The sequence below is a fragment of the Globicephala melas genome, chromosome 12, assembly GCF_963455315.2.
Source record: "Globicephala melas chromosome 12, mGloMel1.2, whole genome shotgun sequence".
Classification (NCBI taxonomy): Eukaryota; Metazoa; Chordata; class Mammalia; order Artiodactyla; family Delphinidae; genus Globicephala; species Globicephala melas.
Genome location: NC_083325.1, coordinates 31,772,771 through 31,833,718, shown reverse-complemented (window position 1 = coordinate 31,833,718; position 60,948 = coordinate 31,772,771). Strand labels below are relative to the sequence as shown.

Here is a 60,948-nt window from a genome sequence, read left to right as displayed (position 1 = left end):
CTGGGGAGCTGAGCTCACAGCCAAGTCCGCTGCTCAGGTACAAGACCATTATTGGGTCCGGATATAAAATAAAGCCCCAATCCTGAGGAATAGGACAAGGGCTCAGTCACCAGATCCCTGAGTCACCAGAACCTTGAAGCAATTGGCTCAAGGCTGCCGGAATTAGCATGGTCTAGAGCACAAGGGATTCCAAAGTCTGGGTCATGGTTGAGTGTGACTGTGGTCCTGCTGACCCACGAGGCATGAACTGATCTCCGGGAAAACCACAAGGTCCCTGCCTGCCTATCTTTGAACAGCCCCTCACCTGCTTCCTGTTGCATCTTCCCTCCCCGAGCCCTACCAGGTAATCAGATAGCGACCACCACCTGACCATGTCAAAGCTTCCCACGCCCTCGGCACCTTGTACATCGACCCACCCAAATGTTCTCGGAAGGTCCCACCTGCTTTGAAAGCCCCACCAACTTCCCATTCAACCCCAGTCATCCCATCCTTGAAACAATAACCTTCTTTGTCCCAGTTTCCCCATCTCTGACTGACAAAAAGTGTTACCTTGGTGAAGCAGATGAGTTGGAGGGGAAGCCTGGAGTCATGGATGCCATCAGAAGTGAGGTGAAGATGATGATGTTGGGAGGAGAGAAAAGGCAGATGTGAGATATGTCACAAAGGAAAAAGCTTTAGGGACCATCTAAATATGGGAAAGAAGAGGGGGACACACAGAAGTGACACTAAGATTTTGAACATAGGGATGACGGTCCTGCACACATTTTCCTGCTGTCGTTTTGAATTTTAGCTTTCACTAATTTTGTTTTCCTTTTGTCTAGTGTGGAGAAGTCTGAAATCTGCACGAGGATGAAGTGGAAAGAGCCCTGGGCTTGGCACGGAGGGTGTGGGCACTGCATCCTCCCGGACTGGCTGCATGTCTTCATGTTTCATTCTTTCACCTCTAAAATGGGGAAAGATCACCTTCATCACCTATTCCAAGGGAAATAATGTAAATGAAATATTTGTAAACTGTGCAAAGTAAGTGTAAGGTGTTGCGTGCAGATAATTGCCGGCTCACTCTGCCACAAGCGTTCTCCTCTCTCAAGGGCTTCCTGGCTTCCCAGGTCTCTCATGAGGGGCCCTAGTTTCACCTTCTTTGCTCCTACCGCCGCCCTGTGGCTACTTTGAGAATTGCATGATACAGTTAGGGATGTTAAGCAAGAAGGGAAAAAATGACAAGTTTACAAATAGAAAAGTATTTGTTAAGTCTTTCAAAGTTAGTTAATAGAGTCAACGCATTGCCAATCAAAAGGTCCTAATAAGTTGATTCTAAATTCCTATGGAAGACTGAATTGGTAAGAATAGTCAAGACAGATTTGAAAAATAAGAATAAAGAGGGGGAGGGCTTCCCTGGTGGCGCAGTGGTTGAGAGTCTGCCTGCCGATGCAGGGGGCACGGGTTCGTTCCCCGGTCCGGGAAGATCCCACATGCCGCGGAGCGGCTGGGCCTGTGAGCCATGGCCGCTGGGCCTGCGCATCCGGAGCCTGTGCTCCGCAACGGGAGAGGCCACAACGGTGAGAGGCCCGCGTACCGCAAAAAAAAAAAAGAGGGGGAGAAAAACATGTTAGAAAGCTATAGTTATACAAACTGGGATATTGTCACAAGAGTAAGTAGATGGATCAGTGTAGCACAATGGAAAATCCGGAAGGATCTCTGAATATATGGGAATTTAGCATACAATAAAGATACTTTAAATAAAAGGGGGAAGAATTCAATAAATGGGATTAGGACAACTGACTGCCCATTTAGACCTAAGTGACACTGTCATAAAACTTACTCCTAAACGAATTGTAGATCTAAACTTACAAAACACAATTATATAGTATTAAAGGAAAATATTTGGGGAGTAAACACACAAACACACAAAACAAAACCATAGCCTAAGTGATTGATAAAATTGATTACATCAACATTTTAAAAATTCTGTTCATCAAAAGAGTATAAACAAAGTTAAATAAGTGAAAGTATGAGAGAAGAATTTTGCAACATGAATATTATATAAAGAAACTCCTACAAATGAAGTTTTAAATGACTCAGAACAGGAGCAAAGTACAAAAATAAGCAAGTCAAAAGAAAAGCAAATGGCCAATAAACTTACGAAAATATTCACTTAATAATCCAAGAAGTGCAAAGTAAAACAATTATCATGTCATTTTCACCAATTCGACTGCAAAAATTAAAAACATTTAACTGTCAGAGAGAGTCTGGGAAAAGGACACTCATTTTGTGTTGGTGCATAGTGTAATTATTCAATAAACTATGTTATATCTATATTGTGCACAAATGGAAAAGGATGAGGGAGATCTTAGCGCATGACATAGTACGATCTCTGGATGTGTTGAGTGAAAAATCACATTGAAATGAAATACATATAGTACGATACTATTAATGTGAACCATTAGAAACGCTACAGATTTTCTGTGGATGCCGGTGGGCATGTGTGTATGTGTGTGTAGGTATGCACAAGCAAAATGTCCCACCAGATGTTCACCAAACAAAATACGGTAGTCACCTTTGGAGAGGAGATGGTAATTGAGGTGCTGGTCAAAAGGGACGCTAGCCTTAACTTTCATGTTTTAAAAGGATGCATTATTTGTGTAATTAGAGACTTATTTAAAGAAGAAACTGACTAACGTGATAGATGGTATTTTCCAAAGATGGCCACAACGATATGTCCAATCCCTCCTGCTCTTGGTAATGTGAACTTGCCAATCCCCACCTCCATCAGCTTTCAAATATCAGAGCTGGCATCCAAAGCCAGATAATCTAGATGACATCCAAGCTAAGCCTATGACCACTATCCAACACTGCTCTGGCTAATTAACCCTTACAACAATCCTATAAGGTAATACTGCTAACATACCCATTTTACAGAAGAGGAAACTGAGGCTCATACAGGAATTACAAATAGCAAGGAACTAGTTAAGAAAAGAAAGAAGAAAGAAAATGTTATGGAAAAATATTCAGTCATCTCATCTATAATCAAGGAGATACAACTAAAACAAAAATAACATTTGATGTCATACTTAAACCATTAAAACTTTTAAAAAAGAATAATGTTTATTGCCATAAAATTTGTATATGCATACATTATGGGTGAAAGTGCAAATAAACACAATACTTTGAAAAGAATTTGGGCAGTGTGTATCATGAATCATAATGTGTTTCAAACACATAATGTGTTTCAATTTCAATCTACTTCTGGGAGTTTATCTTACAGAAATAATACAAAAGAATAAAAATGTTTTCACACCAAGACATTCATTGCAACATTATGCATATAATTAGAAAAAAACCCTTTTGGATTTTGTATTTGTATATCCTCTGCTTCCCCCTGCTTTTTAAATGTCTTTAAATGATTAACTGAAATATATCGTTATAAAAAAAGTAGAACACCACATTTATTTATGGAAATTATATTAATAAATTCCCATGGGAAAATACCAGGAGAAATTATTCAAGAATAATCATAACTTTGTGAGAGTGTTGGGGTGAACTTTATCTTCAAGATGCTTAGTAATGGTCTCATCCTGTTTAAAGATTTATTTTATTTTTTTACAGTAGCACCTTGTTGTTTATCCATTCTATATATAAAAGCTTACATCTGCTAACCCCAACCTCCCACTCCATCCCTCTCCCAACCCTCTCCCCACTGGCAGCCACCAGTCTGTTCTCTATGTCCGTGTAGGACAAAACTGTTATGATGCTTGTCTGTCTGCCAATCTCTTTTCCTAAATCATAGTTTTTGCCTTAAAGAGGCTGGGCCAGGAAATCCCACCCTACAGTCTGGCACAGGATGGGTTTCTTCCCGCCCCTGGGTATGATGCCGGCAGCCAATAAAGCATCAGGCCATCCAGAAGCTCGTGGGCCCCTCCCCTGTGCCCACGGAGGGGAGTCAAGCCTGGAACGTCCATGGTCCACAGTCCCAGCCCTGCATGTCTGGCATTCTTCATCATCCAGGCCTGTCTGCCGGCAGCCGAGGTCCTTGACAGTTGGTTCATCTGCAGTGGGGTTTAAAGCCAATGTCTGCAACTACATTATTCTGTTATCTAGATTGAGGATTAACACCTCTATTGATTTGATGGGGAAAATGGCTCCGAAATCCCCCTTGACAAGCTCTCTCTTTATCAAGAAACCACTCCGATCTCACCCACTTAGCAATTCACAGTAAGTGCCTATATGAACTGAAATTAGGCAGCTCCCAACCTGCCGGCTCTGTCCAACCCCAAGAGACAAGGTAGCAATAACTCAAGCCTGGAACCTCACCCTCACCCCAAGGGCCTGGAATGAATCTGAAATGAAGCTCATAAAACCCAGGCGCGCTTTCAGAACCCTTATTACCGGGAGATAACACGTCTCCACGTTCATTCCTACTGGCCTCCAATCAGTTCTCCGCAGAGAGCTAGAAGAGGTTTATTAAAGACCCTCTGGTGGCTCCCATCACACAGACAATAGAAAATCACCCAGGCCCAGCCTCCACGGCCGCCCAGCCTGCACCCCCCACCTTTCCCGCCGAGCCTTGGCACTTTTCCCAGCCTCTGCTGGGGACACCCTCCTGCAGGGTGACCCACGCAGCCTGGTTCGCCAGGCGCTTTCCTCTGGCACTCAAGAAACCTCTCGGTCCCCAGCAAACCCAAACCGTGGATCAGGCTGCTTCCCCACCCAACCCCACACATCTAACTGGCCACACCCAGGCTTCTGGAAGGTCTTAGCCCAAAAGTCACTTCTCAGAAAGGCCTGACCCTTCCCCAACTACTCCCCCGGCATCTGAATTGGGTCCTCATTGCTATTGTCTCTCGTGACACTCTTTTCAGTTGAGGACACTTACAGAAATTATTTACTGCTTCACTCACCGTCATTGGTTGAGGACCTAGGTGCTATTGGTTCATGGGCTGGGGATACAGCAGTAAACAAAGCAGACAGAAGTCCCTAACTTCAGAGTGCTTACGTCCTACGGGAAGAAACGGTATGATTTTTAGAGGCAAACTGTATAGACTGATCAGTGTGACAGAGAAAAAGAAAGCAAGAGGGGAAAGAGAACGTCAGGGGTGGCATCCTCAGTCTTAGAAAGGGCTCCCAGGGAGGTTACATCTTGATCACAAAAGATGAGGAAGTGTCTTTATTCCCATCCTGCCAGACCTACTAGAGAATGGACTTGAGGACACGGAGAGGAGGAAGGGTAAGCTGGGACAAAGTGAGAGAGTGGCATGGACATATACACACTACCAAATGTAAAATAGATAGCTAGTGGGAAGCAGCCGCATAGCAGAGGGAGATCAGCTCGGTGCTTTGTGACCACCTAGAGGGGTGGGATAGGGAGGGTGGGAGGGAGACGCAAGAGGGAGGAGATATGGGGATATATGTATATGTATGTCTGATATACTTTGTTATAAAGCAGAAACTAACACACCATTGTAAAGCAATTATACTCCAATAAAGATGTTTAAAAAAAAAAGGATGAGGAAGCAGAACTCAGATTCCTGGGAGTAAACGTTCCAGACAGATGGAACAAAACGTGCAAAGGCCCTGAGCAAAGAACAGTGAAGAAACCAGAGTAGCAGGAGCTGACAGGTGAGAGGAACACGAGTTGCAAGTGAAGGCAGAGAGGTAACAGGGGTCTGACCCTGTGGGACCCAGTAGGTCCCGGTAACTCATGTGGCTTTTATACTGCATGAGATAGGAAGCTACAGCTGGGTTTGGTCTGCCTTGGGATTTAACCGGGGTGCTCTGACAAACACTTGTTAGGAGGCTTTCAAAAGATTCCGGAGGGGCGGATTAAACGAGGGTCGTAGTAGCAGAGTTGATGAGAAGTTATTTAATTCTGTATATATTTTGAAGGTACAGCTGAAAAGATTTTCTTCTCAGTTGGATATGGGTGGGAAGGAAAGAAGAGTCAAGATGACTCCAATAGCACTGACCTTAGTGGAGAGAAGGATGGCGGCTCCATTCACTGAGATGGAGCCTGTGGACAGCAGGTTGGCGGGGGTGGAGATCAGTTCTGAACGTGTTGACTTTCAGATGATTAGGCATCAAGTAGAGAATTAGATGCATGAGTCTGGGGGTCGAGAGAGAGTTGGGCTGGACATACACACCTGGGAATGTTTAGAGCCGAGACTGTATTCAAAGCCATCACACGGCGGGTGAAATCACTAAGTGAGCTAAGTGTAGACAGAAAAGAGGAAAGGGCCAAGGACTAAGGTCTAGGACCATCCACATTTCGAGGCTGGGGAAGTGAAAGGGAGAAGGCTGGTCAGAATGATGGAAACGAACAGGCAAACGTGTGTGTCCCGGAGGCTCACTGAGGGCCACAACGGTGTCAAATGCTGCTGTTTTCTCAGATAAGAGGTCTGAGAAATGACCTTCGCGTTTAGTGTTGTAACAGTCATTAGATTCGTTAAGGGCAGTTTCAGTAGTGTCTTTGGGCTAAGCCTGATCTCCAGAACATCAGTGACAGCCATCCACTGGATGGATCTGTTGGGACCCAGGCATCCATTGTCCATGCCTTTCGAGGTAGGGTCAACATCCCAGTCAACAATGCTTTGATTGAATGGGATGGAATCTTGGACTACGAGAATGTAAGATGTGGAACACGTTCATTATAAATGCCAAAGAAAGCCTTGCCTGCTCCAGCATTTTGCCTTATGCTTTTCCAGAGAGAAGAGGACCCTGTCTACATAGACGTTCTCTAGGTTTAGGATCTTGAGGGAATACAACTCTTTAGATAAGGGACCAGCTTCCTTGCATCTGCAGTGACTTCTTTTTGAGCCAGTGACCGCAGTAGGAACTTCTGTGATCTCTAGGGATCCCACATCCTTTTGTGTTCGTCTCCTGCGTTGATTTCACAGGGCTCCTGAAGGCCTCTGAAATAAGAGAACCATTTCAAGAACCCAGATTTCTTATAACTGGTAATGTGCTATGGAGGTCTTTTGTCTTGATCTCAGATTTTAATCAGTTTATTTCAAAAGCAGGAGAATAATTTATTTTCACTTTTAGAAACCTTGCTTCCACTTGCCCAGATGGTTGGGTACGGCGAGGTAGGACCTGGCAGAAAGAGGCAGGATTGGGGAGGGACACCTCCCTGATAGAAAAGCTCTATAACCAGAGATATGGCTCAGCCTTTGTGAACCTCAGTTTCCTCATCTGTCAAGCAGAATCAGCAGCTGTCTTTCCTACCGGAAAGGACTCTGAGAGGATTAAATGAAGGAAAAGCCCACACTCCTTACTCCCTGGATGGGCTTCTGCTGTCCAGCCCCTGCTGTTTGGAAGCTCCCCTCCTACTTGCACACTGGACATCTCAGGACACACCCCGCAAACACAGGCTTTCTCTCTGCACCTTCCTAGACCTCCCATGCTCTCCTTCCCAAACACCATCCCCTTCACTCTTCACCTGACCTGCTCCTGATTTCCTTGAGGACACGGTTCCCTAGTCCTCCTTAAAGAGAGGCAGTCCAGGGATTTCCAACTCTGTTTTAAGCCATAGAGATTTTTCTTCCAACGAAAGATGTCACAAAATGCCACTCTATGGAATGGAAGTCAGAACTGCTCTGGCTGGAGGAGGGAGGTGGGCTCAGTCAGACTCAGCTGGAGAACCTCGGCTTTACTGCAAAACTCAGAGAGGCTGAAGGTCAGGTCCAGGGCCACGTAAGAGGTGGTCAGTGGCAGACCCAGAGCCAGGATCTGAGTCTAGAGGTCCGGACCGAGGCCTCTCCTCACCCAGTACCTCCAGAGAGCACTCTATCTCACACACTGGCTTCACAAGCAGGCAGTATCTTGTCTCATCCTTTCATGGCATCCCTGTGGGAGAGGGTCTATTTTCCTGCCTTACAGATGGGGAAGCTGAGGGTCATGGAGGCGGCTGAGGGCCATGAACAGGACCTTATATTTAGCTTTGTTTCTGGGGCTGACGCCCTACCCCTCCAGTCCCACTAGTCTGTTAAGGGTATGCAGAGTGCCCCGGGGGATACCTTCCCGTGGTGCCTGCAGCAGCGACAGTGCCACGGCCCCTCGGGGGCAGCAGGGCCCTGTGTGCATTGTCAGTCCTGCTGCTAGCGCTTTGCTCTGCCGCCCAGGGCCGCGCTATGCCGGGATGCTCAATGCCACAGTCTGAAGGACCAGCTATGTGCAGCACTGATGGCAAGCAGGAGGCTACTGTATTGTGACTGAATGAATGACAGGGTTCTGCTGTGTTGCTTTAAGCCCCTCTGGCGGCTAAGCTGTTTAGCAAGATGGCCTGTGTCCTAGCCAAGATGGATGAAGCTGTCCAACTTTGGACGATATTAGTAAGGCCCTGGACCACCAGGTAAGTGAAACCAGTTCACTGTGGTCCCTTCCTAGTTTGGTGTTTTCCAACTCTACATCCTGACCTCCTAGGATGGTGCTGTATACACAGGGGAATTCAGTTCATACTTGTTCTTAATGCGCATGAAATTCTATCACCGTGCAAAGGACTCCAAGTTCAGTCCATGGCCCATTTAAATTACATCATATGAATGAAAATGGACCACTGAAAACTCCATACAATGACATAATTTTAGTTTATTCCAAAAGGGGTGTGAGCTACATGTTAGTGGATATAAGTCGTTGAATATAAATATTAGAGTGAACTAATAGAGTATTTTTACCCTCATGCCTTCTCTCCTCCCCTGCACACCCTTTGCACACATACACACGTGTTATCTTTAGTTTAAAATGAACCCAGACTGCTGAAGCTCTCTCCCTCCCAGCCTCTTAAATGACAAGGGCTGTCAAATAAATTCAAAAGCAGCAGGAGGTCCTTGGCAAATCATTGAAATCCGGCACCATTTGCTTAAATAACCTGCCCAGGACATTTGGGCAAAATGAATGCTGATTCTTGGGGAAAAGAATGCATTTTGGGTCACATAAAAATAAAACAGGGGCTTCCCTGGTGGCGCAGTGGTTGAGAGTCCGCCTGCCGATGCAGGGGACACAGGATCGTGCCCCGGTCCGGGAAGATCCCACGTGCCGCGGAGCGGCTGGGCCCGTGAGCCACGGCCGCTGAGCCTGCGCGTCCGGAGCCTGTGCTCCGCAACGGGAGAGGCCACAACAGTGAGAGGCCCGCGTACCGCAAAAATAAATAAATAAACAAAATAAAAATAAATAAAACAATTTGTCAATTTTTTTAAAGAGAGGTAGAAAGTATTCCCCTCATCTGATTTATAACAAGTAAATGCATGATATAAATGAAACACATTATTTTAGAGATGAGAAAAGCACTGGAGGCTGGAAGAGTTGAGAATTTAAGGGTGAAAGGAGCACAGCGTTACAGGGACACACAGGCTCACACACAGATTTTTTTGGAGTAATGTCATCACCTTGTGGTCAGACAGGGTATTGCTGCTATAGACAAAACTCAAGGGCAAGTTCATGGCTATTTTTGTGCACTGGAATAGGTTTCTCGCTCTTCTTCCTTGCTGCACCACCTCTATCTGCTGTCTCACCGTTTTGAAATGCCACCTCTTCCAGGCTTTAAAGCATTATCCATCCACTCGAGGCCTGACCTACACTGTTTTACCCAGCCGGGTCAAGGACTTAGCCCAGTACGGAGTGCCCAACAAGGACGTGTGCCGACAGGTCCCCACCTACTTTGTCCTAGAGCAAAAAGAAGGTGTGTTAATAACTTAACTAGAAACTCAAGACCATGGTTGAGGCAAATGGTGCAGTATGATTTTTAGGTGCTTAGCAAATTCTAATGACAGTTTTCTTTGCTACTGGGTATAAAAATAATGAGCCGTGAAATGCATTTCCCCCTGGTGGCAGCGAAGATTTCCTGATACCAGGGATCACTGAGAACAGGCAGCAGAGTTAACTTGGCTTTACCAGAAGGTTGAGGACAGTCATTTCACCATCGGGATTTGACAGCTGGTGATACTCTCACCTGACCCAAAGTTTCATCCTCCCCTCCCCTCCCCCTGCCCAAGCAGCACTGTGTCGCGCATCCCCCATAAGAGGCCCACTTCTTTGGGGTTCTCAGTCCTCCTCTTTCTCTGGCTGTCCAGATGCTGGAAGGCAGGACCCTGATAGTTATAGACCACATGCTGGGAAAGGAACGGCTCAGTGGCTGGCATCCCTGCTGGGGATATGGCTGGGGGATCAATGGTGACGGGCTTGCAAAGCTACCAGATAAGACTGCAAAATCTGCCTGCTGCTCCAGATAGAGTCAGTAACCACTTCCCATTAAGCTGTTGCCTGTCACTTACATCTTAGCATAAACTAACCCATTGAACAAGGCTTCTTCATAACAGGAACTTCCAGCAGGAAAACACAGAGAGCTTGAGAGGCTGGGGGGTTAAAAAGGGTGCTTAAAGAGCAATAAAAGAAATAGGAAAAGCATACGGAACCAGTTAGTGCAGCACCGGTGAGATCTTCCATTTTGTTCCCAAGTCTCTGGCTAGTCAAGTTGTTTTGAACATCACATCTAATTTAGGTGCAACTCATAATATATCCACTCTACTTAGGGGTCTTAGAGCGATTAAGTGATCTTTTAAATAAAATGCTTCTCTTTCTTCTTAAAGGTACTGCACTGGCTATTGACCCCAATTCCTGTTTCCAAGTCCAAATTCTGTCCTTCCTGAGACTCTCCATCTGTGGGGAGCTCCCTGGGCTCTGAACCTCCAGGTCGGCCACGTGGAGAGCGGACCTGCCTGGATGGGACCGCTGACCTGAACCCAGAGCTCAGGGACCCAGCCCACCTCTGCCGATGGGAAGCAGCTCATTTCAGACCTCCACCTTCTACTTTTTGACCCAAGATCTAGCTCTGTAATCTAAAAACGGGATACACTTTCTCCCTCTGGATTAGAACAATAAAGTTTCTTGCCTCCCTGGTCTAGCAGATGAGCCCTCCCTGCCTGCACTGTTCTCTCTCGAGTTACTGGGTTCCCATCCATGTGCCATCCACGCCATCACACACCAACATGGTGCAATGGAGGACGTGTCTCTCCTAGAATGTCTCATTTCCAAGGGCCTCTCTTTAGGGTGGCCCTTGATGAATCCCTTCAGAATTTGGGCCGTAAATAAATAAATAACAAAAAGACACTAGCCACAGCACAGACTTAAGCTTTCGGGTCTGAGGTCACATCTCTGTCACCTGCAAATTGATGCTGAGATCTAAGGAGGCCTATTCTGGCCCAGCCTGCACCATGAAAATCCCTGGGATCCAAGCATATGAACAAGGCCTCCCAGACCTCTCTTTGGAACTGGTCTAAACCCCTTTGTGGGAACCCCTAGGTATTTCTCTCTGTTACAAATGAATAAGGGACCTGGCCTCTTTGCACTGGTCCTTTAACTGTCCATCCTTATAGCTGGGAAGGACAGAAAGTCAGCCTCCCCCACAGCACACAGAACATCCCTGGTCCCCTCACCTTAGATGCCGGGATAAACAAGGAAAGAGTACTGGAAATACAGACACAGATGTCCACCAAAGGTCGTGCTGGAGTTTGGAGTAAATAGGACAGGACCAGGGTGGGGTGGGCTGAACAGCACACGCGGGTGGAGTGGAAGGCCTCAGGGTGACCTCAGCACCGATCTGCCAAAGAAAGAGCTGAGTGCAAGCTTTGCAGAGTCGTGATGTGGTGTGGTTACCTACAGTCATGAATGGAAAAGTGACTGCATGGGAAAGGCCCAAGATAAACCTCTAACTGGGCTTAAATAAGTTATGGTTGGGCCGGCCAGGGGCTCTGAAACTATGGATTTGGCCACATGCAGCTTGTCGAGGATAAGGCAGATGGAGATACCTGCACGGAGCATTCAGGGTAGAAGTATCGGATGTGACAGGCCAAGGCTTGGTCGACCAGAGGCCCAGAGAGGACCACAAAGCAGGGTCCGGCCCCCAGGGCTTGGCCCAGTGAGTCCCGGAGTTAAGTCCCCATGGCTGTCAGTCCATCCTTGACCGGTATCTGCCGTATCCCTGACCTCTATCCTCCAGCAACTTCAGGACCAGTCCCTGTCTGGTCCCATGTGCCTGAGTCCCTGTTACCATTGTCTGGACCCCTGTTCCCGAGCCCTCTGCGATGGCATGTGGGCTGCTGTCTACTGACAGCTCTGATGTCCATCGAGCCTTCCCCTCCGGACTTCTGAGCTTCAGCTGCTCCTGAATTTCCCATCATCTCCGGGTTCCACCTGATCATTATAACATACCTGTTACTTCCGGGAGACTTTAGACAACCCCCACCCCCAGGCACCCACCTGCTTATCTCCATCTGTTACCATCCCTGCAGACACTCTGCCAGCTAGACTGCTTTCCTCCAGGAAAATCTAGGTTCAAGGCCTGCTGCCCTCCTAGGAATCACCACCCTCGGCTGTCGTTGACTCCCCCGTAATAGCTCTGTACCAGCTCTGAGAAACTGTAAGTACAGCCTTCTAGACCTTACAGGGCTTGTCAAGGCAGATTTTGGTCCTTCAGGTTACAAGCTCAATCTTTATCTTATAAAGAATCTTCTGTGCGTGCAGCAGGATTTAGATCCTTTGGGAGTTGGAATTGGAAGGAACAAAATTCCAAAATGTCATAGGCTGGGTGACTTGTAAACAGCAAGCATTTATTTCTCCCAGTTTTGGAGCCTGGGAAGTCCAAGATACAGGCACCAGCGAATTTGGTGTCTGGTGCGGGCCCACTTCCTTGTTCACAGACAGTTGTCTTCTTACGGTGTCCTACTAAGGTGGGAGGGACAAGGGAGCACTCTAGGGCCTCTATTCTAAGGAACTAATCTCATTACATTGGGGATTAGGTTTCAACATATGAATTTTAGGGAGACATAAACATTCTAGTTTACAGCATCACCCTACTGATGACCACTGTTAACGTTTATCCTTGAGTTCACCTAATCCATCACTCAATGAAATTTACCATATTTGAATCTCAAACCAGTGCCCATCATCCTGACCCAAACGTATTCCATGTGTATCAAAATGTTTAAAATACAATTCTGTTTAAAATACAATCACACTGATATTCACAACAGACTGTTTCCTCTATCTGTGATTGAGGAACTCAAGCTTCTTGCTAAGTCCTTTGCGATAATCTTGGAGTGTCCCTGGAAGGGCCTAGGAAGTAGCTAAGAATTAGCTCACTCATCTTCTAAGCGGGGAAATCTTTTACTCTCTCTCCCTTTTTTTTTTTTTTTTTACCTTTTTTCCTGTCTTGGCACAGCTGCTGTTACTGACCTCTGCCGACATCTCCAACGCTTCCTCTTAGGACTGGGCCGAGGGGGCTGGGAACCCACAGCCTGCTGTGCTCACCGCTGAGCCATCCCCACCACCTGCCGCTCCCCCACTGACCACGCGGCCTGGGCAGACGCCCCCGTCTTAGCCTCGGCAGCCAGAGGAACTTGGGCCTCTGGACTCATCTCGAAATAAGGAACTGTGTCTCTCCCGTCGCTTTGGTGTCGGTCGTTCACACTGCTGCAACATATGCGCTGGTTCCTTAGTGAAAAACAGGCATTTCTCTTCTTTGGCTTCTGTTGTTTCTACTTACAGTCCCCACCCACCACCCTGGGGCCTGGAGCATGAGCTCTTTGGACACTGGACTGGGGACACATCTGAGCACAAGACATCACAGCGTACTCGGCATTTCTCCTCCCGTCTAGGACTTGTTGGGTACGACCGTATCCCAGCTCCCTCTCTCCTGAGAGTTCAATCTCCCTTGGCTCTGTCCTTATCTTCCTGCAGACATGCACTGGAAGGATCATCAGAGGTCCTTGGTCATGTCTACAGCCCAGCTGGGAACTGCACAAAACCCTCCCTCCAAGAAATCTCTGAGATTCTTGCAAAAATTCCACCCTTGCCCAGGAGGCCCTTCTCAGAAAGGAGGCCCAAGACAGAGGTCAAATTCCCTGCCTCCCAGTTCAGAGAACGATGCTCCAATGACATGGTTCCTTGTAGGGGGAGTCTTGCTCCCTTCACTAGCCCCACCCCTTCCACCCTAGATGGAGGCAACCCTAACTGCCCTCATCGCGCCTGCCTTTCCGCAGCCTCGGGGGAGAGCCGACTGGCCCCGAGCCCCAGGTCTGCGTGGGCTGGCTCACCAGCCGAGGCTACTGGCTGCTCAGTGCTCATTCTCTGGCTCCCTGCCCACTCCATGCTCTCAGCTTCCCCAGGGGTCAGGAGTGGGGCCCATTATCCTGCCAGGAATGTGCTGCTTCTCTTCCTGCTGCTGCCTGGGGTAGAGAGACCGTCCCACAGTTTAAGCTGTATCTGGGCAGTTATTCCTACGGGGCATCTTCATTGGCCTCGTCAGTTTTGGGGATGCTTTTCATCCAGGCAGTGCCCCCAGCCCTCCTCCTGGAGCTGACCTGTTGCTCATGGTGGACCCTCGTCCCTCCACAGCACTCGGCCCCTGGCCTGGCTCCGGGCACGTGGGGCTGGAGCACGAGCCTTTCAACGCCGCTCTGGGTTTCCTACAGCAAAGGCCAACTTGAGGTGTTTCCTAAGACTGCCACAGACTGGGTGGGCCTTCTTTGTATTCAGTTGTGTTTTACATTTTAAAAATATATAAACGTTTTTAGTGAGGTATAACATACAGTAAAGCATACAGATTTTAAGTACAATGAATTTTTACGTATATACACCCATATGGCCATCACCTAAATGGAGATGTAGAACGTTCCCTACACCCTAGAGGTTTCCTTCATGCTATTCCCAGACATACCCTCCCCCAAGCCTCACCCCAAGGGAGTAGAAAGGGACATTGATGGAATCTGAGGAGCTCTTAGCAAAAATCAAATACACCCTGGCAGGACACATAGAGTGAGGGCCAGCTTCAGACTGTAAAGGGCTGGCGACTACCCCAGGATTCTCCCTATTATAGCAATCAGTCAGGGCAAACAAGAGAATAGCGAGGCTCCCAAAGGTAATTAACAAGAGGACAGGATGCTTGTCCATTGACCAGGCACCATGTACCTGAGGCCATGCCCTGATGGGTGAGGCAAAGGTAACTTTTCAGAGGAAGGTTGAGAGCTGGGCTATATCATTAGAGGTAGTGAGGTGTGTCACTTCACTAGGTCACATGCTACAGCATGAGCAGAAGGGACCCATGCCAGGGAACCCTTCCCCAGTGGTTAAAAGGAAACAGGCTTACCACCTTACAGTGGGGTAGACCCCTAGACCCCCAAACCCCAAGAAACCCTTGATTCAGTTCCTGTATGTGTCCTGAGCCCTTCACATCAGAGTTTCTGCAACCTCACACATGGTTCCCGAGGGAGCAGCAGGGCATGGTGTCTGGACTAATAAAAGGAATAGCAGGCCAAGCAGAGCTAGACAGTGGGCTCCAAGTACCATTTACTTCTCAGTCATTCTGTGAGTGGCACAGAGCACTGCCTTTCTACGGCACATGTGCAGCAATGTGGTGAGCCCAGAATTTCCAAAGGAGTTGTAGGGGTAAGAGAAGTAGAGGCAGTAGTGTTGGGGTGGACCCAGATCCTGGGATATGTGTGCCAGTTGGACTAACTCCACCTCTCTCAGGTGTATTTGTAAGGAATGCTTTTTAGCTGCAAATAAAGAAAATACAGTCACAGTGACTTAAGCAGGGACTGATCTGTATCACATGAGTCCAGGGAAAGAAAATCCCAGCTGGTGCTGCACTAGAATGATGTAATCAGGCATTCTAGCTCTTTCTTTCTTTCCTGAACTTTCCTCTCCAGGATCGCTACCTGGTGGTCCCCAAATGGCAGACACATCTCCTGGCATCAGCATCATGTCCACATTGAGAGGAGGACAGTAGGAAAGGACAAAGGGCAGAGTTGCATGACACCTGAGTCTGTCGCTCTTTTTCCTGGAAGTCCCACTTAGCAGACTCCCACTTAGATCTCACTGACCAGAAGTGAGGACTCATGACACCCATAGACCAATCATAAGCTAAGGAAACTGACATTACCTTCTTTTCTTAAGGGAAATAAGATTTAGCCCAGGCTTTCTTAACCTAAACGCTATTGGCGTTTGGGGTCAGAAAATTCTTTGCTGTGGTGATGTCCTGTGCATTGTAGAATGTTTAGCAGCATCCTTGGCCTCTCTCTACCCACTACATCCCAGTAGCACCCCCTTCCAGCTGTGACAATGTCTCCAAACACTGTGAAATGTCTCCAGAGGAGAAAAGAAAAGACCATACTCCAACTGAAAAACCACTGATTTAGACCAAGCATTACTGAAGACTTGGAACTAAAGTAAGGAATATATCCCTAAAAATAAGGTTTTTTTTAACAGATACTTAAACAAACTGAGGTTCTGCTGGAAGGAAACAGGTGGATAGGGAATGGAAATTAAGTAGTCAGTGGATTTTTTTGCTATAGAAATTAGGAAATTCTGATCAACAATAGATGAATAGGAGTGGCCAAGACGGTGGAGTAGGAAGACCCTGTGCTCACCTCCTCCCACAGGCATCCCTCAAATTAAATGTATTTACAGAGCAACTATTGATGAGAATGACCTGAACACTAATAGAAAAGATCTTCTACTAAAGATGTAAAGAAGGAACTACAACAAGATGTGTAGGAAGGACAGATGAGGTAGAGTCAAGACCCATACCCCAGGTAGGTGACCCACAAACAGGAGGATAATCACAATTGCAGAGCAAGTGGTCCAAACCCTACATCGGGCTCCCCAGCCCAGAGGTCCTGCCCTGGGAAGATGAGACCCCAGAATACCCAGCTTTGAAGGCCAATGGGGCTTGCATTTGGGCAAGCCTGAAGGCTGTAGGGAACAGAGACTCCTTTCTTAAAGGGTCCACACAAAATATCACACACTTCAAAACCCAGTAATTTGAAAGAAGCCTAGGTCAGATGCACTTTTTGACCTTGGAGGAATTCTTGGAGAAGCAGGAGGCAACTGGGACTCACCCTGTGGACATAGGTGCTGCCAATAGCCATTTCTGGGAGCTTGTGCTCCCACAGGGGCACTGGAGCTGGCAAACACCAGTTTCAAGTCCTCCTTCTAGCCTGTTAATGCTGGGATCAGGCCTCACTCACTAGCAGTCCAAGACTCCACAGTCCACCAGCCATGTGGGGACAGAGCCCCATCAACCAGAGGTCTAGCACAAGCCAAAGGCACCCCCACTAGCAGGCCAGCAATAGCCCTGGAGCCTCCAGGCAGCCACTTCCAGTCATGTTAGGGCCCAATTTCACCCACCAATAGCTGTCAACCTCTGCACTAGGCAGGGCCTGGCATCCAACCAGCATGCGGGCAGGACCCACCTACCAGTGTGCCCACGATAGTCAACCCACCACAAGAGAGGGGCCCACACAGCCCATATAGAGGACACCTCTAGAGCATATAGCTCTGGTCACCAGAAGGGTGTGTGCTGCGAACCCCATAAGATGTCTCCTACATATCACTTCACCAATACAGGGAAACATAACCAACCGACCTAATACATAGAAGTAAAAATAGAGAATCAGGCAAGATGAGGTGACAAAGGAATACGTTCCAAATGAAGAAATGAGATAAAACCCCAGCCGAAGAACTAAGCAAAGTGGAGATAAGCAATTCTACCTGATAAAGAGTACAAGGTAATGATCATAAAGATGCTCAACGAATAAACAACCTAACCTACTATCTAAAGGAATTAGAAGAAGAAGAACAAACAAAGCCCAAAGTCAGCAGAAGGAAGGAAATAATAGCGATCAGAGAGGAAATAAAATAGAGACCAAAAAAACAATAGAAAACATCAATGAAAACGAGAGCCAGTTTTTTAAATAAGATTTAAAAAAATGATAAACCTTTAGCCAGGCTCATCAACGAAAAAAGAGAGAGGACCCAGATAAACAAAATAAAAAATGAAAAAGGAGAAACAACAAGCAATATCAAAAAATCATAAGAGAATACTATGAACAATTATATACCAAAAAATTGGACAACCTAGAAGAAATGGACAAATTTCTAGAAACATACCACCTTCCAAGACTGAATCAGGAAGAAATAGCCAATCTGAACAGACAAATCACCAGTGGTGAAATTGAATTTGTAATTTAAAAAACTCCCAGGAAACAAAAGCCCAGGGGTGGACAGCTTCACAGGGGAATTCTACAAAACATAAAAAGAAGAATTAATACCTAGCCTTCTCAAACTATTACAAAAATTTGAAGAGGACGGAACATTCCCAAATTCATTCTACAAGGCTACAATTTGCATTTTGATGTATTTCCTCCAAGTGTCTACATATTTTTTAATTGAAATATAATTGACCTACAACACTGTTAGTTCCAGGTGCACAAAATAGTGGTTTGATATTTCTATACATTACAAAATGATCACCATGATAAGTCTAGCTACCATCTGTCACCATACAAAGATATTACATTATAATTGACTATATTCCCCATACTATGCTCTTATTTTGTAACTGAGGTTTGTACCTCTGAATCTTCCTCAATTATTTCACTCATCCCCCTTACCCCTCTCCCCTCTGGCAACTACCTTTTTGTTCTCTGTATCTATGAGTCTGTTTTGTTTTGTTATGTTTGTTCATTTGTTCTGTTTTTTGATTCCGCACATAAGTGAAATTATATATATTTGCCTTTCTCTGTATGAACTATTTCACTTAAGATAATACTCTCTAGGTCCACCCATGTTGTTGCAAATAGCAAGATTCATTCTTTCTTTAGGGCTGAGTAATATCCCATTTGTGTGTCATTTACTGTGAGGAACAAAACGTCATAGGAAATAAGAACCCCATCTACAAGCCTCACCAAGATTTCTGCAAAAACACCTTTGGCACACTCATATTCTGGATCATGCCTGCTCTCTTGGGCCAGCTTTATTAGAGAGATAAGCTCCTCTAGCATCCTTGATGCTTTGTTGTGGTTCGAAAATTTGATATCCAAATCAAAAAATATAGAGTGGTTAAATAAATAAAGAACAAGATCCAACTATGCTGTCTAAAAGAGACTCACTTTAGATTTAAGGACACACATAGGCTGAAAGTGAAGGTATGGAAAAAAGATATTCAATGTAAATGAGAACCAAAAGAGAGCAGGAGTAGCTATACTTATATCAGACGAAATAGACTTTAAGGCAAAGACTGTTACAAGAGACAAAAAAGGTTGTGATATAATGACAAAAAGCTCAATTTACCAAGAAGATATAACAATTATAGATATATGTGCACCCAACGCACTAAACATAAAAAGCAAATATGGATTGATCTAAAGGGAGAAGTAGACAGCAATATAATAATACTAGGGGACTGCAATACCCCACTTTTAATAATGGGTAGATCATTCAGACAGAATATCAATAAGGAAACAGCAGGCTTGAACTACACTATAGAGCAAATGAACCTAACAGACATATACAGAACATTCCATCCACCAGCTGCAGAATACACATTCTCCTCAAGCGCACAGGGAACAGGATTCTATGCTATTCTATTCTCCAGGATAGATCATATGTTAGTCCACAAAACAAGTCTTAACAAATTTAAGAAGATTGGAATCTTTCCAGCTATCTTTCCCAATCTTTTCCAACCACAGTGCAATAAAACTAGAAGGCAATAACAAAAGGAAAACACAAAAACTCACAAGTACATGGAAATTAAACCACACACTCTTAACCATTGGGTCAAAGAGAAGTCAAAAGAGAAACTAGAAATACCTTGAGGCAAACAAAAACAAAACAGAATTAATATCTTCCCTCCCCAACCCTTAAGAAAGGGCTCCTTTCTGGAGAAGGTTTAATGGAGCCCCAGCTTCCTTTTAGCTTACATTTGGACTCACTCCTCTTAGGCATGTGCCTGGCCTATTCCACCTGCTTCTTGTAATAGGTATTCAGCATGACACCAAAACTGAGCAGGGTCAACTGATTTAAGGAAAGCAGAGGTAGGAAAAAGCAGAACTCAAAGTTCTGTTTTGAGTTTCGCTTTTTAAATTTTCTGCTTTTAAAATGGTAATAATATTATAAAAACTAATAAGGATAACACAGTTCTAAGCAGTAAATTCCAAAGAAAGTTGCCAATCACAACCCTTCCCCTACCCCACTCCCACCAGCCCCAGCCAGAGGAGTAAGAACGTGTACCCACATGATTCAGTGAGGCTCCTTTCCAGAGATTTTTTAATTAAAGCTAATCTGAAATTAGAACTAAGAGTCCATTTCCTTTCTGATGATGACACAAGGAAGATGGGGACCTTGGGGCTCAGAGTGATGTTGGTTTTACCACCATGGAGAAAGCCAGTGTCAGATCCTGAGGCAGACATGTAGAGAGAACGAGAGTTTAAAGTGGAAAAATATAGTCTGGCCACCTTCAAGCCTCTAATTCTAACTACCCAACCAAGACCAGAATATCCCTATCCTTCTATGGTGAGATGAGACAATAAATTGCAGCCACCCCCACCAGAATTTAGCTCAGTTATTTTAACTTTCTTTACTATTGTAGTTTTGCCAGCATACCTAGCCCAGTACTAACGGTTATTAAGGAGTAGATGTATAGTGTTAGGAATAGGAGCAGTTGATGAAGACAGAAATTCTTGTTAAAGTAGTTCCTCTTTGCTCTGAACTTGCACTCACTGACTACTCCATACGATAACCAACCATACGATCTGGGAATTTGCCCACATTATGCAATTTATTTGAAATATTAAAAATTGTTTTCCTTCTATATATTGACTTGACATTCCCAGTTAGGGCCTCACTCCTGTAAAGATTTTCAGTAATGGGCATCTTTCTCTGGGTGACGTGTGTTCCTCTCTATCTCTCTCTCCTCACTCTGGGATGAAATATATCATGATAGTGTTTATTAAGTTTGAGTCTACTGCTTTGATGAGCTAAAAGGTATGTGAATGGCTCTCAAAGCTGGATGCTCTGTCAGAGGGCACAGTTTTCTTCACCTGAGCAGTCAAGTTGTCTGATAAGGGTATAAATAATCCACCCCCTTCACTAGGTGAAGGTCAATGCCACCTGAGCCCCTGCTCTACCTAGGCTGCCCAGTGTGTTGGTTGGACAGATGGGCAGCTGGTCTAAGTGTCAAATGCAAAACTGAAGACTTGTACATAGCTGACCAGACTGTATGTGACTCACATATATTACCTGGGAATTTTCACACTATGCACTTTACTTGAAATCCTGGCAATTTCTTTCCTTCTATATATTGACATAAACATTGTTTGGCTTCCCTTTGCTGCTTACAAGAAAAGAAAACACCCAGATATCTATAAATATCGTACTTATGTTTTACTACTGAATCTCAAAATTTGTTGGGACGTTGACAAAGAATTTAATTTGGCCGTTGAGTGGAAACGTGTATTTCTCTGAAAAGATGAAACCAGTGGGCTGATGCCTTAAATGTGAAGGTCTGCACAGATGGAAATTCCCAAGATGCCCAGGAGCCCAGCCTTTGCACAGCCTTCAGCCCAAGTATCATCTGAAAAGGGGAGAAAATTTTAAAGAAAGAGAATTAAGAAATTACTAGAATTCAGCAAACCAATGCCCTTTTGTAAATGTCTTGACTAGGGGGTGTACATGTAATTTCATGTTCCCCAAGATTTTAGCTATACTTGTATTGCAAAGAATAATAATATATTAGCTTAAATATACTGACAATTCCCAGAAGTGCTCTCTGGCTCAACTCGATTAATGCTATGACATTCTGCATTAATGGCATGCCTGCATGCCTTTACTTATAAGTACTAATGACCTTATGAAAAGTAAAAATATCTTAATTTTTTTCTGGGCAATAGGTAATAAATGCTAATTCTTTTCTTCTTTACCTTCCACTACTCTGGGGAATTTCTCTTGTTACCTTTGTCATCTGTGATCCAGCTTTTCTTTCACTCTGTCACTCTGCCATACTTAGCAATTTTGTGTAAAAATACCAGTAATGACTGCAGTGACATATGTTACCTGCATGAATCAGTTTTTATTCCCTGTCAGTCCACTTTGCCTGCTCTTTCTTGGACCAATTTTATCTTAGATCCTGAGACTATTTTTAAACGTTTTTGAGAAATAATTGACAAGTATATCTGTATATATGTAAAGTGTACAACATGATAATTTGATATACATGTACATTGTAAAAGCTCAAGATAGCACATCCAACACCTTGTGTAGTTAACATATGTAACTTGTGTGTGTGTGTGTGGTAAGAATGCTTAATATTTACTCTCAGCAACTTTCAAGTATGCAATATCATATTATTAACCAGAGTTACCATGCTGTACTTTAGAGAATCCAATAGCTTTTCATTTGTCCTCATGAATCTTTTTTATTCCATCTTCTGTCTTAAGTCACTAACTTCTCCATCAGACTATGTGTTCCTTGGAGGCAGAGTTGTTTCATTTCTGTCTCTCCCTAACATTTAGCACTATTTCCACACATGGTAGATATTTAATTCCCAAAGTAAACCAAACTGAGTCATGTTTCATGTTTATTTGTATTTCACACAGCACCTGGAAGAGTGGCTGACATATTGGAGCTGTCAGAAAATATCTGGTGAAGGAATGATTTATTGGTACTCACGTGTCTTTTCAGCCACTTCCCCTTTGTACAAGGGGATATGTTCGCAGAGCTGCCTGATGGGTGATCCAAACAGGAACCAATCCACATCTGTGATCAGAGACTGCAGTGGGTTATACTTGACCCAGATGTATTTGTCGGAGAACATGTTGTTCAAAGCCTAGATCAGTAGGAGTGGAATAGGATGAAATAAATTGACATAATCCGGTGTAACTTATTCTAAATTGTGACTTTTTCTCTTTTGAATTATTAAACAGGAGGTGGTCAGGAATCTCAAGATATCATCTCTTTTTGACCACTTGGTCTGTAGAGAAACCTCATTATTACCAATGTTATTTTGCAGCTGGTGACAATGAAACCCAGAGAGGGTGAATCCTGTGCCCGATGAAAAGACACAAAAGGAGAAATAAATCTCAGATTCCTAGCCTCACACAGTGTTTGTTTATTCTCACTATGCTGTATTTCTTTGCACCATTGTGTCATTGGATATCATCACTCATTTTTTCTGCCCATCACTATTTCTTAAAGCCTTGCTCTGAGAAGAGAATGTTTAGTCCTTTCTACAAAGACACTGGAATTTATTGTAAGTTTTTGTATTGGGGGCTGTAGGGTGGAGCTCAAGCTAAGAGATTTATTCCTGCTCTAAAATCAATAAATGTGAAGATGCTTTAAAGTGGAGGGTACCATAGCCACAATAAGGTATGATATTATGATCTTCTCCCCTTACCCTCTTCATTTCTCTATGGGCACCAGTATTCCCTGGCTCAAGAACAAGGAATACTAAGGGTTACCCCAGACTTACCTGCCCCTCAAAGATGTACCGTTGGAGTTGGTCCAGAGCAGGGATGGCCTTATGGTTCATCTTCAAGATGTAGCAGGCTCTTCGGGAGAGCACCCTGGAGGCGATGTAGCCCTGAAGCAGCAAGAGCACAGTTACTGCCCCTCCCAGTTCCCTGGATTCTGAGCTTGGTGAGGATGGGCCTTGCAGAAAGCCTTGAGCATGCGTAGTGATATTTTCAAGCTGCAGTCAGTTCTATCCATTCGACTTCTTTTACATAGTCGTTTTACTTTTTCACTTGTCATTTCTATCTCTGAATTTGTGTAAACCCACGATGTGTGCCCCACTTTTCATTTCGGGTCTACAGTTTGGGGTTTGAAAGCTTGAGAAGAAGCCGCTCTCTGTCTCTTTCTATTGATTTTGTTCTGCCTTTTCCTCCATTTGGAGTAAATACGGTATTCTTTAGAACTGTGCTTTCCAATATGTTAGCTACCAGCCACATGTGGCCATATAAATTTAAATTCAAATTAAATAAAATTTAAAATGTATTTCCTCCATCACACATTTCAAGTGCTGAGTAGCCGCAAGTGGCTAGTAGCTTCGCAGAAAGTTCTACTGGACAGTGATGCTTTAGAAGCTCTCCTCAACATACCCACACCCTGCACACCCACCACACATACATTTTCATTGACTCTCCCCTCCCCTCCTTTACCATCCATCTTCTATCTTTTCTCCACCTAAGACTGGATTAGGATGGGTTGGAGGAAGTTGGGATTGGAAGAACAATGGAGGGTGAGGTCCTTGGAGCCAAAAGGAACCTTCTGGAATCTTCATACAGAGTGGAATTTTCTGTACATAGTTCCAAATAATTACACAGCCTATAAGAGTGCAAATATCATAAATCTTTCTAGTTCCTATTTTTCAGTTCTCACAAATTTCTAGTCCTTAAAATCCAAAAATTGACTGAGGCTGAACCTGATGATAGTGGAAGAGGTTTTAACCAAATTCTCACCTATCCTCACGCTATTTTTTTTTAAAGATACTTTTGTGATTTCCCTGACATCTGCTTAAAAAGAATTTCAGCACAACTTCCTTGTAAAGCATATCTTTCAAAGACTCTATGCCTTCAAATGTGTCGTGGAACTCCCGCTACCAGTGGGGCAGAGGGAGTGAGGAGGTTTCTATAAGAAAAGGAGAAGAAAGTCACGTTCAAATGTCCAGTGCAACGGACTCCAGACTACTTATATCCACAGTGCATAGCTCTCTCCATAGGTGAAAGCGGGCTCATCACCCAGGTGGAACAAATGGAAAACAAACAAAAGAATAAATGAATCAAGGACAGAATAAGTTTCCTGAGATTTATTGTTAATACCAGTAACTGAAACTTGGAAATAGTTTAATGTTTTTAGTTTAGATATTTTCATTCTCCCAGAAGCAGTATGATTTACTGCATACACATAGTCAGCTGTGTAGAGTTGTTCTGGATTTCTGCTACTTTGTGACTGTTTGCTGCATTATTGTTCTCTGTCTGTATAATTTTTTGTATTAGAAGCCCTACTTCATTCATTCAGTCATTTGACGAATATTTTTGAGAGCCTGTGTGCCATGCCTGGCCTTGGGTTTTAGTCACTCTTCCAGGCGCTTTCTGAGCCTGTAGTTAGCCAATATGATTGTGCTGTCCACCTGAAAAGGTCAAGCGAATTTGTATGCTTCCTGTCTCATCACATTTTTTAATTAGAAATGGTTTTGTTTGATTGGTTTTTAATCAATTGCTTGATTATTTAAGGGGAAAAGCAGAAGGAAGGATATTGTGAAAGAATTGCAAGGATAGATCCTGGAATTCAAATGCACAATAAATGGCTGCCCCTCCACCCTTTAGAAGTGCATTCTTGAAGAATATAAAATATTGCTGCTTACATGTTTATAGTCAAAAATCGTGGTAGAGGAGCATGATCCTGCATGGATGTTAATCACGGCGGTATTTTTTTCATTGTCAATTGTCATTGTCTCCTGAATAGGGCCACCATTGTCAGTTGGGCTGATGATGTTATAAACCTAGATTGACAAAAGACATAATGGTTTTTTCATAAACTATGTGCATTGGAAAGGCAACCGTCCCTGCAAAGTAAAGCCTTCTATTGCTTCAAACAAGAGATTGAAACTTGAAACATCTCCACTGGCATCCCAGACCAAAAGCCCATGCTAAAATTAGAATGCAAAGGTCTTCCTCATAGTTCACTGCATTATATATGGGCAAAGCAATGGCATTACATGAGAAATGAAATTAACCACATTTAAAGCAATGGGGTATGTTTTTTAAGGTATTGTGATTGGAAAGAAATAATCAACTTCATTGTTTCTGTTATTGGTTATTTCTGGAATTTCATCCCCCATAGGACATGTGGACTCTCTACTGTCCTTCACATTATCTCATATCTTCTTTTTCCTCTCCCAATACCTCTAAGATATAAAGTCTATAGTGAACCAACTCACCTCATATCCATGAGATTGTGTCCCAAAGATGGCCAGTGCCACCAGAAATAGCACCTGAAAAACCAACCAGTCACATCTATTCACAATAGGGCTGTCACTTAGGGTGGGAACATGAGGTGACATTGGACAAGACAAGCACAAATATCACAGAAAACATATGCTTAAGACACTGGTGGGAGGCCATGGATGGTCAACACTCCACTTCCAAAATGTGAAATACACATTCATTCATTTGACAGGCATTTGTTGGGTTCATGCTATTTTTCAGACACAGGTTCTACCTTTGTTACCAAATTCCCAACCCTTCCTAACAACACAACCTTCTAGAAATCATAGTTCTTATGCCAGAAAAAAAAAAAAAAAAAACCTTGGGGGAGGTGAGCAGTGAGGAAGGACTCATTTTACTAAGGGGAGGACCCTAGTGGTATTCACACTGGCTTTAGTATACAGGAGTCAAGTTTTGTTTTTTTGGTTAAAAAAATTACTTAGTTCCTTGAGATTGAGAGAGTAAGACAGATTTAAGTGGATTCATGGGTGATAGCGATACAATCGATTCCTAAAGGCAAACTATGAAAATCCGATGCTTGGAGGCATGACTAACTTCTGAGGCTGACATCAAGGAAAACCTCCACAGTCTCCTTAGTGATACCATCAGACAAGTGTTAGGCCAGCAGACCGTGAGACTGACATGGAGGCATTGCTGACATTTTGTTGCAGTTATATGAGAGACTCATCCAACCTGCTGATCCCAGTTTTGTGTTCTCTCTTCTGAACATCACAGTGTACTGCACGGTCATCGAAATTGCTGATGAAGGAGAAGGCAGATATTTTTAGGACCTGTCAGTGGGATTTTCCTCCTTCCTTTTGCATCTCACCAATAACATTTTTCTGCTGGTGACTGTGGGTAGAATGTCTAACATGGACCTATATGCAGCTGTCCAACCTGCCTACTTGCATAGAGACAACCTGGACTCCTGGACAACCTCTGACACTCCTATGTATTCTGTTTAATGGATCTAATACAGAGGTCTGAATAGGTGGGTGAAGGGCTAGCCACCTTAGCAGTATGATTAGAGAGAGCTCAGGAAGTGTCCCCTGCCCCCAAGTAACCCCTCACCCAACACCATGATTAATATACCACTGTTCCAGGTTTGTGTTTTAGGGTTAGGTATCCTCTAAAAAAATCAAGATACCTTGGGAGAGGCGACTCTTTAAGCTGACAGTCTTTAACACCTTACGGGGAGGTATTATTTTGCCTTCTCCTTCAATAGCTCAATGAGAATAAGGGATAGAGACTGGGGGAAGGAGTTCCATTCTGGATCAGAACATAGTCAACTAACCATCCATGGAGTACCGCAATGTGGAGCTATGGGAGAATGGGATCAGGGCTGGGATCAGCTGCAGTGGTCATGGCAGGATTACTTTGCCATGATTGCTTGGTAAGTGGAGCCTAAGATGGGGAAATTTCAAGACTAAATCCCACATTTACTGGCCTGGGGAAATCACATTCCTCTGTGCCTCAGTCTCCTCACCTATAGAATGGGGCAATACTACACAGCTCATAGAATTGCTTAAGTGAATGGATGAAATGATTCATGCAAATGTTTAGCATAGGGCCTAGTACACACTTGGGAAATGACGGCTGCCATTATTATTATTATTATGGATATTATTATTTTAAAATCACCACTTCTCCTTTTTTTTTTTTTTTTTTTTTTTGTGTGTGTGTGTTACACGGGCCTCTCACTGTTGTGGCCTCTCCCATTGCGGAGCATAGGCTCCGGACGCGCAGGCTCAGCGGCCATGGCTCACGGACCCAGCCGCTCCACGGCATGTGGGATCTTCCCGGACCGGGGCACGAACCCGTGTCCCCTGCATCGGCAGGCAGACTCCCAACCACTGCGCCACCAGCAAAGCCCACTACTTCTCCTTTAGATAGTAAATACAGTTGTCCTAAAATGCCTACATTCCCTCCAAGGTTCATAATAAGGAATTATTACCAAAATATTACAAATTAAAGTTCCCTAGATATTTCCAATTTTTTTCTTTGTAATTTTTTAGTAAACATCTCAAGAAACAGACAATGGACAAATAAATATGGACAAATTAATATTCAACATTATTCCTGCCAAAGACAGCATTAATTCAATCACAGAGGTTTAGAAGCATGCAGTGTTTGTCTGAGACCCCTGAAAGCCAAGGCATATTAGATATGAGCATTCTCTGCAAGCAGCCACCATAAGGGTATAAAGAAACATAAACAAATACTCACAAGGATTTTCATTTTGCCTGAAAGGCAGAAGCTGCTGGAGCAAATGAGGCTGCCCATGCAACTTCTACCCTTTATACTGGCTTTAAGGTGTGGAAATCTCTTTCCAGAATGATCACTTTGGAAAGAGCCATGTCCACATCATTAACACACCCCAGCAAACCCCTTTATCGGGATTGAGACCCAACCACATAACCTGATATCAGCAAAGTTCATTATTCACTAGTAAAAATTTGCCACTTGGTTACTCTGTAAATATTCCCTCTTATCTGCTCTATGGTACATTTGAGATTTCAATGTCCACCCTTTAAAAATATTACAAGATGCTTGTTCTACACAAACATCTTGTCGTCATTTATATCTAATATTCCTAAATCTCCCCTGAAGGTAAAGTCCACCCTTAAGACCTAATTTGAGCCCTCACTCAATGCCTTTTCATCCCTGCCTTGTTTGTTGAATTCTTCCACCCAAGGGATGGATATGGGACTAGAGGCAAGGACAGTGTCTGGGGCTCTGATTTGAGGCTTTATGACTTTATTTCTCCTCCCATTTACAGTTGGTGCCAATTTCCAGAGATCCATGAGGAGCGAGGCTCAGACATCTCTCTGCCCAATTAACATCATTAACCGAATTTATCATTAAACCTTGCCCAAAACTCCATCAAAACTATGACATATAATTCTCGTTACCTTGAGATGCACTGAGAAATCCTCAGATTAAAAAATAGAGAGAATACAGTTTAATTCAAGTAATTTTTATAACGCCACGTCAGAAATGGCTAGCTAGCATTAGGGTGGAATCATGAACTTAGAGGTGGGGAAATACAAAAACAAATAGTACCTGTAAATGGCAGAATTGTTCAATATTGAAAATTATTACAGTAAGCAAAGCAATAGCATAAATGATGCTCTTGTTCTACAGCTGGAATGACGTCCAGCAGCTTTTTAAAAATAGGGCTTTGGGCTTCCCTGGTGGCACAGTGGTTGAGAGTCCGCCTGCCGATGCAGGGGACACGGGTTCGTGCCCAGGTCCGGGAAGATCCCACATGCCGCGGAGCGGCTGGGCCCTTGAGCCATGGCCGCTGAGCCTGCGCATCCGGAGCCTGTGCTCCGCAACGGGAGAGGCCACAACACTGAGAGGCCCGCGTACAAATTGGGCTTTTACAAACTTATGGTGACCAAAGGAGAAATATGGCAGGGAGGGATAAATTAGGCATTTGGGATTAACATATACACAACTACTGTGTATAAAATAGATAAACAGCAAGGATCTACTGTATAGCTCAGGGAACACTGCTCAATATTCTGTCATAATCTATATGGGAAAGGAATCCGAGAAAGAATGGATATATGTATATGTATAACTGAATCACTTTGCTGTATACCTGAAACTAACACCACATTGTAAATCAAGTATAGTCTAATATAAAATAAAAATTAAATTAAAAAAACAAAAGGCAAGTTGGAAAATATTCATATGAATCCAATTTTCATGGCAAAAAACTTTACTCTATGTGGATAAGCATGAATCAAAAGGGAAATATGTATTGCTTGGGGGAATGTAAAATTGATAAAAGAAAGCAATTTGCAATATTTATAAGCTCTAAACATGACCATTACCTGAGGAAATAATTCTACCATTAGAATCAATCAGAAAAATTAATCAGAGGTGCAGCAAGTGACTTACTGTATATGGTATTTATTTATTTATTAATTTTTTCTTTTGCGGTACGCGGGCCTCTCACTGTTGTGGCCTCTCCCGTTGCGGAGCACAGGCTCCGGATGCGCAGGCTCAGCGGCCACGGCTCACGGGCCCAGCCGCTCCGCGGCATGTGGGATCCTCCCGGACCGGGACACGAACCCGTGTGCCCTGCATCGGCAGGCGGACTCTCAACCACTGAGCCACCAGGGAGGCCCCAATATGTGGTATTTATTTTTAAAAGATGTATATCAATTAACTGGAAACAATTAAGTTCCCAGTGATATGCTTATATTTACATTATGGCACATAAACATATTACTATGTTCCATTATGTGTGTGATGCTTTAAAGCTCATTGTATGACACAGGAAATGCTTAAAATATGGTATGTTAAACAGTAGTACAAAGAACCTGTAACAGAACATAGAAAGAGTAGCACGTAACACATGTTTACCTATAACACCAATGCTGTAAAAATATTGAATATGTATTTATGTCTCTGTGTTTAATATATATGTGTATATATGTGTGGTTCAGCGTTTTTAATATAAAAGTAGTCAATGGGGGCTTCCCTGGTGGCACAGTGGTTAAGAATCCGCCTGCCTGGGCTTCCCTGGTGGCGCAGTGGTTGAGAGTCCGCCTGCCGATGCAGGGGACACGGGTTCATGCCGTGGTCCGGGAAGATCCCACATGCTGCGGAGTGGCTGGGCCAGTGAGCCGTGGCCGCTGAGCCTGCGCGTCCGGGGCCTGTGCTCCACAGCGGGAGAGGCCACAACAGTGAGAGGCCCGCATACCGCAAAAAAAAAAAAAAAGAAAAGAAAAGAATCCACCTGCCAGTGCAGGGGACACGGGTTCAAGCCCTGGTCCAGGAAGATCCCACATGGCGCAGAGCAACTAAGCCCGTGTGCCACAACTACTGAGCCCGCACTCTAGAGACCACGAGCCACAAATACTGAAGCCCGCGCACCTAGACCCCGTGCTCCGCAACAAGAGAAGCCATCTCAATGAGAAGCCTGCGCACCACAACGAAGAGTAGCCCCTGCTCGCCACAACTAGAGAAAGCCCGGGCACAGCAATGAAGATCCAACGCAGCCAAAAATAAATTAATTAATTAATCAATTTTAAAAAATAGGGCTTTTAAAAAGCAGACATTTGGGCAATTTGGGGGTTACCCTACTTCACTGGAATTCCCCTATCCTGGCTATTCAGCTGGGGTGATTGTAAAACGTGGTGTCTTATTAAATCTTTCTAAGATAGCAACAGCAAGAAGGATTACAGTTTTGTAGTACATCTGCAAATTTTCTCCCATAACTGGCTCCAAAGTCCCCCAGAATCACACCTATAGATATTAGGACAGTCAGAGATGTTATACTCTACCCTCTACTTTGTCTCCTGTCCCCAGGAGTTCTGAGTCTATAGACCTAATAATGACAATAGTTAGCCTTTATGGAGCACTTAATGTGTTCTAGCACTTTGCATATATTAATTCATTTGATCCTCATAACAATCTTATGTGTTACTTTCTAACCATGTTTCATTTTACAGGTAGGAAAACTAAGGTCCAGAGAAATTAAGTAACTTTTCAATGGTACACAACTTTTAAGGGCAGGAGTCAGGATTTGACCGCAATCAGACATCAGAGTTCACACTGGTAACTATTACAAGTACCATCTGTCCTCTCTTATTTGTTGCTAAGTGTAACTTATTGCCTTGCTGAGATGGAGGCATTAGCAAGGAGACTTCTGGTTCCAGAAAGCTTCTTGACCAAAAGATAGACTTGAAAATAGGCCTACCCACAACTCAAGGGTGAAACTTTTAAACTAGATGAATAAAACACTGTGCTTGTAAAAGTTGTTATAAATGAAATTCAAGAGTAAGCTGCCCAGCTCCTCACTGAGGGTGTGAAATAGCTAACATGGAAGAGCCTCGTGCTGGCCTTACCCACACCTTGGACACTCTGATTCAATGTGTCTGAGAAAGGGGCACAGCCATGTGGACTTTTAAACGCCCATGGGTGATTCTAATTGGAAGAACTGTTTCAAGTCCTTCCCAAACCCCTCTTGAGGAAACTAAGACTCAAACAGGTTAAGAAACTTGGCCAAGGTCATTTTAGATACAATTAGTGGCAAAGATAAGACTTTTTCTTGCTATTCTATTGTTCATACTAAATAGTAAGTCCACTCCCAAATACTGATTTTGTTAGTTGCCTTTCTTTACGTAAGTTTGAACCCATTTTATCTATTACCTTTTTATTATGAGACCTACATCCCCTATTTTTTCAATCTTTCTTTCTCTCTCTTTCTTCTCTCTCACTCTCTCTCACACACACACACGTGCACACATGTGCACACAATTTACTTCTGCAACTCGTTTTTTAATTCATCAGGCATTTACATTTAGATATACTATAATATATGAGACTCAATCCATCTAAAATAAAAGTTGTTATATTCTTTCCCCCAACACAGTCTTTTTTTCTGGACATTGTTATTTCTGCTAACAATTTCCTCCAGGAGTTTAGGCTTACCTTGAATTCATCTTTCCTTCTTCTGCCATTTTTCCTCTGTAATGCTTCGCCCATTTGTGTTTTTCTTTCCAATCCATGAGCTCAAACTCCATTTCTCATCCTCACCACCACACACTGTCCCTGTCAAAATGACTTTAATTAGTCAGAATGGTTACACTAGCTGCTGTAATAAGCAACACCTAAATCTCAGTGATTTGACAACATAAACTTTTATTTCACATTCACATAAAGTCCAACACAGATGACTTCATGGTCATCTGTGTTGGACTTTCCTCCAAGGGATGACTTTTGTGGCTTCCATCTTCTCCTTTACGTGGCTTCCCCATTTTCAATATGTAGTTTCGTGGTTATCCTAGCATCAACAAGCTGGCAGTTGAGAGTTTAGACTAAAAGCATGAAGAAAAAACATCTGCTCTTAGCTTCTTCAGAATGAAAATGACCACATCCATGCATTATCCATTGGTGAGAACCAGTCACAGGCCCTATCCAGATGTGAGGGAAATGAAACTTAGCTCTGTGCCAAAAAGAGGAAGTCAGTCTTTGGGTATAAAAAAGGCCAAAACTGTCTTCCTGTTTCCAGGCTTTCCATTGTTCCATCCTCAAAACCAATTAATTCAAGACCTAAAAGCACCATTTTGCCTAAATTGCTCTTGTGTTCAAAGAATTTTTAAAACTCTCCATCAACTGTAGGATGAAGTTGAAGACTCTTAGCTTGGTGTTTAACTCACTATTATAGTCTTCTCCCAAACTAACTTCCCCAAGTGCTATGAGTGGGAACTACTCTAAATGAAGGAGAGAAGATGTGTTTATAGAAGTAGAGAGATGTTCATGTACTCAATTGCCACAAAAGACACTCAAACCATTCAACTATACTTTCCTGTCCTTTCCCTCCATATCTTAGACTCCCTGCCTTTCTCCATGTTATTTTCCTTTCATATTACCTTTACCTATTTTGTCTTTCTTCCTTTCTCCTTCCTTCATTTATTTCTCTTCTTCCTTCTACTCTTAATGACAGCCTACCTTGTGAAAATCACCATAAACTATTCTGAAATGGATAGAAGAGTAAACCAGACCCAATGAGTATCTGTTCTCAGTTTGCTATTATAGACATAAATAACTATTAAAATATAGTAGATGTTATACACAATACCATATATAAAATAGATAACCAATAAGGACTTACTGTATAGTACAGGGAACTATACTGAATATTTTGTAATAACCTATATGGGAAAAGAATCTGAAAAAGAATATATATATGTGTGTGTATATTATATATACACATATGAAACACTTTGTTGTACACCTGAAACTAACACAACATTGTAAATCAACTATACTTCAATTAAAAATAATAATTTAAAAAATATAGTAGATGTTAAGTATCAGAAGGGAGGCACAAGTAATTTGCAGTGACATGGATGGACCTAGAGATTGTCATACTGAGTGAAGTAAGTCAGACAGAAAAATATCATATGATATCACTTATATGTGGAATCTAAAAAAAGGGTACAAATGAACCTATTTACAAAACAGAAATTGAGTCACAGATGTAGAAAACAAACTTACGGTTACTAAGGAGTGAAGGAGGGGAGGGATAAGTTGGGAGATTGGGATCGACATATACACACCACTACATATAAAATAGATAAGTAATAAGAACCTACTGTATAGCACAGGGAACACTATTCAATACGCTGTAATGACCTATATAGGAATAGAATCTAAAAAAAGTGGATATATGTATATGTATAACTGACTCACTTTGCTGTACACTTGAAACTAACACAATATTGTAAATCAACTATACTCCAATTTAAAAAATTAATTAAATAAAAAACAAAAAAATAAAAGAGAGGCACAAGTAGAATGATGTAATAATTCAAAATACAAATTGCATTGGCCATCACTATCAGCAAAAACACATTTATATTCTCCATTGTTTCTACATTATATAATCACCTAAAGTCTTTCCTTTAATGACCCTAAATTCACATACTGAGGCCCTAACACATCCCTGCCCCTGCTCCCCCACTCGCTTCTACTTTGATATGGTGCAGTCAGCCTATGAATTCATTTCTATGTCATTTTTTGCCACACCCAAGAAAGGGCTCAAAACTGATGTTAGAAAGGAAAAAAAATCCAAATCTAAATGGCCCTGGGATGAGGATATAGCTATTTGGGCAAGATAATACAGATCTTATGTAAGAAAGATTAATTCCAAAGTAATTTTTTAAATACATACAAACAATGTACATGATGTAAAAGAAAGAAAAAAGTAGAAGAAAATACAATAAACTTTGATCCGATTTTGGCAATGCAAAAGAAAAAAGATTTTCTAAGCCTAAAAGTATTAGAATAAACCACAAGAGAAAAGATACATAAACCTAGCTGTATAAAATGTAAAAGGTAATTAATTGGTTCTTTTAAAGCAAAACTGTACACTTGAAACTAATATGTCATATGTCAATTATATCTCAATAAAATTTTTAAAAAGGAATTTATTCATCCTAATAAAGGTCAAGTATAAAAAAATTTCACCTAACATCATGCTTGAAAAGTCATGAAAGAAAATTACTATATTGGACTTCAATAAAGTTTAAAATTTCTGCCCTTCCAAAGATACTGTTAAGAATATGAAAAGGAGGGCTTCCCTGGTGGCGCAGTGGTTGGGAGTCCACCTGCCGATGCAGGGGACTCGGGTTCGTGCCCCGGTCTGGGAGGATCCCGCGTGCCGCGGAGCGGCTGGGCCCGTGAGCCATGGCCGCTGGGCCTGCGCGTCCGGAGCCTGTGCTCCGCAAACGGGAGAGGCCACAACAGTGAGAGGCCCGTGTACCGCAAAAAAAAAAAAAAAAAAAAAAAAAAAGAATATGAAAAGGAAAGCCGCAGACTGAGAGAAAATATTGCAAAATACGTATCTGATAAAGAATCTATCTATACTATATATAGAACTTTCAAATTTAATAATAAAACATACATTTCAATTTTTAAAATGGGCAAAAAATATGACAAGATGGTTCACCAAAGAAAATATACGGATGGCAAATACATACCAAAAAACAATGCTCAGCATCATTGGTAATTAGGGAAATGCAAATTAAAACCATTATACTTCTATTAGAATGGCAAAACCACCACCACAACAACAAGAAAACAAAATTTAAAAGTCCAAGTGTTGTCAAAGATGCGAAACAAATGGAACAATCATACATTGTGGGCAGGTGTGCAAGATGCTACAACCACTTTGGAAAACAAGTTGGCAATCTCTCATAAAATTAATATACACATTGTATAACCCAGAAATCTCACTCCTGGGTGTTTACCTAAGGGAAGTGAAAATATATGTATACATTAGAACCTGAACATAAGTATTTATAGTGGCTTTATTTGTAATCACCAAAAACAAGAAATAACCCAGTTACCTTTCAGCTGGTGACTGGATAGGTAACATGTGGTACATTTATATAATGAAATACTACTTAGCAAAAAAATAAAAATAAAAAGGACCAACCACTGACACACAACTCAGATGAATCTCAAATGCATTATATGGAGTGAAAGCAGCGAAGATCAAAAGACTACCTACTGTATGATTCAATTTATATGGCATTTTGGAAAGATAAAACTAAAAGGACAGAAAACAGATGAGAGTTTGGCAGGGGCTGGGAATGAGGGGTAAGATCACCTATAGAGGGCACAAGGAACACTTTGGGGGGTAATGACAATGTTCTATATTGATTGTGCTGGTGGTTTCATGACTGCATGCATTTGTCAAAACTCATAGAAATAAGGATAAACATTCTAGATATTTATAAATTATATTTCAATAAACCTGATTAGGAAAATAATATTCATTAAGTGTAAAAAATAAGCAACATTTACAACAAATTGAAAACTGAGGGAAATATTTTCCACATATATGAGGGACAAATGATAATATTCTCAACTTATGAAATGTTTTACAAATCCACAGGGAATAAAGGGAATAAAATGAATACACGTAACATGTCTTTAATGGACAAAGATATGATTAGAGGGAACGAAATAATAGGAGATGGTTATGAGGTAACCATACCTGACACATCTTGCCTGGATTTGAATTGTCTAGGTTTTCCAGTTACTCACTGTGTATTCTTTGGCAAATTATTTAACCTCTCTGTTCCTTAATATCTTCATCTCTAAAGAAAGGGTAATAAAATGGCTCCTCACAGGGTTACTGTGAAGATTAAATGAGGGTACACATAGAAAGCACTTAGAAGAGTAGCTGACACAGTAGGTGCTCAATAAATGTTATCTAATAGTATGGTCACTATTTATTATTCATAAGACACATTCAATCTTGTTAGTTATTAAGAAATTGCAAACCAATTATTTAATAAGAAACTATTTATTTCTTTTAGTGAGCATAAGGTGAAAAAAGGTCCATCTTCTGCACACAATCTCCATAATTACTCCAGCTTAAAGAGCTCACACTCCTCTGAATGTTTTGTCTCTACTGCTCATTTGGAGAAGCTGCAAAGCATAAAAGAAACAGTACAGGCTCCTGGATTACATGAAAACATTATTCCATTTTTTAACTGCCATGTGACCATGGACAAGTTGAAAAGCCTCTCAGTAAGAAAATGGCCATCAGAGAGGAAATGAGCTCTCGCCAGATTATGGATCTGTTGGACTTCCCAGCCACTAGAACTATGAGAAATAAATATGTATTGTTTATAAACCACTAAGTCTGTGTCATTTTGTTATAGCATCCTGAATGCCTAAGACAATCAGACAAGGAATAAATGAAGGTAAAATCAAATCTTTTTTTTCTTATTCTTAATTGATTTAATAGATAACTGTTCAAATATAATGATAAACTATTGATTTTTGGGTGGTAATGATGTGCCAGTGTAGGTTCCTCAACTGTTAACAAACGTACATTCTGGTGTTCATTTGATGAGGGCGGCTATGCATGTGAGGGCAAGGAATGTAGGATATCTGTACATTCCACTAAATGTTGAGGCTAACTTAAAACTTCTCTTTAAAAAACCTGTCAAAAAAACAAGGCAAAAAAGAAGGAAAGAAAAAATAAATGTAACGAATACAAAATAGTTAAACATGTTAAATATTAATCCAACTATATCAATAATTACTTTAAGTATGAATGATCTAAATATACCAAGTAAAAAAGAGATTGTCAGAGTGGATCAGAAAAACAAGACCCAGCTATATGTTATATTCAAGAAACTCACTTTAAATACACAGACACTGATTATATGTAAAAGTAGGTTAAAGTAAAGGGGTAAAGAAAGTTAACTATCTAACACTAATTTTTAAAAGTTAGAGTACCTATATTAATTTTAGAGAAAGCAGACTTCAGAACCACAAAAATGTATGAGGGATAAAGAGGGGCATAGGGCTTCCCTGGTGGAGCAGTGGTTGGGAGTCCGCCTGCCGATGCAGGGGACACGGGTTCGTGCCCCGGTCAGGGAAGATCCCACATGCCGCGGAGCAGCTGGGCCCGTGAGCCATGGCCGCTGAGCCTGCGCGTCCGGAGCCTGTGCTCCGCAACGGGAGAGGCCACAGCAGCATATTTATTTCTCATAGCCCGTGTACCACAAAAAAAAAAAAAAAAAAAAGAGGGGCATAACATCATGATAAAGCAGTCAGTTCTTTGGGAATATATAACAATACTTAACACCCATGCACCTAACAAGAGCATCAAAATACATGAGGTTAAAAACATACAACTACAATGAGAAATAGAGAAACATTATTCTAGCTGGAAACTTTGAGTAATTGGTAGATCAAACTGGCATAAAATCAGTAAGCATACTGGTGCTGAACTGAACAACAGCATCAGTTGACTTGATCTAATTGGCACATAGAATACTTCTTTCAGCAACAGCAAAATACACATTCTTCTCAAGGTCATATGGAACATTCAACAAGGTGGACCAGGGCTTCCCTGGTGGTGCAGTGGTTGAGAATCTGCCTGCTAATGCAGGGGACATGGGGTCGAGCCCTGGTCTGGGAGGATCCCACATGTCGTGGAGCAGCTAGGCCCGCGAGCCACAACTACTGAGCCTGCGCGTCTGGAGCCTGTGCTCTGCAACAAGAGAGGCCACGATAGTGAGAGGCCCGCGCACCGCGATGAAGAGTGGCCCCCGCTTGCCACAACTAGAGAAAGCCCTCGCACAGAAACGAAGACCCAACACAGCAAAAATAAATAAATAAATCAATAAACTCCTACCAACAACATCTTCTTTAAAAAAACAAAAAAACAAGGTAGACCACATTCTGGGCCATAAAACACACCTTAACAGTTTAAAAGAACAGATATCGTACAAAGTATGTTCTCAGATCACAATGAAATTAAGTTAGAAATCAATAGCAGAAAGACAACTGGAAAATCCCAATGCACTTGAAGACAAAATAACACTTCTACATAATGCATGGACCAAAGAAGTCTCAAAAGAAATTAAAAGGAAATAACCTAAAAAATAACAGTGATTATTTCTGCAGAGTAAATATGTGTCAATATTTTCTTTAATAATTTCCATGTTTACTATAATTTACTTTTATGATCAGGAAAAAAGGTTTTTATTATTTCTTAAATGAAATATTGAAAAGGTAGAATTTATAGGCTCTGGTGACCTATAGTGGAGGAGGAAGGGGGTGAGAAATCAGAATTGAGGATATCCTGATTGGCTGTTAGAAATGCCACTAAACTAAACAGAAGTTATAGAAATGCCGCGGAGCGGCTGGGCCCGTGAGCCATGGCCACTGGGCCTGCGCGTCCGGAGCCTGTGCTGCGCAAAGGGAGAGGCCACAACAGTGAGAGGCCCGCGTACCGCAAAAAAAAAAACAAAAAAACCCTATCAGTGAGAGGCAACTGAATACAAGCTCGGAGCTCCCACTGATTCTGCATTATGGTGAGTTGTATAATTATTTCATTATATATTACAATGTAATAATAATAGAAATAAAGTGCACAATAAATGTCATGAGCTTGAATCAACCCAAAACCATCCTCCCCCACCCCACCCCCCAGTCCGTGGAAAAATTGTCTTCTGCGAAACCAGTCCCTGGTGCCAAAATGGTTGAGGACCGCTGATAATATATACAGTTGTAAAGTCAAGTCTGAAGCTTCGTAAGGTTTGATCTGTTTTTCCAACATGTCGGGGCGGCTCAAGTGTTCAGAATAGAGGAGGTCTTCCAGCAAGAATGAGACAGGTAATGAGAGAAAAGGATCAAGCGTAGAATCCAACGGCAACCCTGAAGGGACAGTTGGAAGAAGAGAGGCAAGCAATTGTTCAGGTGGTAGAAGGAGCAGTTGAAGTAGAAATGGGTGAAAGGGGTGTCACAGAAATTAAGCTAGGAGAGAATTTCAAGAAAAGAAGAGGCTATCATCGTCAAAAAGTAAAGAGAAGTCAAATCATGAGTACTGAAGAGATACCAGCATATCAGAGATTTCAGGGTTACGCTCCTTGCCTGGTTCACTTTGAATCCCGGCACTACCAGTTACCCTTCAGACTTGAAGCCAAATTTCAATGGGTTGAGCTAGGAGTGGGAGGTGAGGATGTCGACTTGGAAAAATGACATGATCCTTTTAAGAGATGTAAAGGGAAGGGAAGTTATAAAGTCTCTGTTTATGAGGAAGGTAGAGTTAAGGGAAGGTTTTCATGTTTATTTTTGGCTTGCTTTTTTAGTACTGGGGAGATTTGCCCATACAAACCAAAAAAGAAGTAGCAAACCAACAGGAAGATATTAAAGGCTGAGAAAAAGGACAGCTATCTGATGGAGGAAGGTGGGCATTGGAGGTGGAGATATTGTTCTTGGAAACTGTTAAGCGCACATTTCTCCAAAATGAGAAAGAATGAAGAATGGGTGAAGATAGTGATCAGTAGATGAAGGCATGTCAGTTCAAGAAGCCTGATACCAGGACTTCCCTGGTAGCACAGTGGTTAAGAATCTGCCTGCCAATGCAGGGGACATGGGTTCTAGCCCTGGTTGGGGAAGATCCCACCCAGCACAGCCAAGAATAAATAAATAAATAAATTTATAAAAAAAAAAATGAAGCCTGATACCGTTTATATTCCTGGTACAGTAGGCAGGGTAGGAGTGATGTTGAGGACTTGAATAGGTTGGCAAACTATTTTGAACATTTGCTGAAAGGGAGAGGGAAGAAGCTTGCTAGAGGTAAGGAAAGCTGAATTCCACTGCGACTATTACAGGCCCAAGGAGAATAATTTTTTAGTTTAAATTCTTTTCTTTTTTTTTGCCTCCCATCCAAGAAGAGAGAGGAAATTGTTTGGCTTTTTCTAGATTTGAGGAAAGTGGCCAAAATTAGGAGAATCTTTTTTGTACATGAACTTAGGTTGAAATCATCCTTGATTGAGCCCTACTCATATGGCAAGAACTATGATAGACACACAGAATATGAGTTCTGTCACAGCAGACTAATAGCCTAGTACACATCCAAGACCCAAGGCATCCATCCCACATCATCTACACACACATTCAATCTATTTTAGAGTGAGACATGAAATTCTACACAATAAATAGTATCTGCATTTCTAAAATATGCATACCTGTTTAAATAACTCCCTGAATATGTGCCTTCATGAAGAGATCAAATTTAAAGGTGTGTCCAAAAAAAATGAGTGATTGCTTTTTTAGAGAAACACCCATGGTCACCAACTAAAATATTATTTTACTGGGAGGAGCTCAAGGATATTGGAACATATTGGTGTGGGAAAGAGTCAAGAGCGTTCACACATGCAGGGAAGTATGAGATTGGCATACCTGAGCTCAGAGGCCAGGGAGGAAGAGAAGTGTCTTGTGGCTATTGGTGAAGATTAAATCCCTACAATAGTTCGAGCTTAGTTAGTGTGTAGCAAATTGTCGGTTCTTGATAAGTGGAATAGTTCTGACTCAACTTTTCTTTATCTAATTGTGATTAAATGGGATCTTTCATAACCATAAAGGTGAATCTGAGAGTACTAAGAACATTATAAGGTGGTCCTCACTGAACGCCCCCCTACAGTTCACACCACCTGGCTCCGCTGCTCCCCTAGGCTGATGCTTCATCCCTAGGTGTCTATACGGCGTGTCCCACAGGTCTCAACCAAAGGTCCATTTTCTGCATGAAACCTCCATAACGACTCCAGTTTAAAGAGCTCACACTCCTCTGAATGTTTCGTCTCTACTGCTCATTTGGAGAAGTTTCAAGTCATAAAAGAAAGAGTGCAAGATCCTGGATTACATGAAAACATTATTCCATTTTTAACTGCTATGTGACCTTGGACAAGTTGGAAAGCCTCCCAGAACGTTCCTCTTACCTTACTTTGATATATCCATGTTATGTGCATGTCTTGTCTCCTATCAGAGACAGCTACTTAATCTGTGAAGCCCAGTGCAAAATGAAAATATGGGACCCCTTGTTCAAAAAACAGAAAAAAAGCTTTTTCCTTTCTTCCATAGTTTCTCTCTTTCTCTCAACCAACTATGGTGTTTTTGATTTGCTCTTTAATATCACACTCCCTTGCTCATGGGGATACTTGCAAGATAATTGCAAATCCTCAAAGGCACACAGAGCCCCCCACTGTGACTCAGCATGCAGGTGTACGTGTCTGACCTTGATCTTTCCTGCATCTGCACCCAGACCCCACAGTGGAGGTAGACGAGTGGGTTGTGGAAAGCACACCCAAGGAGGTGGGGAGAAGCAGGAGGTGGGACCACACATGAGCCACAACTCCAAGCCCCCAGGGCATGCTGCATTGTCCCATTGGACTTTACTTACAAAACACAAACTCAGAAATATAACTAATAAGAATTTCAAGTTGGCAACTTTAAAGTCTTAAATATGGGGCTGTCTTCTGAGTATGAGTCCTGGGTAACTACGTTGGTCACATGTCCAAAAAGCCAGCCCTGCTCTCAGACAGATTTCAGGATCTTGGAGTATTAGTCCTTGTTGTTTTATATCTTTGAATCTTCTGTAGCACTTGTGCTTACTACATTAGCTGGAACATCGTTAATTTCTGTTAATTGATTACTTTTCAATATGAGAAAATGAGTAAAGAATTGTAGGCCAGCACAGCAAATGAAAAAATTTCCCTGGCCTGGATGAGGGGAGTTGGTTCCTTATTTAAATGCAGTGGGACCTCTGAAGAAAAATTACACTCCAGAATAAGTCTGAATAGATAGGTTTTATTAAGCATTTCCAGGAATTGGAGACTGCAGATGTGGGTAGGAAGAGTATATAATTGAATAAACATGGAGCTCAAAATTCCCTGAAGTACCTCTGAGGATCCAACATTTTCCTCTGAGCATGTGTTCTTCCAGACGTGAACAGATTACACACCTGTGTATATTTTCTATCTGGGATGCATAAAAGCAAACCAGTTCGGATCAGTCACTCTGCAGAAAACTCAATGATTCACAAAACCATGCTTCATTGTTCAGTCTTAGGGCAAGTCTTTTACTTTGGCCTCTTCTGCCAGGGAAGCCATGGGGATAGTTCCATGTGGGGACCACGGGGTCCTCACAAGACCTGGCCTACAGGTGTGGCCTTCACAGCTGTAGCACTTTGGTCCTCACCGCTTAGAATCTGATTTTCATCTTCCAGTGTTCAGTTCAGTCCTTTCCAGGCCTGATTGCTATGGCTGAAGGACCACAGCATCTGCATAGCTTTCACACCACTTTCTCTAAATTGCCTCAATATGAACAATGAACAAGGAAAGTGTTATTAGCTCTAAGATAATTATAAAGTAACATGTTACTCTCATTTTGTGATTTCTATTCCTCACGTGAGCATATTTTCTCCAATTCCTTTTCAGAATGAAAGTACTTAACCAGGTTCGATTATTCTTCATAGTGATGAAAAATAAACTTCTTAGTCAATATTCTCTTTATCTCTACTTTCATGTGTTTTTTAGAAATGATGTCATCACTCAGCAGACATTCTTTTAGCAAGATGCTTCCAAACTCTGTTTACAGCGCTCTCAAGGTTAACAACCGATCAGAGGTATAATATGTCTCTGGTTGCCTCTGAGGGGATCCAGAAGGTTCAGCAGATGCAATTGGACAGACATACAAGCAGCAACAGAAAGGCAGGGTTATATATATTTTGGAAGGCCATCGTCCTGAAGGAAATAACAAAAAGAGAAGGCTTTGTGATGCCATAAGAAAGAGCTCCTTCCACGTTGCTGTAATTTGAAAAGAATTTCTCTCTTATACAAACAAACAACTATGTAATAAGCACGGATTTTCTGGAATTAGAAGCTTTCTAGCAATAATTATTAAACTGTTATTCTACATGTATGTGTCATTCCTGGTCACAAATACATATGGAAGATATGATAGGAGTACCCCACTGCCACAAGCTCTGAAAGCTGTAGCCACAGGGACAGTAACTAGAGTCTTAGCTGCAGACTAGTAAACTGAGACCATGGGATAGGACAGAAGTTCTCCGCCCCGACTCCCCACCACCAGGTGACAAAGTGTGTCCAGATCTCACAATGAACCACCTGACTTGGGATCATCACAAACTGGTGCTCAGCAAGACAACAGAGGCAGAGAGACTGAGACAGAATCTCTGCATGAAGGGGCTTCCATACGCCAGCAAAGAAATTATAGAGTGAAATGAAGCAACTGAACAAAGCAAACGAACAAAGAGGGCTCCCACCCATACAGGGTGTGGGGAGAGGTGAGGTCCTGGCTGTGTGCACTGTGAGATAAAATAGGGCCTGGTTCTTGGCATGGCCTGGCTTCGAAATCTGTGGGCAGAGCAGGCTTTATTTACTCAGGGGCTGATGTGCCCCACACTAACCCTGGGCACTGGGACCACCACCTCCTGGGACTCCCTTGGTGCGTCACCATAGCCAACGTAGGGCAGCACCTCTCTAGCTGGCTCTAAAAATTAGAAGTGAATAAATATTTTGCATTTTTTATCTTCTGGCTTGAGCATCTACTTTATGCAATTCTAATTTTAAAATAGGTCTAGGGAGCATCATATATGTGCCAGTATATTCTAGGTTCTATGGAGGTGACAAAAACACATCGACAGGTCCTGTCTTTCTCTCAAGGGAGGACAGGAAATGTATAAAACATAGCTCTCAGGGTGGGAGGGAGCAAGAGACTTGCTCATGCTTCCTTAAGACTTTTGACCTTGGGTGAGACTAGGGTTGAGGTCAGGGTTGACACTGCCATACACACATGTACACATTTTCATACATACCATACAAAGTACAGAGGAAGAGGTTCTTCTGATTTTTGAAGCTGTTGAAATAGCAATATTATATAAAGGAGGAATTTTTTTAAAATCCAAGATTTATCCTCAGAGGCAGCACAATTGTTTTCTCCCTAAGGAAGTTGCCCCACAGGAATGTTAATAGGTGTTAGGAAAAATAAATCAATAAAAGAAAAAAGAAAAACCAGGTTCTATGGTCAGTTAAGTTTAGAAGAATCTGGATGAAACAACATGATATAGATTTCTTCTCAACAGATTCCTGGGCACATCTGATATGTGAATGTGAGTTGTCTATCTCTAAGAGGGAGATTATTGAACCCTGAACTCTATCTATCTATCTATCTATCTATCTATCTATCTATCTATCTATCTATCTAACTATTTACTTGTCATGGAGCATCTTCCAGACCAGCACTCCATAGGCCCACTGGAAAATATGTCAACCTCAACTCCTTGGTAAGATATGACACACAAAAATTATCCTAGGCACTGCACCATGGACCAAAGTGACTACCCATGGCTGAGTGTAAAGGCACCACGCTGTCCACTCTGACTTTGAAGTGACGTGACAATTCCTAAAGCAGATGAAAGCCTCTTCACAAAGCCCAGAGATAAACCCACACACATATGGTCACCTTATCTTCAATAAAGGAGAAAAGACAGCCTCTTCAATAAGTGCTGCTGTGAAAACTGGACAGCTACATGTAAAAGAATGAAATTAGAACACTCCCTGACACCATACACAAAAAGAAACTCAAAATGGATTAAAGACCTAAATGTAAGGCCAGATACTATAAAACTCTTAGAGGAAAACATAGGCAGAACATTCTATGACATAAATCACAGCAAGATCCTTTTTGACCCACCTCCTAGAGAAGTGGAAATAAAAACAAAAATAAACAAATGGGACCTAATGAAACTTAAAAGCTTTTGCACAGCAAAGGAAATCATAAACAAGACGAAAAGACAACCCTCAGAATGGGAGGAAATATTTGCAAATGAAGCAACTGACAAAGGATTAATCTCCAAAATATACAAGCAGCTCATGCAGCTCAGTATCAAAAAAACAAACAACCCAATCCAAAAATGGGCAGAAGACCTAAATAGACATTTCTCCAAAGAAGATATACAGATTGCCAACAAACACATGAAAGGATGCTCAACATCACTAATCATTAGAGAAATGCAAATCAAAACTACAATGAGGTATCACCTCACACCAGTCAGAATGGCCATCATCAAAAAATCTACAAACAACAAATGCTGGAGAGGGTGTGGAGAAAAGGGAACCTTCATGCACTGCTGGTGGGAATGTAAATTGATACAGCCACTATGGAGAACAGTATGGAGGTTCCTTAAAAAACTAAAAATAGAACTACCATATGACCCAGCAATCCCACTACTGGGCATATACCCTGAGAAAACCGTAATTCAAAAACAGTCATGTACCACAATGTTCATTACAGCTCTATTTACAATAGCCAGGACATGGAAGCAACCTAAGTGTCCATCAACAGATGAATGGATAAAGAAGACGTGGCCCATATATACAATGGAATATTACTCAGCCATTAAAAGAAACGAAATTGAGTTATTTGTAGTGAGGTGGATGGACCTAGAGTCTATCATACAGAGTGAAGTAAGTCAGAAAGAGAAAAACAAATACCATATGCTAACACATATATATGGAATCTAAAAAGCATGGTTCTGAAGAACCTAGGGGCAGGACAGGAATAAAGATGCAGATGTAGAGAGTGGACTTAAAGACATGGGGACGGGGAAGGGTAAGCTGGGACGAAGTGAGAGAGAGGCATGGACATATATACACTATCAAATGTAAAATCGATAGCTAGTGGGAAGCAGCCGCGTAGCACAGGGAGATCAGCTAGGTGGTTTGTGACCACCTAGAGGGGTGGGATAGGGTGGGAGGGAGGGAGATGCAAGAGGGAGAAGATATGGGGATATATGTATATGTATAGCTGAATCAGTTTGTTATACAGCAGAAACTAACACAACATTGTAAAGCAATTATACTCCAACAAAGATGTTAAAAAGAAAAAAAGAAAGAAAGGAAACCTCTTCACAGATGGCTGCCCTCCATCCCAGGCTTAGTGATCTTTTGCAGCTAAAGAGCAAGTTTGGAAGAGATTAGTGGACACATTAAAAACATAAACAAAATCTTACCACAGCTACACTAATCCACTCATGCTAACATTCTGAAAGTGATGTGGGTAGTTAATCAAGCTTTACCACCATGTGACCCAGTGCTGTGATTCCAGTCCATGCATATACGGATAATCATGGGCTCAGGAAGGTTTCCAAAGGGGAAATTTATAGATCAGTGATTCATGAGACAGTTTTTCTCCTCAGCAATCTTATTTACTAGCTTCCATTTGTAAGAGAGAGCAGGAAAAAAATTGAAACTTTAATTCACCTCCAAGATTGTTTTGAGCATTTACTTGTTTGCCCAAGTGACAAAATCTACTCTCTGCTTCTGATGAAAACATTTAAAAAATTATTTTAACATCATTTCTGAAAATTAAATTATCTAGAAACAAATAAGAGGACAGGGATTCCTTTTATAGCTCCGGGGAAAAAAAGAAAAAAGTTTCCCCCTTGGATATGGGGAAGACATGATGGAGGCAGTGGCATGTGAGTTGGGCCTTGAAAAATAAATAGCAATTACCAATTAGAGAAAGGCAAGGGGTTGGCACTCCAGGGTGAAGGAACTACATGTGCGAAGGCATAGAGGCACGAACCACCCTGAATATTCCCACCAACGTGGAACTGTGGTGTAGCTGGAATATAGGTTTATAGAGCGACAGATACACCTGGGGAGACTTAGGAAACCTTATTATAAAGGACCCTCTGTGCCATTCCAGTGAGCTTGAAGTTTATCTTGTAGGCTGCCAGTGAAAGTTGCTAAGCATGATAGAGTCAGTTTATTTATACATGTATTTTTAAAAGACAACCTTAGGGAAAATGTGGGGGAAATGCACTGGAATATGAGAGACTGATGACCAGAATGATCAGTTACACAACTGCTGTAAAAGTCCAGGTGAATGAAGCTGTGGGCAAAGCCAGAGTCGAGCATCGATTCTGACTGAGATGAAATGACAAGGTTTAGTAACTAACTGGAGGGTTAGAAAAAAGACCAAAGAGAGCCCCAGATTTTCTAACTAGATGTATGGTCCTGTCATCCAAAGAGCTCAGGATTGCAGAGAAGGTTATAGGTTTTGTGGGAGTAGCTAATAGAACATGTTTAGCCTAAGCAAAGGCAACACAGTGGCTTGGTTAAAGGTACGAAGAGGAAACCATTCCACATTCTTACAGGAGCTGTTATCTACAAGGCCCACAGTTTCTTGCCTTGTTTGATTTTAGGGATGATTCTTTTTCTGAATCTGAGTGATATCAATATATAAAATACCCACACCCACAGCTTCAGTTGGAACAGAAGTTATCATAAATCATACTGAGTTTTGTTTTGATATCTTCAACAAACAGTGAGTCAGATCAACTCCATGTCAAAATACCTTGCTAACCAGACGGATATTCCAAAAGGCTTCCTGGCACACCAGAACGTAGCACAGATATGGAAAATGGAGAAAGATAAGTCTTGGACCCCACCTGTTCACACCTAGCTTGAGTAAGCTGGTCAAGTATAAATATGAGAAGACTTTTTTTCTGAGTCCATGCCTGGCTTCATTGCTTTGGTGAAGTCAAGATGAAGTTCACAGTGAGTAGATATTTCCTTTTGAATTTATTCCCTTATAACTGGAGACTGTTAATATTCTGAGCTAAGGGGGTCTGCTTCTTATGACAATATCACTTTAATGCAAAATTTTGTAAAAATAATAATCATCATCATCATCTCTTTTCTTTTCATGGAATCATGGCATTTATAAGCATCTCTATAGAGAAGGATAGTTATACTGGGATTGGTCAGATGCCTGAGCATCTTACACTATGCTATGTTTAAAAAAATTACTTTCCAGATCTCCTGATTCAGGTCTGGGCACAGAGCAAGCAGTCTCTAACCCTAGAAAATGTCCGACTTTTCATACCTTCTTAAATTCCCTTTTTGACCAAAACTTCTGAGTACGTTCAGGCAAGATAAAAAGCTTATTATCAAAACAAATTGGCAAGAGACTTACTGTCACATTCTCCCCTGTGAAATGGATCTCTAAGAAAGTTCTACCTTGGACCCTGTCTGTAGCCATTTATTCATGAAAACACTTGAAGCATGAAGCTAGTACAACATCTCACTTGTGTTTCCATGTAAAAGGCTGAAGAGTGTAGCAAATGGACCACAAAATTCTGCCAAAGTAACTGGTGGTGCTGTGTGTCTCATAACAGGATGCAGAAGCGCTAGAGTCAGGTAAACATTTTCATGTTTTGGCATACTAAACATTAAAATATATTACAGCAGACTCTGCTTCATAATGGAGTTGCAAGTGTGAAATAATTTTCTAGAAATAAGTTCTATTTTTATGTTTTGGTGTTTTGACCACGAGACACGTGGGATCTTAGCTCCCCAACCAGGGATCAAACCCTCACCCCCTGCATTGGAAGGCGAAGCCTTAACCACTGGACCACCAGGGAAATCCCTAGAAATAAGTTCTACTAATAGGAAGGTTAAAAAAAAGAGCTCCAGACACAGGTCATATCTGGTTTCTCTTCTGGTTCTGCCTTGAGCAAAAGGTACACCTTTGGCCAAGTCACTCAACTTCTGAAGTTCAGTTTCCTCATCTGTGAAAGGATTATGTTGTACTAATCGATCTCTAAAATTTCTTCCACCTCTGAATTTTTTTTAATCTCCTTCTTAAACTATCAGGGGAAACATCAAACCAATTTTTTAAATTACCTTGAATTACTCGTGCAGTTCTCAAACCATTTTGTTCCAGGCAAAGGGAATGAAGATAAGCGCCCAGAATCACGCACCCTGCATAAAGCTCTGTGTTCTGACAACAAGCGTTGTGTACTCAATGACACATGACTACATCAGGTGTCCTGGGACAGTGATTGACTTCCCTTCTGCTAAGCACATTTGACAGCCAGACACCCCATCCTTGGCTTCTCATCATTCATATCCAATCTGCTTACTAATCCATTACTTGAAAACAATTTTTAAATAAAAAGACTACTGCTATTAGGGGGTCTAGGAAGAGAAGAAACATTCAGGGCAATAAATAGGAAAATTAAATTAAATCATTTTCAGATGTGGTTCTCAGAACTTAAAACCATTTTCATACCATATATGCTATTCATTTTCAACTTTATTTTTCAATATACTGACACTTCATCGGTATTTCATAAGACCTACATTAAAAATTCTAAAACAATCAACATAATTACTTATAATTAACCTACAATTCAACATTATCATTAAAACTTCCTATGGTTAAAAACATAGAAGACCAAAGAAGAAGAAAAGACAGACCACTCAACAGAGTGGTAAAGTTAGTAAGTATTTTTATAAGCTTAGATAAAGAAAGAAGACGAGGCCATCGTTTTGCCATTTAACAGTAGACCAATGTTATTTGTGATTTCAGACTGTCTTTGCTGGACTTGTTGGCATCTTTCTGACTCCTGCCCTTGCTAACTATGTAAGTCTCATTTTTTAAAGTGTGTTACCAAAATGCATTTGCAAAGAAATGTGGTATTAAATCAATGTCAATTTCTTGTAAATTACAGAATATCAATGTCAACGACAACAACAGTGGTGGAAGTGGGCAGCAGTCAGTGAGTGTCAACAACGAACATAACGTGGCCAATGTTGACAATAACAATGGATGGGACTCGTGGAATTCCGTCTGGGACTATGAATATGTAGGTAGCCCACATGCAATTTCTGTTCTTTGCAAAATGGCATTTCTTTTTTAACGACAGCAAAAATTGCCTGCTAACCATAAAAAAATTTTAAATGATGTAAATTCTAACTGCACATAAGCACAGAGTTATAAGGAAAAATGCTTATTTTGCTCACCCAGTTTCACTCCCTAGATATAATTGCTGTTAATAAGTTTCTCACAGTAAGTTAAAATTCATACCAGTGTGAATAGTAATTAGGATCCACTATGCTGTGAGGCTATAAGACAAATATGACATCTTTTGCTTTACCTGCAGAAACCCTCAGTAAAGACAAAAGACCTTCATAATATTACTGCTGCCAAAGCACAGTCTATCTCACTCTATTGTCAATTTCCTTCTAAAAAGACAGAAATTGACATTTCATCTGTAACTCAAAAAGACCAAAGGAAATGTAAATGACAATATTAATTAGTAAGAGAGTAAAAACAAAACAAAAAACAAAACAAAAAAAAACCAGTTGTTTCTTGTTAGAACACCCAGCTCTGCAATTACCAGCTCTATATTTAACAAACTTTGTACTTTAGAAAAGCCAATTCCTTATAGTTTCAGTTTTATCATCTGGTCAAATAGAAAACGAATTCCTGTCTTACCTGCCTCCTTGAAATGTTGTGAAGATCAAAGGAGATTAAAATATGATAGTATTTAAAATTTTATTTCAGCAGAACAGACATATGTTGAGGGACTCTTCCCAGGCTAGAACCTGAAGCAAGTTCAACACTCAGTCTCTCCCTCAAAGAGTTTGTGGTCTATCCTTACACATGCTAGCAATAAATATGATTGCAAAACAGGGTCAGATCCAGCAATTTTATCCCAGTTCATCGTGATCTCAGAGTTCCATTTCCCTCTGCTGGTGAAACTAATTTCTGATGAGAAAAGCACCTTGGAGAACATAACTCCTTACCATCTACCATCTTCTTTAATAGGGCCTTGCTGTAACCAGGCTCTTTAAGAAGAAGTCATGCATTGTGCACAAAATGAACAAGGCAGTCATGCCCTCTTTTCAAGCCCTTGATACGCTGGTCAAGGAAAAGAAGGTAAAAATAAAAGTCTTTTTATTTTTACTTGGAGAAGTCTTATGATTTCCAATAAATAATGAGAAGGTCACAGCTGTTCCCTCTTGACCACAGTATGTTGTTCTGTGGAGCAAAAAAAGGAAAAGAGGAATTGGTAATTGCCTGAGGAGAGAGAGCTGCCACCACAGTCAAATGCTGTGGCTCACACCTTCCTCCACAGAAGCCGATCAAAACACCTCACCTTTACTGTTAGTGGAGCAAAGCTCTGCTCACACCAGTGGGACCCCTCAGTACTTCAAGGACTTTTTTCTGCAAGGCTTGGTTAGGAGGCTTCCCTGGTGGTGCAGTGGTTGCGAGTCCGCCTGCCGATGCAGGGGACGCGGGTTCGTGCCCCGGTTTGGGATGATCCCACGTGCCGCGGAGTGGCTGGGCCCGTGAGCCATGGCCGCTGAGGCTGTGCTTCGCAACGGGAGAAGCCACAGCAGTGAGAGGCCTGCGTACCGCAAAAAAAAAAAAAAAAAAAAAAAAAAGAGTTGGTTAGGGTTATTTGATGTAGCAAATAAAAATAGAGGATACCCAGTTAAGTTTGAATTTCAAATAAACAATGGGTAATTTTTAGCATAAGTATGTCCTATGCAATATTTGGGACATACTTATACTTACAAGTGATCTGTTATTTATCTGAAATTAAAATTTAACTGGGTGTCCTGTATTTTATCTGGCAACGCTACTTGGGGTAGGTGGGGAGAGGGGATCTATCATTCTTTAAAATGTCAGCCTGAGTTTATATCCCTATAACTGATAAGTGGGTAACTTTCACTGACAGTGTAGAGAAAACTGCATTCTCAGAAACTGATTATCATATAAATCAATCCAAGAAATATAAGATGACCAAATGAGGTTCAACCTTCAGAATAAATTTACCCTCAGACTTCTGTTTATACGAAAAGCTGGGGTTTCAAACCAGCGAAATTCCTTGGGACACTACAAAATTCTGAGATATACAGGGCTGGAATTGGTCCTTCTTCATTCTGATTATGGAAAAGTTATAGCCAAGCAATACCCCCTTGTTGACCTTGAACCTAACCCCCAACCCAACAGACCACTGGGCTTAGCACTCCTTCTCTCTCCTCCTTTCCACCTGTCTTGTGCACACTCAGCTTCAGGGTAAAGGACAAGGGAAACCATCTCCCAAGAGCCTGATATACACAGTCAACCCTGACAAAGTCAACAACCTGGACCAGTTTGGAAAATCCATCATTGCCATGTGTAAGGGGATACCAACCTACATGGCTGAAGAGGTTCAAGGTGAGTAGCCTCTCTACTGTGCACTCCAAGTTAATGCTGGTGGGATTGTCAGACTATTTTCCGGGCATGTCCACAGAGGACACCAATTACTCGAGAGACGGTAATCAAGGTTAACACTTCTGTAGCGCTTGCTTTGTGCCACGCGCTATTCTATGTGCTTTAAGTGTGTTAACTCATTTGCTCCTGACCGCAATCTTATGTGATCGGTTTTATTGTTATTCTCACTTTCTGATGAGGAAACAGGCACAGAGGGAGGTCACAAACCCCTTGCCTGGGTCAATCCTAAGCATTTGAGCTCTGGACTCTGTGCTTTTAACCACCCTGAAATATTTCCTTTCAAGGGTGAATCTAGAGTAAACTCAAGACATATTCAAAGAAATGCATGAATCCCTAAATGAAAGGAGAATACCAATAGACTCTATTGGCTTTTTATAGCTCAAACAATCACTAATTCTGGGCATTCAAAGAGTAATTTACATAAAAACGAAGAGTTCACACGGGGACCTAACATAACAGCAACTTTCCAGATCTCTGAATTGATTGCTTTAATCTTGATAGCTAGCTAGCTAAATCTTGAAATTACTGCAGAGCTAGTTTGAAAACTGTGTGACATTCCTTGCCTCTATCCCCTAAAAAAACAGGTCCTTGAAAAGGCATTGATATTGGTTTCTTCTTTTCTTTTTATCAGAGCCAAGCCAGATTTTATACATAGGAGAATGCTTCAATATTGATATACTCTGGATTCTGAACATTTCCTTCTGTGGAGAAACAGTGGAGAACTAAAAAAAAATGTTGCTGTGGGTTTAGCCATCGGAATATTCTACGCAGAAAAATATGGGTTCTAATGGTTTTTAATGATGTCATTCTGAAATGTTTTCTCCTAGTCCTGTCTGGTTTCTTTAAGTGTCAATAAACCTATTTAGCACTGAGTTCAATTTACACTAAAATTCTTTATGATTTCTATTTGGAAAAAAATGCAGTGTGGTGGCAGCAAGTTGTCAAAGTGCATTAGACCCAGCCATTAGCCTATACTCAGGATGTGTCCCTTATAAAGAACCCCTTTAGCTGCTTCAGATACTACTAACCACAGCTCTGGGAATAGTTCCAAGACCATCCAACTACCGTGAAGACAGCTCTATAATTGATGTGCACAGTAACGTTTTAAATCAGCGAGGGCAGAAATCCACTCAAAGTAGCTTGAGCCAGAAAAGGGGAGGAGGTGTATTACAAGGATATTGGAATATCTAAAATACTCTTAGGGCAAGAAAAGCAGCTGGTATCAAAAAGACTGAAAACAGGAACTATACTGGTACCAAGACTCAAGTCTCCTTCTCTCTCCCTGAAGCCACATATTAGCTCTTCTCTGCTCCTCTTAAATTCAGCTTCCCTCTTCTTTCCATCTTGATGACGTTTACTGTACTCATGGCAGAAGATGGTCAAACCAAAATGTGAGCCTCATCTCCCATGTCTATATGTCTTTCCAGCTCACGAGGTCAAGTCTAATACTTTTGAATCCAAATTCCAATTTTTCTTCACCCTGTATGGTTCAAGAGCCCACAACCTCTACTCTTTGATGGCCAGGGGAGTGAAGTCACATGGTACATGTACAGCATTGGGGTCTCCACTGAAGGAGAATGATCTCAGAGAAAACAGATGTGCCTAATGTTGTGTATTCCAGTATGAAACTACAGTTCATTTTTAAAAATTACTCCCATATATATTTTTTAAAATCCTGGATAGCATAAAAGAATAGATATCTAATCCATTCCCATGTCTTCATATAAGGTATCCCTAAATAACCCTAACAAACAAAGCTAAACGCATTGAGTCCCACCATTTCGAAAAATGCCAATATTTACCAGTCCTTATTGGGAAAAATTATTTTCTTTATCCTGAGGCAATTCCACTGCTGTTCATAAGAAGTGTACTACCAGTATAGTAGAACTTCCAAAACATCCTGAAGCCATGAGATGTGGAAACCTGTCAAAAACCCATCAAAGATCAAGATCTTAGATACTGCCCTCTTATGAGTGAGAAAGAAAGAAAACCATGACTCACCAACTGGACACAATGTCATGTAGCTGACTTCTGGGAAGCAGTGAATCCCATGTTTCTTAGAAGAATTGTCACATCACTATTTCAGGATAAGAAATTAAATTCACAAAAGACCCTGAGTAGTCAAAGCAATCTTGAGAAAGAAAAACTGAGCTGGAGGAATCAGGCTCCCAGACTTCAGACTATACTACAAAGCTATAGTAATCAAGGCAGTATGGTACTGGCACAAAAAACTGAAATATAGATCAATGGAAGAGGATAGAGAAAGCTCAGAGATAAACCCACACACATATGGTCACCTTATTTTTGATAAAGGAGGCAAGAATATACGATGGAGAAAAGACAACCTCTTCAATAAGTGCTGCTGTGAAAACTGGACAGCTACATGTAAAAGAATGAAATTAGAACACTCCCTAACACCATACACAAAAAGAAACTCAAAATGGATTAAAGACCTAAATGTAAGGCCAGATACTATAAAATTCTTAGAGGAAAACATAGGCAGAACATTCTATGACATAAATCACAGCAAGATCCTTTTTGACCCACCTCCTAGAGAAGTGGAAATAAAAACAAAAATAAACAAATGGGACCTAATGAAACTTAAAAGCTTTTGCACAGCAAAGGAAACCATAAACAAGACGAAAAGACAACCCTCAGAATGGGAGAAAATATTTGCAAATGAAGCAACTGACAAAGGATTAATCTCCAAAATATACAAGCAGCTCATGCAGCTCAATATCAAAAAAACAAACAACCCAATCCAAAAATGGGCAGAAGACCTAAATAGACATTTCTCCAAAGAAGACATACAGATTGCCAACAAACACATGAAAGGATGCTCAACATCATTAATCATTAGAGAAATGCAAATCAAAACTACAATGAGGTATCACCTCACACCAGTCAGAATGGCCATCATCAAAAAAATACAAACATTAAATGCTGGAGAGGGTGTGGAGAAAAGGGAACCCTCTTGCACTGTTGGTGGGAACGTAAATTGATACAGCCACTATGGAGAACAGTATGGAGGTTCCTTAAAAAACTAAAAATAGAACTACCATATGACCCAGCAGTCCCACTACTGGGCATATACCCTGAGAAAACCATAATTCAAAAAGAGTCATGTACCACAATGTTCACTGCAGCTCTATTTACACAAGAAAATTCCAGGCCAAGATGGTTTCTATGTTGAGGTTTTACAAACATTGAAAATACAGATTATTCTAATCTTATAAAACTATTCAAATGTATGGGAGCAGGGGGAGATGTACTCTCCAATTCATTTCATGAGAATACTGTTTGCTTGATTCCAAAACCGGGCAGGTATGAGAAAGGAAAAGTACAGGGCAATCTCTGTCATAAAAACAGATGCAAAACATCTCAACAAAACAATAGCAGACCTATTGAGCAAAGTGTAGAAAAGATAATACAGCGTGACTATGTGGGATTTTTCCTAGCAATGCCAGTTGGTTTGATGTTAGGAAATCAATAATGTAGTTTGCCACATTAAAAGATCAAAAGACAACAAACTTATGATGTATCTCAATAGCAGCAAAATTACCTAATAGAGTTGAATATTCATTCACAATAAAAAAGCAATTCTTAGGAAATTTGGAATTAAAAGAATTTCATTAAATAGACTAAGACCACCTAAAACTTCATTAAACAGACTCTAAGCATCATGTAAAACAGTGAAAGCATTTCCATTAAAACAAGAAACAGAACAAGATGCCTGCTGTCACAACTTCTAGAAATATTGTGCTGAAAGTAAGTAAAGTAAGAAAAAGAAATATTAAATATAAAGATTAGAAGGAAAGAAAAGAAGAAAAAACTATCATTATGTCCAGATGCCATGGTTTTCTGTGTAAAAAATACAAATCTATAGATAAGTTACGGGAGTCAGAGCATTTAGAAAAGTTTCTGAATACAAAAATAACCATCAAATATGAATTGCATTTCAATATGTCAGCAGCAAACATACAGAAACTTTAGTTTTGTTTTTGTTTTTATTTTGCGGTACGCAGGCCTCTCACTGCTGTGGCCTCTCCCGTTGCGGAGCACAGGCTCCGGATGTTCAGGCTCAGCAGCCATGGCTCACGGGCCCAGCCACTCCGCGGCACGTGGGATCTTTCCAGACTGGGGCACGAACCCGCGTCCCCTGCATCGGCAGGCGGACTCTCAACCACTGCGCCACCAGGGAAGCCCGAAACTTTAGTTTTTTAAATAACATGCATAACAGCAGCAAGAGATTTGACATACTAGGAAAAATTGCTTAATTTATTTAAGAATATTTCTTAAGTATCTGCAATATGCGTAGCACTATTGCACACACTTGAAACTCATCAGCAAATAAAAATGAAAAGATCCTTGCTTCATGCAGCTAAAATATTAGTTACAGGAGGCAAAAATAAATGACAAATACATTCAACAAACAGACAAATATGTAAATAAATAGGATATTTGGTAGGATAGTATTGTGTACTATTAATTAATAGGATATAAAATGAGAAATGCTGAGCTTCCCTGGTGGCACAGTGGTTGAGAGTCCGCCTGCCGATGCAGGGGACACGAGTTCGTGCCCCGATCCGCGAGGATCCCACGTGCGGCGGAGCTGCTGGGCCCATGAGCCATGGCCGCTGGGCCTGCGCGTCCGGAGCCTGTGCTCCGCAACGGGAGAGGCCACAACAGTGAGAGGCCCGCGTACCGCAATGAGAGATGCTAAGGGAAAACTGCAGAGCAGGGTAAGAGGAATCAAGAATGCCAGGAGATACGAGGCAGTTTGTAATTTTTAGTAAGGATAGGCATTGTTGAGGAGGTAACGTGAACAAAGACTGAAGGAGATAGTCAGCCATGCCAATATCTCTGGGAGAAAAGCATTATGGGCAAAGGAAAATTGCCAGTGCTAAGGCCTAAGGCAGAAGAGTGCCTGGCATATTAAAAGTACAGCAAGGACGTCAACGTGGCTGAAACAGAACAAGCAAAATGGGGAATAGAAGGAGATGAAGGCAAAGAGGTAACGGGGAACCAGATCATGAAGAGCCTTGCAGGCCAGTGTTAGAATTTTATAAAATAGAGAGGCGCTGCAGGAGTTTGAGGCAAGGTAGGATACAATCTCACTAAGTAATAAATTAAACAAAAGATCTGCTAGACTTCTATGGAAACTTTATTGAGACACATTAAGGTAGACTGAATAAATGCAGATAAACCATGGTCATAAATTAGGAATTCAGGATTATAAGAAAGTCAGCTCTCCCTCAATCTATAGATTCAGTGCAATTCAAAACAAATTCCCAATAGGTCATGTGTATGCATGTGTGTGTGTTATATGACAAGCTTAATTTAGCATGTAATGTACATCAAAGATCAAAGGGCCAGTTGTGAGACAATTCTCCAAGGGTCCTTGATGTTTCTATACGTTTTGTAAGTAGAGGCATGGACGGCCCTTTTTTCTCAACTATTTTTGCAAGGCTGTTTGTATAGCAAACAGCCTGGGAAGGTAAAGATAGTGTCTCTCTTTAGAGCAAAAAGCAGGCATGCTCACTGCCTACTATAAAAGATTCTAGTTCCCTAAGCTCAGAGTCCTCTCTATAATGCAACCCACTGTGTGTGCAAGCATCTATCTAGGTCCATATGCATCACCCCTATGGGACTTGTGGGCAAGGGGCACTGACACATACATCTCATGCTCATACCACTTGCTGTGCCATGACTAATAAAGTCCCCTGCCTCTTACTCAGGAGTTTCATGTCTAATATCATCATCCATGAAACCATGGTGGGCTAACTTTTTAGATTTCAAGTAGAGTAAAATCTTAAATGCTTCTTGAAAGGGCCAGGAAAACCAAGTTATTGATGCAGAACAACAAAATGAAAGAGCTTGATCTATCAAAATTATTATAAAGACATAGGAATCAAGACAAAGTGATATAAGTACTGGGATATGCAAATACATCAATGCAACAAAATAGAAAGCCCACAAATCCACAGACAAATGAAATAACATGTGGGTTGCATTCCAGGTTTGTGGAAAAAAGATGAGGTTTTTAAATAAGTGGTGTTAAAACAGTTAGATAGCCATATGGCATAAAAAGAAATAGAAAAATGAAACCACGACCCTACTTCACACTATATTAAAAAAATAAATTTCAAGCCTGATTATGAAAGGCAAAATAAAAAGCCTTAGAAGACTTTAGAATATAGAATAACTTCATGACTACTAAGCGAGGAAAGGATTTGCTACACTTTGAAGAAAAAAAGCCCTAGCTATAAAGTAAAATACCGAAATTTTCTCTACATTAAAAATAAGAGTGTCTGCTTGGGCTTTCCTGGTGGCGCAGTGGTTGAGAGTCCGCCTGCCGATGCAGGGGACACGGGTTTGTGCCCCGGTCCGGGAAGATCCCACATGCCGCGGAGCGGCTGGGCCCGTGAGCCATGACCGCTGAGTCTGCGCGTCCAGAGCCTGTGCTCTGCAACGGGAGAGGCCACAATAGCTAGAGGCCCGCATACCGCAAAAAAAAAAAAAAAAAAAAAAGAGTGTCTGCTTATCCAAAGACACCAAAAATAGAGTGAGAAGGCAAGCCACAAATTAACAGAGATATTTGCAACACATAAACTGGATAAAGGATTAGTATAAAATTATATAGAGAACTCCTACATATCAAAAAGAAAAAGATAAATAACTGATAGAAAACTGGACATGAATAGGTTTCTAATAGAAGAAGAATTAGAATGGCAAATCTAGATACATATATCTTAACTTCCTTCATAAGAAGGAAAATGCAAACTTAACCATAATGAGAGACATTTCATGCCCACCTACTGGCAAGTGGAAAAGTCTAATATGAGGAGTTGCAGGGGACATAGAGTAAGAAGAACATAGCCAGGGCAAGAATGAATTGATACAACTGCTATGGGAAACAATTCAGCCTTGTCTAACAAGCTGATGGTGTGATTATCCTATGACCCAACAATTCCACTCTTAGGTATATGTCCTAGAGAAATTCTTGCTCATGGGAACCCAGAAACAGGCACAAGAATGTTCATAGTCACAGCATTTGGAGCACCAAAAAAAACTAGGAATGATCCAAATGTTTGCCAACAATAGGAGAGATAAATAAATCTGGATATGTTTATTTAGCAGCATACTAAACATCACAAAAATAAAAATTAATCACAGCCACACACAGCAACATGAATGACTCCAAAAAATAATGGTGAGTCCAAAAAGCAAGTTGCAGAGGAAACTATATCATATTTATATAAAGTTCAGAAGCAGACAAAACTAAACAACACATATTTTAGAAATACATGCAAATGTGGTAAAACCATGAGTAAAAGCAAAGGAATGATAACACAAAACTTGGTATAACTGTACAGCCCCGAGAGGGAGAGAGGGTTCCTGGAGGGGCAAATGGATGACTTCCAAGGTAGTGGTAACACTCTCGCTCTCTTTCCAACTAGATTGAGGGGTGGAGAGTCCATGGGTGTGTGTTGTATCATTATTCTTTACACTTTACATGTATTTAAAAACAGTCTTTTGCCCTTGCTCGATGCTTAATTACAGTTCTTTAAAGTTAAAAGCACAATAAGCAAGATAATGTTACTAAGACAGTAAGAGAGTAGAGCTATGTGGATGGAAAGAAACTGCTCTTTCATTCCAACATAAGACAGAGGCCTCTCATTTCTTGCTCAGCTCTGAGGCTGGTGATTCCAAACATTCAGCCTTTGACCCAAGTCCCCAGAAGAGTGGTGTAAGCGAAAATGACTGCATTCAGCACCAGAATGCCGAGAGGTCTGCAGAGAGAAGCCGCTGTTCCTGGGCTGTGCCAGTGCCAAGCCCTGCTCTCCACAAGACTCTAAATCACTGCTTGGAAGCCGGCTGTGCAGCTTCCCATTGGCAGTCTTATTTGGCCTTGTGGATAACCTGAGTAACTCAAAACTAACCAAGGCTCGCCCTAGCACCTCGGTCCATCGGAGTCAGGAGGAAGTACAGACAGCACGTAGAGCTGGCTTGCAGGGTCACCCAAAGTTCTAGCGACTTCATAACCCCAAGAGGCACCAGAGAGGAGCAGACAATATCCTGTTACAAGCCTGACTCTTAGAGGGAAACGTTAACAAGAAATACTTTAGATAAGCTCTTGCCCATTCTTACATCTTTTTGGTGTCCTCCCAGTTGCTCTTCTGACATAACTACATGGTTTAAACCAAAT

General features: G+C 41.7%; 3 protein-coding genes across 3 annotated transcripts; 2 read left to right on the top strand and 1 right to left on the bottom strand.

The window, feature by feature from the left end:
* The first annotated feature begins 5,940 nt into the window (after nt 1-5,940).
* On the top strand, nt 5,941-10,669 carry LOC115864178 (gastrokine-3-like). Its single transcript, XM_070046839.1, is given in 6 exon segments — nt 5,941-6,075; nt 6,483-6,624; nt 8,239-8,298; nt 8,301-8,341; nt 9,526-9,667; nt 10,575-10,669. Coding segments are annotated over 6 exon segments (615 nt in total).
* A 10,645-nt stretch (nt 10,670-21,314) lies between these two features.
* GKN2 (gastrokine 2) lies at nt 21,315-28,043 on the bottom strand. Its single transcript, XM_030877437.2, has 6 exons — nt 28,032-28,043; nt 25,760-25,813; nt 25,184-25,321; nt 23,291-23,401; nt 22,492-22,648; nt 21,315-21,397 (listed from the first exon to the last, which is right to left on the bottom strand). Exons 1-6 carry the CDS (start codon nt 28,041-28,043, stop codon nt 21,315-21,317), a joined length of 555 nt encoding a protein of 184 aa, XP_030733297.1.
* A 20,144-nt stretch (nt 28,044-48,187) lies between these two features.
* GKN1 (gastrokine 1) lies at nt 48,188-53,465 on the top strand. The gene is made up of 6 exons (XM_030877439.1): nt 48,188-48,226; nt 50,043-50,096; nt 50,185-50,319; nt 51,285-51,395; nt 52,535-52,682; nt 53,371-53,465. Exons 1-6 carry the CDS (start codon nt 48,215-48,217, stop codon nt 53,463-53,465), a joined length of 555 nt encoding a protein of 184 aa, XP_030733299.1. The 5' UTR covers nt 48,188-48,214.
* Nucleotides 53,466-60,948: the final 7,483 nt, after the last annotated feature.

What these genes read in the sequence shown, in the direction of transcription:
- GKN2 (XM_030877437.2), bottom strand. An exon ending in CACAATCTCATGGATATGAG is followed by an intron (nt 25,322 to 25,759) that starts GTGAGTTGGTTC and finishes TTGTCAATCTAG; the next exon opens with GTTTATAACATCATCAGCCC. An exon ending in CGATTTTTGACTATAAACAT is followed by an intron (nt 23,402 to 25,183) that starts GTAAGCAGCAAT and finishes TTGCTGCTTCAG; the next exon opens with GGCTACATCGCCTCCAGGGT.
- GKN1 (XM_030877439.1), top strand. An exon ending in CTCCTGCCCTTGCTAACTAT is followed by an intron (nt 50,097 to 50,184) that starts GTAAGTCTCATT and finishes TGTAAATTACAG; the next exon opens with AATATCAATGTCAACGACAA. An exon ending in CGCTGGTCAAGGAAAAGAAG is followed by an intron (nt 51,396 to 52,534) that starts GTAAAAATAAAA and finishes GTGCACACTCAG; the next exon opens with CTTCAGGGTAAAGGACAAGG.